Genomic DNA, 72089 nt, shown 5'->3' with positions numbered 1-72089 from the left:
ACATGCATAAAAGAGTATATAATCTACGCACATCACATATCCTTCGTTCGTCGCACGAACGAAGCCTTCAGAGAAGAACCATCTTCTTGTGATAGCAAGAAGCATGGTTCGACCAAACATCAAGAATCGACCATGGAAGGAGGAGGAAGAAGATGGAATCTCAAGAGTCACCTTTTTTTTCATCTAATGAAAAATAAAATCCAAAAACCTATTTATATTCATCTAATGAATACCAAGGGTTTTTTTGTCTCTTTGTATTACTCTTAATGGGTTGGATTTATTATATTAGATTAACCATTAATTCAAAAACCCAATAAGTCTAATCCATTGAGTCTAACCAATTAATCCAATGTGTCTAATTCGGATTGGACTCAATCCAATAAGTGAGTTCATTTGAATCTAACTCAATTAGTAACCAAAAGGCCTAATCATCTCATGATTGGCTCTTAGGGCTAATTACTAACATGAAACTCCTCTAGCCATGAGTTGACAGAGGAGAAATCCAATTTGGGTGAGTTTGAGTTAAATTTCAATTCTGCTTTGATTTGATTTGTTAATTGATGATGTTGTTAAGTTTGGTTGTATATGGATTACTAAATATGAATGTGAATTGGAGGAGAAAATGATTGTGTTGATTGAGGATTATTGTATTTGTTGGATAATATGATTAAACCTAAACTAATCATGTGGATGGACTATGTATGTTGGGTTTATGATGCTTAATAGTTGACTCAAGTTAGCTTAATCCAGTGTAGTTGTGATTCTTTGTGGATGGGTTGATCGATTGATAATGAAGTAACTGAGTTTTAGATTGATTGTGCTTCTAGTATACTCTAATTGGTGGTTAAATGGTTAGGGTTGCTTAATCTATTTAGTTATGAAATTAGAGCTTCATTTATAAGTTGATTTCTCTAGTTGAATTAATTCACCAAGATTTTATCTACGAAGAAGTATTGGATTACCAAATGGAATGGAAACATAGTTACCTAATCGAATTAGGATTGAGTTTTGGGGTTTAGCTAGTTGTTGTATACGTGATTAGCTAAACCATATATCATATTATTTGCAGGACATTGATTCGAGATAAGTGTATCGACGTGAGATTTTTTACCATGATCGACATATAAAGGCAGGTACTTCTCGCTTTATCTCTTTAGTACATTGATCTTAGTGCATGAAATAAATATTCAAATAGTTACTGTGTTTATCCTGACTCCACTTGTATTTTTCTTGTGCTTGATGCTTATCCACCCGATCTTTGAGCTACTCGTTTCTATATCTATACAGTCTCTCTTGTCATCTATGATATTTAGAAGATATTAGATACCGTGCTTACTTGCTTAAATGTTATTTATTTACACACCTTACTAAGCATGCTGGCTTCATGTAGCATACCTGATTTCTGTTTATATATATATGATGACTGCTACATTTTATGCATCATGCCATTGCATGCATGGCGGCGACCATTTCTCCCTTGTGGTCGAGAGGGTCGTTGGACAGGGCCACACACTCGACCACTCATGGGTAGTGGTAGCTGGAGCGTGCCGCTTGTCATGTCGTGCTCCCACTCGATTACTCATGGGTAGTGATAGCTGGAGTTGCGAGCAACAGGGACCCCCGTCGCAGACGTAGCTAGTTAGCTACTATACAACTGCCCCCTTGACCAATCGAGAGTAGTGGTAGATGGAGTGGTGTATAGTCTGTCACTGACCTGACCTCTCAACCATACAAGGGTCATGGTGCAGAGGGGTGGGCGGGAGTGACCATCCGTGCGTACGCTGTTATTATTATACCTGCTAATGCTGTTGCTTACTTTTGCTGATATGCTTACATAGGTTTAGATATATACCTATGGTATGTGTTTAGGCACTGACTTACTCATTGTTAATATGTATATACCTCACATGTTACCCATGTAGTTATGAGCAGCACTATAGCAGGTCTTTGCTACTCCTGACTTTCTATTACTATCCTAGGATATAGTTTCAATTATGGACACATATTATGATATCACTGTAGTATCTGCTATTTTTCCTACGAGACTGTATATCTTGTATCTCTAGTTCTTTATTATGTTCATGCACTATCTGTCTATTACCCGCTGAGTCCCAGCACTCACTACCCCATAAACTGGTTTATTTCGCCAGGTAGCAGATAAAGGATTTATGGAGTCGCCTGGAGATCATGTCCGCAAGTCCTATGTCACATCGAGCTTCTCCTACCGTTAGTGCTTCCATTCGCATTATTGGTTTTGCACTTATTCTTGTATTTGTGTATTCTTTTATATGGAGTTTTGTTTTATGGAATCTTGTATTTGGTTTGGTGATGATGTGTTCGGCCGAGCCGGCTCGTAGTTATTTGTTTTGTTCGTTTCATGTTCATTATTTTGTGATTTTCACTGTGCTATGTTTCATCCATGTGGGTTGACTATTAACTGCATTAGTTGTGATTATTTCAAGCCGTGTGGGCTACTTATAAACTGCTGGTGTGTTTATATCCAGCCGTGTGGGCTAAAGTATATAGCTGATGAGTATGCTTGTGGATGTATGTATATATACTTCAGATTGTCATTGTTACAGGGGATGTGCTGTCCGATTTTCGTCGGACTACCTTACTCTCGAGGCGTGACAGTTGTATCACATAAGTATTAAGCAACTACCTCTACACTTTTCCATATCATTGGGGGTCATCTACCTAAATATATCTACTAAGTTATCCATGTTGGATCGAGACGCGCTAGAGGGGGGGGTGAATAGCGCTCACGGCTATTTCGTTCGTATCGGAATCGTAAAAAGCGTTAATGCAGCGGAATAAAATAAATAAAACACAGAAAACTATCGGAGTAATTAAAACACGCAGCGGAATAAAGAACGAACACACACAGAAAGACACGAAGGATTTTTACTTCGTTCGGAGCCTAAGGCGACTCCTACTCGAAGGCCCGCGATCCTTGATCGCTTTCGGTGGGCAACAACTATAAGCTCGTAAAATGTACAATAAGATATTACAATTGAAAGAACTAAAACAAATTATACCGACAACAATAAAGTAGCAGAATCTGAAGCTCCGGGTTGTCTGGGACTTGTAACAGCACTTCTGGGCGTTTCTAGAGCAGCTTGTAGTGTAAAGATTGCTTGGAATTCGTTGATGAGAGCTGCTGGTCGAAACCCCTTATAAAGGGTGTTCAAGGCGCCTTCTACTGTTCACCAAGGCACCTTGAATGAGCCGAGTCAGCCGCGGAGATAAGTGTTGAACTGGTCGAACCTTATCACAGATTCAAGGCGCCTTCCACTGTTCACAAGGCGCCTTCATCTGTTCAAGGCGCCTTCCACTGTTCATCAAGTCGCCTTGAACAGCTTCTCGCAGCCAGCTCCAGCCTTGCACCCGAGGCACCTCCAAGCTCCATGAAGGCACCTCGGACACTGTTCATCCGAGGCTTTAGGTTGCTCCTTTGCACCTGCAAGATACGTTAGTCCCAAACACTACCCTGCAACACAAAGTTAGCACCTAATACAATAAATATGATAAATGAAGTATAGAAAGTCTCCGGACTGTCCGAGTCTGACTTCGGGTTTCCAACCGGAAACCCTAGGTCGACCCGACGCCTACTGTTCCCTCTACGGGGAACGCGTCCTCACCTACTTCACTCAGGAGATTTTACCTGTTGCCAGTGCGATCCTCCAGATCGACTGGACTTTTGCTCAGCACTCGATGCTTCCGGACTTTCTGCTGGACATCCGCTTCCCGGCTAGTCCAGTCTTTCACCTGGTTCGCGACACTAGGACTTTCCACCTAGGGTTACCACCCCCTAGAACTTTTGCCTGAAGCCATCGACCTGCCAAGACTTTCCGCATAGGGTTACCACCCCCTATGACCTAGGGTTACCACCCCCTAGGGTTTTCCCTTTGCCTAACCGCAGCTAGGACTTTTCTCCACCTAGGTTTACCGCCCCCTAAGACCTAGGGTTACCACCCCCTAGGGTTTTCACCTGCCTAACCGCAGTTAGGACTTTCCTGAAACACTCAATCAACATGTTAGATAACACCACACCTTAACTTTGAATCCTTTGCCATTATCAAAACTTAGGTTCGATCGTCGGATGCTTCCCGCACCAACAATCCAAACTATGTATATACAATCCATCGTAAAAGTCCTCATGGAATAAGATACCTCGATCCTCTATTGACTAGTCAAGCTAACAATGGTATATATATAATTCAGTGCTTTCTACGTTTGTACAAGTTATGTACTCAAGTGTTCCTTCTAGGTTATCTAACTAGTCACAAGCTACTCAAAGGTCAGAAACTCCATGAAATAGGCTAAATTGGTCCTCTATTGATCGAGACAAAATGAATCTATTGATCCTTTACAAACCAAGCCAATAATTGTATACAACTCTATCTTTCACCTAGATGGTGGTAGCAAGAGTTGGTACCACCGGTGGTAGGGTAGGATTAATTCTCTGAGACTATAATCTCTAATCTCCACTAGGTTGTTGATAGATTCGACCCTCACTTTCCAACTCGATATAGTCGGTGCTACTAGAGAATCAACATTCTCTTCATCAAGGTAGAGTCTTCAACGTGTCATCTAGTCACTTCCATAGTCAACAATGACCACAATTGAAAATAGAGCTGATTGACTAAGTATCATCATGCTACACCAAGTTAATGAATACCTACTAGACAGGTATAGAAATAGATACACAATCCAACTAAATTGGAGAGTGTCTATCCATGACGTATAAAAGGTAGTCAACACAAAAGATAAGATAATCACCAGAAATATAACTTCATTTCCTATATCTTGTAGATGTCCTACAGTTGCCTAGTCCTAGAACTCAAAAGTCGCATCAAAAAAAACAAACTATAAAATCAGAAACATGTATAATAGACCTCGTAAACCTGTGGCTCTGAAACCAGTATCAAGCAATCAAAAATTGGGATCAAGGACCAGAAATCCATGTGGGACATGATCATGAGAGATAAAGGGTTAATTTCTATAAAAAATGGATTGTTTACAAGGAATCTAAGAAACAAAAGTCCTATCTTAGAGTATTTAATAGAAGCTATGAAATAAAAGTTTATTTTTAGGATATGGGTTCATATGGAGTAAATGGTGAATCTATTCAGGTCAAATTTATTTTTTTCCCAAATAATTAACTCTTCCATATAGTATTTTAGAAAAGCAGACCATGTTGAATTTCAACCAATATCTTTCTATTATGGTTGTTGCTTTGCTTTGCAAGGTTAGATTTGCATCATCACATAACAAAGTTTTGATACATTATTTGTCTCACTCAAAATACAGGGCTGAACTTAATATTTGTATTGATACTCTTAAATTTCAAGTGAGATGGTAAGCTAATAAACTAGAATTTATAATTTTTTTATTGAATCAAAAGTATCAAAATAGTAATCATTGATTAGCTCAGGAGAAGTTCAATGTATTGATAGGTTATATTTATATCAAATATCAAAATTTAAAATTTTCTTTTAGTTTGTATTTAAAAGTAAAGTTTTTTCTTGTATTGATTCAAAACTAAGGCATTTAATGTTGAATTTAATGAAACTTATAGTCATCTTTCAACTTTGTATCATTTTTGAAAATTTTGATGATGTTCATGTAACTTTGTGATTTTTCAAGAAAACATTTCTTTGAAACTTTAAAATTTTTAGTGATTTGTATATTTTTTTTCAAGCAACATAGGGTTAAACTTATGTTTTCATTTAAACATATATGGATAATGATAAAAACATTTTTTTGATCAATTGTAATTTTGTAAAAAAACTTATGTTTTCATTTAAATATTTCATAGTATTGATAGTTTTTTTATTTATTATCATCAATATATTTTTTTTCATTTTATCTAATTACAATTTAAAGCATATTTTATATTAAAATTAATAATTTTAGTAAAAAAAAAAGTGATGCTATTTTTACACTAAATTATATGTAACAAATATTTTTATTATAAAAGGTTATTATGCTCACCCTATGAGTCCCATACAGCCGATCCCTAAGTTATATAAAGGGAGGTAAATTACGGGTTTAATGTATATCCTACCGCCAAGTGGTTAGGGGGTGGACGGGGGTTTTTTTTTTCAAAAGGGTATACACCCTCGGAGAATTGCTCCTTTGCCCCGTACCTAATCTGCCCCCCTTTAGCCAAATGGGAACCTTGTGGGGACTATAGTTACCAAATCTTGACACTTATAAGCATTGCTATAATTTGCTAAATGAATAGTTTCATATTTACTTGTTCATTGCATCTTTTATTATAGCTTTATTTTAGTTAATATTAATATAAACTATAATATAGTTTAGTATATTCTTAAGATTACTAATAAAAATTTCAATAATTTTTTCAAATGATATATTTATTTTTAATTTAAATGCTTTTATAGAATGTATATTCATTTTTGATAGGCTCAATATTTCTATTAATTTTTTTAAAAATAATTTGAAGTATATTATCTTAGATCACTTAAATATGATTCATGCACATACCTCAATTAGATATTTTTAAAAGTAGTTTATTTAAGATATATTTATTTCTTATAGATATGACTAATCATACTGTCTAGGGGGATCCAAGCAAAGCCAACATTGCATGTTACGATTTCCAATTAATTGATTCCTTGGGAAAAATATGTCTTGTCCTTTTTTCACAATTTCAGCAAGTTGGTTAACTGTATATTAGTAAATAGAAATGAGTACTCTTAGTATTTATAATTTGATAATCATACACACAAAAATAAATATTTTGTATAAAAATATTGAGATTTAAATTTAGGAACAATAAAGATAAGGTGATTATCTAAATATGTAATGTCACTTAGTTTCATAGCATATTTCACTTCTGATGCCTTGAGATTTATGTTTTCAAACAATGTATGAAAATAATATTAATAACTTACATAGTAATTCAAAAAAATCAATTCCTGTCGAAGATGGTGTAGGAGCAAGCTCTCTAGATGTTGTCGGAATAATAAAAATGGATAACATAAAGAGGGAAGCTAAGCTAATTTTCCTTGTGTCCATTATGTCTGTAATATTAAGATGGATGTGAAACAAAAACTTGATTAGCTTTTAAATTTAATTGAATAATATGTCCATTTGGATCTACTATTTATATGATTAGAAACATATGTTACTTTTATGTGATAAGGATAACTTAAGATTTTATACTTTCAATGTAGGAAGTTATTTAAAGTATGTAAAGAAATGTTTATTTTGTATAAAGATAAATTGATAATTTTAATATTTTTATGTTACCTAAATGGTCTTGAAAATTAATATGCCAACAAAAAAACATGTAAGAAAATTTCACATTATCATTTAATTTTTTTAAAAATTATCATAACCATATTAGTGATCCATTTCTATCTTTAATGGAAAAATACTAGATCCTCTTATCTAGTGGATCCATGCGAAGGGAAGAAATAATTTTCATGACAATAATCTATGCTAAGCTATATGATAGGATTATACCTTTGTTGCGTGCCCTTCGCAATCCCGATAGCAACCTTTTCTTTGGATCCAGATCTCACCGCGTTCAAGCGTCCGCGCCTCTACGGTATCCACACAAATATATCTTTCGTTCGTCGCATGAACGAAGCCTTCGGAGAAGAACCATCTTCTTGTGATAGCGAGAAGCATGGTTCGGCCAAACATCAAGAATCGGCCATGGAAGGAGGAGGAAGAAGATGGAATCTCAAGAGTCACCTTTTTTTCATCTAATGAAAAATAAAATCCAAAAACCTATTTATATTCATCTAATGAATACTAAGGGTTTTTTTGTCTCTTTGTATTTCTCTTAATGGGTTGGATTTATTATATTGGATTAACCATTAATCTAATAACCCAATAAGTCTTACCCATTGAGTCTAACCCATTAATCCAATGTGTCTAATTTGGGTTGGACTCAATCCAATGAGTGAGTTCATTTGAATCTAACTCAATTAGTAACCAAAAGGCCTAATCATCACATGATTGGCTCTTAGGTCTAATTACTAACATGAAACTCCTCCAGCCATGAGTTGACAGAGAAGAAATCCAATTTGGGTGAGTTTGAGTTAAATTTCAATTCTGCTTTGATTTGATTTGTTAATTGATGATGTTATTAAGTTTGGTTGTATATGGATTACTAAATATGAATGTGAATTGGAGGAGAAAATGATTGTGTTGATTGAGGATTATTGGATTTGTTGGATGATATGATTAAACCTAAACTAATCATGTGGATGGACTATGTAGGTTGGGTTTATGATGCTTAATAGTTGACTCAAGTTAGCTTAATCCAGTGTAGTTGTGATTCTTTGTGGATGGGTTGATCGATTGATAATGAAGTAACTGAGTTTTAGATTGATTATGCTTCTAGTATACTCTAACTGGAGGTTAAATGGTTAGGGTTGCTTAATCTATTTAGTTATGATATTAGAGCTTCATTTATAAGTTGATTTCTCTAGTTGAATTAATTCACCAACATTTTATTTACGAAGAAGTATTGGATTACCAAATGGAATGGAAACATAGTTACCTAATTGAATTAGGATTGAGTTTTGGGGTTTAGCTAGTTGTTGTATACGTGAATAGCTAAACCATATATCATATTATTTGCAGGACGTTGATTCGAGATAAGTGTATCGACGTGAGATTTTTTACCATGATCGACATATAAAGGCAGGTACTTCTCGCTTTATCTCTTTAGTACATTGATCTTAGTGCATGAGCTAAATATTCAGATAATTACTGTGTTTATCCTAACTCCACTCGTATTTTTCTTGTGCTTGATGCTTATCCACTGATCTTTGAGCTACTGGTTTTTATATATACAATCTCTCTTGTCATCTATGATATTTAGCAGATACTAGATACCGTGCTTACTTGCTTGAATGTTGTTTATTTACACACCTTACTAAGCATGCTGGCTTCATGTAGAATACCTTATTTCTGTTTATATATATATGATGACTGCTACATTTTATGCATCATGCCATTGCATGCATGGCGGCAACCATTTCTCCCTTGTGGTTGAGAGGGTCGTTGGCCAGGGCCACACGCTTGGCCACTCATGGGTAGTGGTAGCTGGAGGGTGCCGCTTGTCCTATCGTACTTCCACTCGCTTACACATGGGTAGTGATAACTGGAGTTGCGAGCAACCGGGACCCCCGTCGCAGACGTAGCTAGTTAGCTACTATGCAACTGCCCCCTCGGCCAATTAAGAGTAGTGGTAGATGGTGTGGTGTATAGTCTATCACTGACCTGACCTCTCTACCATATAGGGGTCATGGTGCAGAGGGGTGGGCGGGAGTGGTAAGAGTAGGGAGTCCGGATGAAACTTTTTACGAGGGACGCGATGGTATGCTCGGACAAGGAGTCTGTTTTGCACGCCCGAGGGAAGTCGATCGGAATGAGGCGAAAATGGAGGGGGTGGTAAGAGTAGGTAGGGGAGATACGGTGGAGGTGTCGCATGTCGCATTTGAGTGGCGAATGAAAATTTGGGACGAAAATTACGCTCCGGGCCCTTTCGGAGGGCCAAATCGCTTTTTTTTTTTTGACACAAATTTTGTGCCAGTCCGATGTACCTTCGTCCATGGGACACATCTAGGTCTCTCAATTCCGGACATTTTGACATATCATATGACTGATCTGACTCTGGACGACCGTTAACCGTTAACCGTTAACCGGTAAATCTAAACCCTTAACCGTTAACCGTTAAATCTTAACCCTTAACCGTTATACCTTACCCCTTAAATGTTAATTCTTCACAGTAAACCCATAACCCATAATTCTTAACCGTTAACCCTTACCCCTTACACGTTACATGGTAACTGTTAACCCATAACCCTTAACCGCTAACAGTCAACCCTTAACCGATAACTCTTAACTTGTAACTATTAACAATTAACCGTTAACCATTAACCGTTAACCCTAAACCCTAAACACTAAAACCCTAAACACTAAACACTAAAACCCTAAACCCTAAACCCTAATGGTTCGACGAAAATCAGATAGCACCTCCCTTGTAACAGTGACAATCTGAAGTATATATACATACATCCACAAGCATACTCATCAGTTGTATACTTCAGCCCACACAACTAGATATAAACACACCACGCAGATTATAAGAAGCCCACACGGCTGGAAATAATCACAACCACGTAGTTAATAGTCGACCCACAATGCTAAAACATAGCACAGTGGAAATCACAAATAATGAACGAAGCAACTAACTGCGAGCCAGCTCAGCTTGCCACATCATCACCTAACCAAATACAAGATACCACAAAACAAAACACCATATAAAAGAATCCACAAATACAAGAACAAGTACAAAACCAATCATGTGAATGGAAGCACTAACGGTAGGAGAAGCTCGGTGTGACATGGGACTGGAAGACAGGATCTCCAGGCAACTCCATAAATCTTTTACCTGCTACCAGGTGAAATAAACGAATAGCTGGGGTAGTGAGTGCTGGTACTCAGCGGGTAATAGACAGATAATGCATGAACATAATAAAGAACTAGAGATACAAGGTATACAGTCTCGTAGGGAAAATAGCAGATACTATAGTGATATCATAATATGTGTCCATACCTAAAACCATATCCTAGGCTAGTAATAGCAGGTTAGGTATAGCAAAGACGTGCTACAGTACTTCTCATAACTATATGGGTAACATGTGAGGTATATACATATTAACAATAAGTAAGCTAGTGCCTAAACACATACCACAGGTATATATCTCAACATATGCAAGCATATCATCATAAGTAAGAAACAGTATTAGTAGGTATAATAATAACAGCGTACGCACAGATGGTCACTCCCGCCCACCCCTCTGCACCATGACCCCTGTATAGTCGAGAGGTCAGGTCAGAGACAGACTATACACCACTCCATCTACCACTACTCTCGATTGGCCGAGGGGACAGTTGCATAGTAGCTAAGTAGCTACGTGTGCGACGGGGGTCCCTGCTGCTCGCAACTCCAGCTATCACTACCCATGAGTAAGCGAGTGGGAGCACGACAGGACAAACGACACACTCCAGCTACCACTACCCATGAGTGGCCGAGCGTGCGACCCTGGCCAACGACCCTCTCAACCACAAGGGAGACATGGTCGCCGGCATGTATGCAATGGCATGATGCATAAAATACAGCAGTCATCATATATATATATAAACATAAATCAGATATGCTACATGAAGCCAGCATGCTCAGCAAGGTGTGTAAATAAACAACATTCATGCAAATAAGCACAGTATCTAATATCTGCTAAATATCATAGATGACAATAAGAGACTGTATAGATATAGAAATGAGTAGCTCAAAGATCAGGTGGATAAGCATCAAGCACAAGAAAAATATGAGTGGAGTCAAGATAAACACAGTAACTATCTGAATATTTAGCTCATGCACTAAGATCAATGTACTAAAGAGATAAAGCAAGAAGTACCCGCCTTTATATGTCGATCATGATAAATAATCTCACGTCGATACGCTCATCTCGAATCAACGTCCTACAAATAATATGATATATGGTTTAGCTAATCACATATACAACAACTAGCTTAACCCTAAAACTCAATCCTAATTCGATTAGGTAACTATGTTTCCATTCCATTTGGTAATCCAAAACTTCTTCGTAGATCAAATCTTGGTGAATTAATTCAACCAAAGAAATCAATTCATAAATTTATCTCTAAATTCATAACTAAATAGATTAAGCAACCCTAACCATTTAACCTTCAATTAGAGTATACTTGAAGCATAATCAATCTAAAACTCAGTTACTTCATTATTAATCGATCAACCCGTCCACAAAGAATCACAACTATACTGGATTAAGCTAACTTGAATCAACTATCAAGCATCATAAACCTGACCTACATAGTCCATCCACATGATTAGTTTAGGTTTAATCATATCATTCAACAAATCCAATAATCCCCAATCAACACAATCATTTCTTCCTCCAATTCACATTCATATTTAGTAATCCATATACAACCAAACTTAACAACATCACCAATTAACAAATCAAATCAAAGTAGAATTTGTAAGATATCGAAAAATTTAAATAATAGGGTTATTTGAGAAATAACCTTATAGAATTTTTAGAAATTTTCTGGGAATTTTTCGGAGCTCGTACGGAAGGTTTTGAGGGGATCAAATTCGGGCACGGATAAAGCCTGTTTGGGATACTTATTTAAGTAAGGAAATGTTTATTATATAAATTGCTTTTTCCTTTTTCTTTTATTCTCTTCCCAAAGCGTCGTTTCCCCCAAACCCGAGCCTTCTCCCCTCTCTGCCCCGATCCCCTCTGCTCACGCTGCCTCTCTCTCTCTCTCTCTCTCTCTCTCTCTCTCTCTCTCGCGGACGAATCGGAGGCGATGGGAGCGGAGCTTCTCCTTTGGCGATCATCCTCGTTCGCCGGAGCTTGCTGGAGCACGGCGGAGTCTAGATCTTCTTCGACCGAGGAGCTTCTATCTGGGAGTTTCAGCAACCGATCGCCGACGATACAGCGGCTAGGGCACGGTGAGGTGTTGGATCTCACTTCGTCTCCAACCGGTAGGACTTCCCTCTCCTCTCCTCGCACTGCTCACAGTGCGATCCACTTCTTTATTGGTCGGATTGGATCGAGTGACGCCACCGAGCAGCGATCCTGGAGGTAAGGCATCGCCGGATCTTTGGTGGATTCAAAGGTTCGTTAGGTTAGAGTTCTTCCGGCATTGATGTAACGACCACCCTTCTTACTACTACTCTCTAAAGACGACCGTTACCTAACTAATACTCTACTTACTAGTGTCACTTATGCTAATATTAGCAACACTTAGATTTATCACAGCCCCAGAGGAAGTCCTACCGAAAAATTTTGGCAGAGTCTCCCCTGTACCGGTGACCAAATCAACCATACAGACATTATATACACAGCCACAGGCGGCTGGAACATACTTTTTTCACAACCATGCAGTATAATAACACAATAAGAAGAAGGAAACTACTCTAGCAATAGCAAACAACTATATCACTCCAACAATAGGACCCAACTACAAGTGCGGAATAAACTTAATCACAATTTCAACTCATAATAATATTTAAAGAAACTAAAAGAACTCTAAACAGAAGAGTCTTGACAATTTGTCAACAAACTCTGGATCTCTCCATAGTCCAGTCATCACACACCTTCATCACCACCACCTTGTCGCCTTCCTTTCATATTTTAGCTTTTCCTTTATCTGCAATAGGAGGAAAAATAGATCTATAAGCGAAACGCTTAGTAAGTACTATACTATCTCACAAAAACTCGAAGTGCATAAAAATGCAAACGATACTGAAACTGAAATGCTAAAAGAAATCTACTCATGCTCATCTAATAGCAAAGTACTCAAATAAACTGCATACTCATGATATACAAGAATAAAGCTGAATACTGAAAATAATACTAAACATGCTCACTAAACTGATAAGAAAGTAATGAAACAAATGTTGTATGCTTAAAAATAAAGAAACTAAACTTCTGTTGATTCTAAACATAGGTGATACTTGTTTCATTTACTTATAGCTTTATACTTGAAATTAATCTTTTAATTTCTTTTACTTTTACTTTTCTTTCTTCTTCTTTTTCTTTGGGCCCAGGCTTAGTATCATCTTATGTGCGCTCCCTAATAGAGACTGCTGTAGTCCCACAGGGTAAAGACCTCGGTCTTACCAGGGCCGAGACCTCAGAAACGGTCACCTGGACTTGTTTAACGACAACCTCGGAAGTCGGGTACTAGCCTCTTACTTTAATTTACTTGTTATCTCTTTTTAACTAGACCTTGGTCTTGTTCTTACTTATAGCTGCTCATTATGGCAAGGAAAGTCCAAACTAAATGCTATGTGCATACATGTATATGCTAAAATCTATTCATGCATATCTTAAAGCAAAGGGAAATAAAGATCAGCATACTACTATATGTTATAATCTGTTCATGCACATCTTAAAGCAAAGGGAAACAAAAATCAGCATGCTACTATATGCTAAAATCTGTTCATATGAATACTAAAAATCTGCACATGTGAATAACAAAAATCTGCACACGTGAATCATTAAAAATCTGCGAATGAAACAGAATTAAAAACTAATACTGCTCATGCTATTCTAATACTACCTACTTTAAATAAAGGCTGCCCTTCTAACTAAATAAGGGTTGTTTTTGCCCTTTGAGTTGCAAGGAAAATGCTAAACCATTCTAACTAATTAAAGGGATGTTCTTGCCTTTTTGAGTAGCAAGGAAAATGCTAAACCATTCTAACTAATTAAGGGATGTCCTTGGATAAGGAACTACTCATGCTTATTAAGAAACTTTTCTGCTTAAAAAAAAGCTGTGAAATTCTGAAACTGAATCGTATGTTGAAATGCAAAGGAAACTAAGCAACTTAAATGCAAAGAAACCAAACACTGGAATGCTAGATAAGGTAGCAAAATAAGCTAACCCTGAATTGTTATAACAAGGTTGTTCATGTTAATCCAGGAAGCAATGAACTCAGAACTGAAATGCTGGAAACTAGGGTTGATCGGCCTTATTGAATTAGCACAGAAAGGTCCAAACAGTAAGCTCAAGGAGGGTTGTTCGTGCCACTATACAGCACAAGAAAAAGTCTAACTAGACATACTAAATATAGAGCTGTTCCTTTCAAGTTTAACAGAAAACTATGGCAAGAAATGCTCTAATCTGCATGGTATAAGGAACTAATTGTTGGATCGAGACGCGCTAGAGGGGGGGTGAATAGCGCTCATGGCTATTTTATCAATTTAAAACTAAGAGTAGAAACGCAGCGGAAAATAGATGAAAGCACACAGAGACGCAAGTGTTTTACTTCGTTCGGAGCCTATAGCGACTCCTACTCGAAGGCCCGCAATCCTTGACCGCTTCCGGTGGGCAACAACTATAATATCAGAAAGATTACAATTTGGAGTACAATTAATGCAATAACGAAATTATACCAACGAAAAAGGAGAATGCAGAACTTTGGCGTTGATTCGTTGGAGCAGCAAGGCGTTGTTGAAGTGTATAGAGCAACACACAAGAGCACAGCACTTCTGTTTGAAATCGATGTCGATGTTCTGACCTGCACCTCGAGGCCTCCTTTTATAGCTCTGTGAAGTCTGATCCAGATCCACAAACTTCGGGATCAAGTTTGACCCGATGCGGATCGGTCGACCGATCCCAATGTTCGGTCGACCGATCAGGCGATCTTCTCCCATCCAATCCGTCCGATCCTCTCGCTCCGCTGGTCAAACTCTATCTGAGGTTCGGTCGACCGATCACCGTTTTCGGTCGACCGATAACCTGTTCTGACTCAGCTCAATCAGCTTGATCCAGTCGACTATTTTGATGATGTTCCAGTCAAACAATATACTATTTTGATGATGTTTATGAAGCAGGCCTACATCCGCTCGGGTGCTTTTAATGATAAGGTTACCGATCGGGCACTCCGTCTATTCGACCTTGCTATCGACGGGATGCTCGATCAACTAAAGGAAGGCGGCTACCTCCCCTCTGCCCCGACAAGCAAGGTCATCAGTCAAGACATGCTAACTAAGTTGCTTCATGACGATGTCTTGGATTATTTAGAGTAAGCCTGTTGAGAGTTTTGTTTCTGTAAAAATTTTCTTAAGTATCAACGAATGCTCGTCCGTTCGGCTAACCCTTATATTCCTTCTCTTCGTTTGCCATTTTAATTTTTTGACTTGTATTTTAGTTCAAGCGTTGTTGCGCAAACTCAAGTATGGCTTTATTGATTGACAACGAGTTATCTATTTTCTTAGCTGATCAATTAGTTCCGAGTTTGAGGTCGCTGCTAGACTGTTTCACCACGAAGACGTGGGTTTAAGATCATCGCTCGACCATCAATGAAGGAATGGGTTTAAGGTCTTTGCTTGACCGTCAATGAAGTCATGGGTTTAAGGTCACCGCTCAACTGTCGGTGAAGACATGGGTTAAATGTTGCCGCTCGATCGTCGGTGAAGACATGAGTTTAAGGTTGCCACTTGACCGCTGATGATGACAAAGGTTCAAGGTCGCCGCTCAACAATTGATGAAGACAAGGGTTTAAGGTCACCGCTCGACCGCTAATGAAGACAAGGGTTTAAGGTCGCCGCTCGACCGTTGATAAAGACAAGAGTTTAACGTCGTCGCTCGACCGTTGATGAAGACTAGGGTTTATAGTCGTTGCTCGACTTAATTTGTTCGACCGACTCATGAGTTTGGATTACTTGTGATTTTATTCATATTTGTCCTGCATTTGGAAGATATGCATGCACATATAGGTAAACGTAACTATTCACACACCTCTTACTCAACCCTATAGGGTTGGAGGTGGTTTACACTCCATGGTTGCTTGAGCCGTCTTCCATCTTCGTCTTCCAAATAATAAGCTCCCGAGCGGAGTTTTTGCACGACCTTATAGGGTCCCACCCATGGAGCTTCGAGTTTGGTGACATCATCGACCGACTTTATCTTCTTTCACACTAGATCGCCAACCTAGAAGGACCGTGGGATAATCCTCCGATTGTAGCTCGGCTTCATCCGCTGTCGGTATGCCATCAACCGAACGACAGCCTTATCCCGTGCTTCATCGACCAAGTCTAGCTCCATCAATCTCCGCTCATCATTATCTTTGTCATAGTGTTGCACCCGATCGAACTCCACTCCGACTTCAACCGAGACTAATGCTTCACCACCGTACATCAAATGGAATGGCGTCATGCTGGTCGCCTCCATCGGGGTTGCGCGCCAGGCCCACAGGACACTAGGGAGTTCGTCGACCCAGCTGCCTCCTATGTGGTCGAGTCGAGTTGCAATCCTCTGAGAATCTCCCGATTGGTGACTTCTGCTTGGCCGTTGCTTTGGGGGTAAGCCACTGAGGTGAAGGCTTGCTGGATACCATAGCCTTTGTACCATTGTTTGAGCCTTTAACCAGTGAATTACCTTCTATTATCCGAGACAAGCCGACGGGGGATGCCGAACCGACACAAGATGTTCTGCCAGATGAATTTGATGATCATTTGCTCGCTTATCTTGCTAGAGGCTCGGTCTCCACCCACTTCGAGAAGCAGTCCACCATGATGAACAAGAACCTCCATTGATCTGTTGCCATGGGAAATGACCCTATGATGTCCATGCTCTATTGGTCAAACAAGCAAGACACTATGGATGTCTTCATCTCCTCAGTCGATTGATGTGAGAGGTTGTGATACCTTTGGCAGGACAGACAGGTGGTTACTGTTCGAGTGACATCCTCTTGGAAAGTTGGACAAAAATATCCGGCCAGGAGGATCTTTCGAGTCAGCGAACGACCGCTCGAATGGCTTCCACAGGAGCCTTGGTGTACTTTCTATAGGATGTACACTGCGTCTTCCGGTCTAACACACTTGAGTAAGGGTCTAGAGAAGGCTCTCTTATATAGCTTATCTCCAACCAAGGTGAACCGTCCGACCCTCTTCTTCAATAGTCGCGTTGCCTCTTGGTCGGCTAGCGTGATACCCGATCGGAGGAATTCGATTAGTGGTGATCTCTAGTCGCTCAAGTAAACCACTCCCTCCATCCGGTCGATGTGTGCCACTAGCGAGACCTGTTTGATCGGCTGGTTGATCACGACTGGTAATAATGAACTAGCTAACTTAGCCAGCTCGTCTGCTGCTTGATTGTTTGATCGAGGGATTTTCTGTATAGTGACCTCTTGAAAATTTACCTTTAGCTTCTCGAAGGCTTTTGCATATAACTTAAGTCAGGAGCTGCTAATCTCAAACGTTCCTAATAATTGCTGGGCAGCCAACTGGGAATCTGAGTGAATGAAAACTTTTGTGACTCTTACATGTCGTGTTACCTGTAAGCCAACTATCAAGGCTTCATACTCAGCATCGTTGTTGGTGGACTGATAATCCAGCCACACGGAAAGTTGCATCCGGTCTTCTTGTGGTGAAATGAATAGAATGCTGATCCCACTGCCTTGTCGAGTGGATGAACCATCTGTTGGTACAGTTAGCACTAATAGTCGAACTCAGGTTTTGATAAATGACAAAGTAAGTTAAGTTAGGTTTATTATGATCTAACGATTTAACTGAGTGTGCAGGAGAAGTCTAGATAGGTCAACGGGCTGATCGGATGTCTGGCAAGAAATCCAACTAGGTCGACGGGCTGACCAGATAGCTGGTACGAAGTCCAGCTAGGTGAACGGGCCGACCGGATAGTTGGCACGAAGTCCAACTAGGTTAACGGCCCGACCGGATAACTGGCACGAAGTCCAGTTAGGTTGATAGGCTGACTGGATAGCTGACATGAAGTCTAGATTGGTCGACGGGCTGACCAGATGTCTGGCAAAAGGTAAGTAAAGGTAAGTTACTGGAGGAGAGTGACTCTGTGAGGACGCGTCCCAGTTGAGGGACAGTATGTGTCAATCTAGTTTAGGTCCATTTGAGATCCCTATACTAAGACCTTGACTAGTTCCTGGTTTTGGAAGGATAGGAACTAATTACTACTATTCATATTTCTGCTAACACTTGTCTTGCAAGTTATTTTGACTAACACATGTTTATAGGGCAAGAAAGCAAGCAAGAAAGCAACATTACCTTCGGGTGAACATTACCCCAAAGGCGCCTTTCATGGCTATGGAAGGCGCCCTCAGCAGGATAATTTTTGGAATTGATCACAGATAAGTGCCGGTTTGCTTGAGATAGAGTTTGCCTTATTGAAGGCGCCTTCCATGCTTATGGGAGGCACCCTCCAAGCCCTTTATAAGGTAGTCTTGAGTAGACACTTTATCAACAAGTACATACAAGTTACTGTGCGCTCATTTGATCCTCCGACTGCTCCTGGTTCTTGCTACAACTCTATTATGAAGTTGCTGAGTCCGACGACTGCTCCGAGGAGTTTTGATCGTGCCCGACAGACAAACATCAACACAAAGTGCCTCATTTTGATTCCTAAAAAGTGTTGGTAAAATCTTGTTATTATAATTAATTACTATGAAAGGACAAGTGCAGTGTGTTGCACTTGGCCTAACTTTTCTTGTACTCGATTCTCTCTTCCGAGGGTACCGGAAGAGGTTTTTAGTGGTTGCCCATCGATAGGTCTGCGGGATCTGGGCCTTGGAGTCAGAGTCGCCGAAGACTCCGAACCAAGTAAAAATCGCTTGTGTTCTTCTCGTGTCTCTTAATATTTGAATTCTTACTTTCCGCTGCGTACTCATGTTTTCAAAAACCCCAAAAAGAAGCATTTTGAAAACCACGTAATTCACCCCCCTTTCACATGCTTCACGATACAACAAGTGGTATTAGAGCATGTACAGCTCTGAATTGGTACAACCATCAATTAGGCAAAGGGGGTTCTTTTCAAAAGCAAAATTATATATCGTTTTCGTTTAAAAATTATACGCCTTTCATTTTTTCCCTCCAAATTTATTTTGAAAAATTCACTTCAATTTTTTCACTATTAGTTTAATTGACAAAATAATCATTCTGGTAAATTTTATCATAATACTTTTTATTATTATTTTTAAATTTTATTATTTAAAAAAATGGTGAAATACCTTTAATTCTTTATCTCTCACACTACTTACCCCAAGACAAAGTCTTGAAAATCGCTTCGTGTCTATAATTTTTGCAAGTGTATCAATGCCTCATCAAGAAGGACGAAGCATCCACGAACCACCACTATATGAGATATACGAGAGGCACGAATTTAATTTGTGGAGGATGCAGATGGAAAGCTTCATCTTTATGAATGGCTTTGATGGTGGCATAGCATTGAGACGATCAACCCAGAACTCAGAAGCAAACCAAAAAGTAATAAAGTTAATTTTAGATCTATTACCTAACAAAGTTACATGCTGGATAGGAAAGGTCAAGGATGCCCACAAGTTTTGGACCTGCCTGACCAAGCTTCGCGAGGAACCGTTGGAGTTAGAGAACCAAGTCAAAATCGAATCCAGACTCGAGTCATATCTAACGGAGAAGCCTACTAAATTAGGGGATGCGCTTAAGGTCAGTATAATACCAAAATACCCCTGTCAGTAGTAGTTTAAATTACCTGCGTGATAATCTAGATAAGTATGAAATTATCCCTAGTATGCTACGTGACAATTTAGATTTTGATCAAGTCAATCAAGACTTTGATCAAATTGGCATCAATCGTGACTTAATCAAACAAAACATTGACCAAATCAATTAAGACATATTAATTAATTTAGAAAACTTAAAATTAAATAAAAATTTAAAAACAATTAATTCAAACATTAAAATAAATTTGAATTTAAAAAATAATAAAATAAATTTAGATAAAATCAATAAATATCTTAATAAAATATTTAATAATTTAAACAATATAAAATTCTATCCAAAACCAAGATAATTCAATTCATAAAAAAATTAAATTTTAATGATAAGACTAATCTAACACTACAAAAAAACAATAATTTAGGGACGAAAGTTTGGGACGAAAAATTTTCGTCCCAAAATCGCAACAATTTTGGCGACAAACACAAAATTTGATCCAAATTAGAAACGAAATCTGCAACAAAATATTTTCGTCGCAAATTCCCAACGAACATTATTTTCGTTGCAAAATTCGTCCCAGATTCTGGGACAAATCCAGGATTCGTCCCAAATTCTGGAACAAATCTAGAATTCGTCCCAGATTCTGGGACGAATCCAGGGTTCGTTCCAGAATCGAAATATATTTCAGAAAAAAATGAAAAAAATGGGTCAAAATTTGGGACGAATCCAGGATTCGTCCCAGATTTAAAAAAATTAAAAAATAATAGAAAAATCATTCGGAAGGCATAAATATGGACCTAATGATCTCGGAATTTCATGAAACAAGTTTCTATGGATTCCTAATTTTCTCATGATCATAAAATATCCTAAATTTGAAATTTAATCTAATAAATTAAGTGTGGTGATTTTTTAACATGAATATGACCTAATTTGTAATAAAAAATTCACCGCACTCAATATAATATGTTAAAATTATGGATGAAGATATTTTTAAGATTATAAGAAAATTAGGAACCTATAGAAACTTATTTCATGAAATTCCGAGATCGTTAGGTCCATATTTAGTGAAACATAGATAGTTTAGTATTAATTAAGTATGTTAGCGTTTAACACATGCTTGAATATGTGTTTAAAACTAAAAATATAGATCTACAAATGTCAGAATTTCATGAAACAAGAGTCTATAAGTTTCTTATTTTCCCTTATTCATAAATATATCCTCTTCCTTAATTTTAAAATAATATATTGTGTTTCGTGTTTTTTTACCTGAATTAGGTCAAATTCGAGTTAAAAAATCACCACGCTAAATATATGAGATTAAAAGTACGGATGAGGGTATTTTTAAGATCATGAGAAAATTAGGAACCAAAAGAAACTTGTTTCATGAAATTCCGAGATCGTTAGGTCCATATATAGGCCTTCCGAATGATTTTTCTTTTAATTTTTATTTTTCTTAAATTTGGGACGAATCCTGGATTCGTCCCAAAATTTGGGATGAATTTCTAGATAAATCTGGGACGAATCTGGAATTCGTCCCAAATTTAAAAAAATAAAAAAGAAAAGAAAATTTATTTGGAAGGCCTATATATGGACCTAACGATCTCGGAATTTCATAAAACAAGTTTCTATGGGTTTCTAATTTTCTCATGATCTTAAAAATATCCTCATCCAAAATTTTAACCTCATATATTTAGTATGGTGATTTTTTAACCCGAATTTGACCTAATTCATAATAAAAAATTCACCGCATTTAATATATTATGTTAAATTTATGGATAAAGATATTTTTAAGATCACGAGAAAATTAGAAATCTATAGAAACTTGTTTCATGAAATTCCGAGATCGTTAGGTCCATATTTAGGTCTTCCAAATAAATTTTATTTTATATTTTATTTTTCTTAAATTTGGGACGAATCCTGGATTCGTCCCAGATTTTTGGGACGAATCCAGGATTCGTCCCAGATTTTAAAAAAATAAAAAATAATAGAAAAAACATTCTGAAGGCCTAAATATGTACCTAATGATCTCGGAATTTCAAGAAACAAGTTTCTATGGATTCCTAATTTTCTCATGATCATAAAAATATCCTAAATCTGAATTTTAACCTAATAAATTAAGTGTGGTGATTTTTTAACATGAATATGACCTAATTTGTAATAAAAAATTCACCGCACTCAATATAATATGTTAAAATTATGGATGAATATATTTTTAAGATTATAAGAAAATTAGGAACCTATAGAAACTTATTTCATGAAATTCCGAGATCGTTAGGTCCATATTTAGTGAAACATAGATAGTTTGGTATTAATTAAGTATGTTAGCGTGTAACGCATGTTTGAATATGTGTTTAAAACTAAAAATATAGATCTACAAATGTCAGAATTTCATAAAACAAGAGTCTATAAGTTTCTTATTTTCCCTTATTCATAAATATATCCTCTTCCTTAATTTTAAAATTATATATTGTGTTTCGTATTTTTTTACCTGAATTAGGTCAAATTCAGGTTAAAAAATCACCACACTAAATATATGAGATTAAAATTACGGATGAGGGTATTTTTAAGATCATAAGAAAATTAGAAACCCAAAGAAACTTGTTTCATGAAATTCCGAGATCGTTAGGTCCATATTTAGGCCTTCCGAATGATTTTTCTTTTAATTTTTATTTTTCTTAAATTTGGGACGAATCCTGGATTCGTCCCAAAATTTGGGACGAATCCAGGAATTCGTCCCAAAATTTCGGACGAATTTCTAGATTCGTCCCAAATTTAAAAAAATAAAAAAGAAAAGAAAATTTATTTGGAAGGTCTATATATGGACCTAACGATCTCGGAATTTCATGAAACAAATTTCTATGGGTTCCTAATTTTCTCATGATCTTAAAAATATCCTCATTCAAAATTTTAACCTCATATATTTAGTATGGTGATTTTTTAACCCGAATTTGACCAAATTCATAATAAAAAATTCACCGCATTTAATATATTATGTTAAAATTATGGATAAAGATATTTTTAAGATCACAAGAAAATTAGAAATCCATAGAAACTTGTTTCATGAAATTCCGAGATCGTTAGGTCCATATTTAGGTCTTCCAAATAAATTTTCTTTTATATTTTATTTTTCTTAAATTTGGGACGAATCCAGAAATTCGTCCCAAAATCTGGGACAAATTTCTAGATTCGTCCCAGATTTTTGGGACGAATCCAGGATTCGTCCCAGATTTAAAAAAAATAAAAAATAATAGAAAAAACATTCTGAAGGCCTAAATATGTACCTAATGATCTCGAAATTTCACGAAACAAGTTTCTATGGATTCCTAATTTTCTCATGATCATAAAAATATCCTAAATCTGAATTTTAACATAATAAATTAAGTGTGGTGATTTTTTAACATGAATATGACCTAATTTGTAATAAAAAATTCACCGCACTCAATATAATATGTTAAAATTATGGATGAATATATTTTTAAGATTATAAGAAAATTAGGAACCTATAGAAACTTATTTCATGAAATTCCGAGATCGTTAGGTCCATATTTAGTGAAACATAGATAGTTTGGTATTAATTAAGTATGTTAGCGTGTAACGCATGTTTGAATATGTGTTTAAAACTAAAAATATAGATCTACAAATGTCAGAATTTCATGAAACAAGAGTCTATAAGTTTCTTATTTTCCCTTATTCATAAATATATCCTCTTCCTTAATTTTAAAATTATATATTGTGTTTCGTGTTTTTTAACCTGAATTAGGTCAAATTCGGGTTAAAAAATCACCACACTAAATATATGAGATTAAAATTATGGATGAGGGTATTTTTAAGATCATAATAAAATTAGAAACCCAAAGAAACTTGTTTCATGAAATTCCGAGATCGTTAGGTCCATATTTAGGCCTTCCGAATGATTTTTCTTTTAATTTTTATTTTTCTTAAATTTGGGACGAATCCTGGATTCGTCCCAAATTTAGGAAATCCAGGAATTCGTCCCAAAATTTGGGACGAATTTCTAGATTCGTCCCAGATTTTGGGACGAATCTGGAATTCGTCCCAAATTTAAAAAAATAAATAATAAAAGAAAATTTGTTTGGAAGGCCTATATATGGACCTAACGATCTCGGAATTTCATGAAACAAGTTTCTATGGGTTCCTAATTTTCTCATGATCTTAAAAATATCCTCATCCAAAATTTTAACCTCATATATTTAGTATGGTGATTTTTTAACCCGAATTTGACCAAATTCATAATAAAAAATTCACCGCATTTAATATATTATGTTAAAATTATGGATAAAGATATTTTTAAGATCACAAGAAAATTAGAAATCCATAGAAACTTGTTTCATGAAATTCCGAGATCGTTAGGTCCATATTTAGGCCTTCCAAATAAATTTTCTTTTATATTTTATTTTTCTTAAATTTGGGACGAATCCTGGATTCGTCCCAAAATCTGGGACGAATCCTGGATTCGTCCCAAAATCTGGGACGAATCCAGAAATTCATCCCAAAATCTGGGACAAATTTCTGGATTCGTCCCAGATTTTTGGGACGAATCCAGGATTCGTCCCAGATTTAAAAAAAATAAAAAATAATAGAAAAAACATTCTGAAGGCCTAAATATGTACCTAATGATCTCGGAATTTCATGAAACAAGTTTCTATGGATTTCTAATTTTCTCATGATCATAAAAATATCCTAAATCTGAATTTTAACCTAATAAATTAAGTGTGGTGATTTTTTAACATGAATATGACCTAATTTGTAATAAAAAATTCACCGCACTCAATATAATATGTTAAAATTATGGATGAATATATTTTTAAGATTATAAGAAAATTAGGAACCTATAGAAACTTATTTCATGAAATTCTGAGATCGTTAGGTCCATATTTAGTGAAACATAGATAGTTTGGTATTAATTAAGTATGTTAGCGTGTAACGCATGTTTGAATATGTGTTTAAAACTAAAAATATAGATCTACAAATGTCAGAATTTCATGAAACAAGAGTCTATAAGTTTCTTATTTTCCCTTATTCATAAATATATCCTCTCTTATTTTCCCTTATTCATAAATATATCCTCTTCCTTAATTTTAAAATTATATATTGTGTTTCATGTTTTTTTACCTGAATTAGGTCAAATTCGGGTTAAAAAATCACTACACTAAATATATGAGATTAAAATTACGGATGACGGTATTTTTAAGATTATAAGATAATTAGAAACCCAAAGAAACTTGTTTCATGAAATTCCGAGATCGTTAGGTCCATATTTAGGCCTTCCGAATGATTTTTCTTTTAATTTTTATTTTTCTTAAATTTGGGACGAATCCTGGATTCGTCCCAAAATTTGGGACGAATCCAGGAATTCGTCCCAAAATTTGGGACGAATTTCTAGATTCGTCCCAGATTTTGGGACGAATCTGGAATTCGTCCCAAATTTAAAAAAATAAAAAATAAAAGAAAATTTATTTGGAAGGCCTATATATGGACCTAACGATCTCGGAATTTCATGAAACAAGTTTCTATGGGTTCCTAATTTTCTCATGATCTTAAAAATATCCTCATCCAAAATTTTAACCTCATATATTTAGTATGGTGATTTTTTAACCCGAATTTGACCTAATTCATAATAAAAAAAAATTGCCGCATTTAATATAGTATGTTAAAATTATGGATGAAGATATTTTTAAGATCACGAGAAAATTATAAATCCATAGAAACTTATTTCACGGAAATCCGATATCTCTAAGTTCATATTTAGTGTTTCCAAATCATTTTTTCATTTTTTTTTAAAATTTTTTATATTCTGGGACGAATTTTGGAATTCGTCCCAGATTTGGGGACGAATTCCTAGATTCGTCCCAAAAAATAAGCAATGGAAAGAAATTTTTTAATTTATAAGTTAACCCTAAATCTCCTCCCACCCATCTGCCCCTTCACTCATCCCTTCACTGCAACTCTTGCGGCGGCTGATTCCTTCCCGATCGGCTGCGGCACAGGTAACCCTCTCCCTTCTCCCTTCTCCCCTCTTCCCTCTCCTTTCTCCCACATCTGCCCACTTCTTCTCGCGAGGCCGCCTTGGCCTCGCTGGCCGCGGCCTCGCCGCGTGGCCGCGTGGCGTGGCCTCGCGGGCTGCGCGTGGCCGTGGCGCGCCGCTGCGCCGCCGCGCGCGTGGGTCGCGCCGCGCGCGCCGCGTGGCGCCGCGCGCGCGCGCTGGCGCCGCGCGTGGCGCCGCCGCGCCGCGCGCCGCGCGCGCGCGCGTGCCGCGCGCGCGCGCGCGTGGCGCGCCCGCGCGTGGCGCGCTGGCCGCGTGCTGGCCGCGCGCTGGCCGCTGCGCCGCTGCGCCCGCTGGCTGCCGCGCTGGCCGCAGCGCTGGCCGCACCGCCGCGTATGGCCCGCCGCGCCATAATGCATGTGGCATGCATAGTCATTTGGAATGGTGGAGTACTGATCTGTGAAATTTAGGGCTTCATTCTTGTTTGTTAACAAAGAAAAGCACTGCAACTCTTGATCACTTAGATGTCAATGACCAATGATCTGTGAAATAGGGTTTAGGGCTATTTTTGGATAAAGATTTGTAGTTCTTCTTGTATATAGATGTACAGTTTAGGGGTGTGGAAGTAATAAAATCTCAACTACACTAGGGCAAAATTTTGATACTAGGGTTTCGAATCCTAAATGTATGGGGAGCTCCAGTATACCATAGGTATAAATTTACCTTTGATTTTCTGTGTACTGATCCTCTTTATCATTACAAATACTTGTAGTATAGTTTTTAGATTGGAATTAATTAATGGAGGGACAAGTTACAATAGAGTTGACATGTTTTTTTTTCTTTGATACAAAATTCAAAGGGTGCTCATTATTATTATTATTGTTAAAAAGATTTTCTTTTAAAGAAAAAAACAGAAGCGACCCTATTCTATTTTTTATCTCAAAAATATCCTTATCAAAATATTTTATTTTTCATCTAAAAAATGTCAATTCTGATCCACAATTGCTCTAATATAGAGAGTAATTTTGTTTTTTTCCAAATTTTGTTCCATTAAAATATTATTATTTCAATTTAATTACAATTGCTTCAACTCTATTAAAATTGTTAGAATAATACTATAATAATTGATAATGTTGCTTGTGCAGGTTTCAATTTGGCATGATCTCAGTGTAGTTGAAGACAACTGTATTTGTTCACGTCTTTTCGGTATTTCTAAGTTCATTAATATGCATTTAATGATCTGTATATAAAGTTAGCTTTAAATAATTATTTTATAGTTGATTAATTGTATTTCTTCTTTTTTATAAGCTTTTCTTTGTTGTTTTGTCTTTAATGATAAGATTTATTTCTGTTAATAATGTTTAACTAAATAGCTGAATTCAGGTAAAATGCAGAATGAGCGAAGTTGGATGTATAACAAGAATTCAAGTATAATGCAGAATGAGGAAGAGGAGGAGGAGGAGGAGGAGGATGATGATAATCATAATGATGACTTTAATTTTTGACGATGGGTAAGTTTTGTTAGCTTATTTAAAGAAATTTCCCATAATTATGTATGATGATTATTTGTCTCATGTTTACTGTTTTACACATTTATCAATGGCTTGTTAACTTTTCTAATTTTTATTTTAATTAATATTGTCAATTTGTTTTTAACAGGGTTGGTGAGGCGAACTAAAGGTCCGAGAAAAAAAGTAAGTATTAAGTAACATGTTAAACTTTTAATTTTATTTATTTATTTATTTATTTTCTAATTACTTTTAATTTATTGAAATTTATTACTACTGCTTTATTAGTTCAAATTGCAAATTATGATTAAAGTTTACCTAACAACCAAGTAACCATGATTACTAAAACACTTGTATCACAAAAAAATTAAGTTTAATTAGTTTGTGTTTTCTTCATTTGAGCTATTTTCATATGTTAGGAAATTTTAAGAATATCTTTCATGCTCTCCATGTGATCACATGGACATAGAATATTTGTAGCTATTGATTGATATGGTGAAATAGGTATTATTATAACAATTTGATGTGCCATTTATATTAGGTTGTATCATATTTACGATGTTTTTACTTAGCTTCAAGATACTTCTTATAATTTTATGACATGGATGATTCATATCGTTGGTAAATAGGACATTTATTTGAATGTTTAAGGAATTTCACAGTTATGTCTTGTTTCCAATCTTTCTTGTTACATGGGCATTTCGTATTATATTTATAATCTTTCTTGTTACACATGATCTGGTTTATTTGTTTGTTGTTATGTAGGCAAAGGAGATTTGAAGGGGTGCAAAGCTTTTGGGCAGACGAAGATGACTTGATGTATTTTTAGTTTATTTACCTCCTTGGATGGATGATGGACTTATATAACATTTGATTGTTGAACTTTATAATATTTTCTAGAAGCTTGAACAAGATAGATCTTGTAAAATTTGTTGAGATCTTTATATTTGTTGAATTATGAGTTGATCGAGTTCAATTATTACTCTTGTATGTGAAATTAAGATGTGTTGAATGTATATAAATGTTATTTGAATTTGGTGTTTATGTATCTATGGATTGAATTGCAAAAAGAAATTTAATTTGGAAAAAAAAATTAGTATTAGGGACGAATTTGGCGACGAAAACGATTTGTTCCCACTCTATCGTAATTGTATCGAATCCAGAATTTGGGACGAATATGTGGATTCGTCCCAGAATTTGGGACGAATTCTGGGACGAATCCACAAATTCGTCCCAAAATTCGTCCCAGATTCTGGGACGAATTTTGGGACGAAAATTTATTTATTAATTAAATTAGTATTTTTGTCCCCAAATTTGTCGCAAATGTTTAAAATTTTGCAACAAATTTATTATTCGTTGCAAAATTAGGGACAAATTTGGCAACAAAAAAAATTTGTCACCGAATTCGTCCCCAAATTCGTTGCAATATTAGGGACAAACTTAGCAACAAAAAATAATTTGTCACTGAATTCGTCCCCAATTTTGTTGCAAAAATAGGGACAAATTACAAATTTAGGGACGAAAATTTTATTCGTTGCCAATTTTGTCCCCAAATTTGTTGCTGAATTTGCAACAAATCATAATTCGTTCCAAAAGTTGGCATCAAACATTTTGGGACGAAAAAATTTTCGTCCCTGATTTCGTCCCAAAAAATTTTGCAACGAATTTTTTTGTAAAATTCGTCCCAAAATTCGTCCCAAAATGCCTTATTTTTTGTAGTGTAATAAATTCAACTAATAATATAATTTAAAAGACAGAAAATTTAAAGATAAACTTTTAAAGAAATATAAGTCAAACAATTCAAATTTAAAAACTAATAAAAATTTAAACACTAAAAATAACCTTAACTTAATAAAATTAAGTTTGAAAGAAAATTTAAATACTCCTTTAAAAAAGGACAATTTGACTAATTTAAAATTAAAAACTTAAATTTAAATTACAAATTAAACATTAAATCTCAAATAAAATTAACTTTAATTATAAAAAATTTTAAAAGAAAAATTAATAATTCAGGGAGGCTCAAAATTAGTTGGCACCTCCAAAATAAGAACTTACTTGACACAATAATTAGGATTAGATTAAAAGGGGATAAAAGTTTAACTTGACCTACGGTACTGGTGAAGTTTTGGATGATAGTAGGTTAGGAAAACTCTTTCTATGCATGTCTAGGAAGATATGACTTTGACCTAGTGCATTTGGCTTAGTGGAATTAACTGAAGCTATCTCTTACGAATCCTAACTAGTTAGACCAAGATTTACGAATCCTAACTAGTTGAATTGTTAGTTTTTTTTTTTTTTTGCTATAGGTATCTACTAGTCCTATCTCCATGGTTTGACTGGAAACTGGGTGGTGGGAGAAGAAGGCATGGAAGGGGCTGAGGAGCATCAGGTTGCTCTTGTATGCGCCATCTGCGGTAATTACTTGTGTATCTTAAGTCTTCGTAGTTTTTGGATTCTCTGGGCTGTGACTTCTCACACGTATAGCGACAACCAGATGATACCCTACCTAGTATGGACCTTAGATTTAATGTGCTAAATTTGTCATAAAATTGAAAGTATGTACATGTATTTATTAACACTTAAAATTTGTATTAGATTCATTAGAATATTAAGAATTCATGCTAAATTTACAAATTAATTATCCTAATTAAAAATGCAAGCATTAATATTCAGTCTAGATGATCATCAAAGTAATTGAATTTTTCTTCAACTACAAAGTATCATATCCACTCTGCACATAATTACCATCTTCAGATGTCAAGTAAGCAGCAGGAACTCTAAGACGAAACATAAATGCACTTAATTATATCTTGGTTGTTATCCTCCATAACCATTAGTTATAAGAGAGTAAATTTTGTAAATTAGGTTATTGCTAAAGAGACAGTAGATACAAAATTCACAAGACGAGAAAATCCATACTTGCATGCGTTTGACAGCCCATATAACTACGCAAAAGGATCGCCATTTTGTTAATGGATTATACAGATGAAAACTTAGCCAAGACGTAAGCTTCCTTTCTGTTTCATAAATCCATCTTCAGAAATCCATTTCAGAACCAGAAATCCATTTCATAATCAGAAATCCATCTGCAAGCTTGCCGGGCTCGGCAACCACAAACACGTCATTCTGCCAACCAATGAGATTTACTAATCATAATCAGGACATATTTTTATTAAAAAAGTCTTAAATGATGCATCAAATTAAAGAGAATGACTACGACCTTAAAATTGAGCCCTGTTGAATCATTTTCGAGATCCAAATTATATATGATGCCTACTTTAGGCAAGTTCTGAAATTTTTCATGCAATGATATATCCAACATAGACATGGATGTCTTTCCGATTGAATGACCATCCAAGTATTGATAAGCTGAGGTCCAAATTCTGGACTGTATAGTGGAATTGATGGGAAGAGGATATATAGTCTCAATTTGAAATAAATCTGATTGTGTTTTTTTTGTCAAATTGTAACCATTTTTATTTATTTGTTTAAATCAAATTAAAAATATTTCTTTAGCATTGCAAAATCAATCTGATCTTTTTCCTTATCCTATTTCTCTGGATTATTTAAACACGTCCGTCCGTGTAATTTGAAATTAGAAAACGTATGAATGACTTCTAAGAGTATATATTTAGAAATGAAATCCGAATACTTTTATATATATATATATATATATATAGTTCTTTCATGTTATTTATTTCTCTCTTTTTTTTATTTCTTTTATATATATATATATATAAAAGAAATAAAAAAAAAGAAATAAATAACATGAAAGAACAAGTTTGGTTAGTTACGTTACAGTACGAGTGTTATATATATATATATATATATATATATATAAAAGAAATTAAAAAAAAAGAGAGAGAAATAAATAACATGAAAGAACAAGTTTGGTTAGTTACGTTACAGTACGAGTGTTATATATATATATATATATATAAATAAAAGAAATAAAAAAAAAAGAGAAATAAATAACATGAAAGAACAAGTTTGGTTAGTTACGTTACAGTACGGGTGTTGACCCGTGGAATATATTTGGCCACGTGATTTGAACATTTCCACTTGAATTAATTACTAACCGACGGTCACTCACTTTCTAACGTGGGGAGGACACGTTAACGTGCATGATATGATCATAACTCCCACTTGAGTCACTAATTCTGGTAGCCACTAATATTTGTCTCTTTCCAACCATTCGACCCTCGTACAGTTGTTTCATGCATAAATGGGTGGCTGAGCAAATCTAAAAGGGCGTTTCATTGATGGATTTAAAAATGAAGAAAAAAAATAATAGTAAAAAAATAATGTTTAGATTATGGATTTGGAAATAATAATTTGAGAATAATTTTTAGATTTTTAAAAATTAATCAAACTCATATAACTATGTAAGTTTTATTTCTATTTTCATTCTCATTTTCATTATATTTTGCTATTAAACTCATACCCATAATCATTCCTATCATTTAACCAAACGTCACCTAATACTTGATCGTATGCCTATACTACGTAATTGATTTGGTAAATCTATCAGATAACTAAATAGTATTGCCACAATATACTATTTAATTAGTGTTCCTACTATTATGGTGCTTGATATGATGTATAAAAGTAGGGTATGATAAAATCATGTAATGAGAAGTTAAGGGAACGTAATAGTCAGAAGTCAAGGGGACGTGACAGTCAGTAGTTAAGGGAAAGAAAGAGTTAGACCGTCTGACGTCATTATATAGCCGCATAATTCCCGATCGAGTACTGACAAATAAAGTTCCTGGATCAAAGACATGAGACGTAGCCTGGAATAAGGTCTGACCTTCCTCGACTGGTCTGGTTTCCTCAACCCGATCTACATAGACAGACCTGGTACTTTCAGTAAGACAACTCCCGGTCGGCCCTTCAGTACTCCAAGTGTGAAAGATGGGAGGACAGATCCTCTGTTCCGTAATTTACGGACCAGGGGATGGTCCACTATTATAGACCCTTGATTTGGATGGACTCTATCAACTTAAAGGTGGGCTCCATCCAAATCAATGGTCCTCATACAGTGGACCATCCTCTGGTCCGTAAATTGCGGACCAGAGGATCCCTACTGGAAAGATGGGACCCTCATCGCAGCTCGTCTCCCTCATCCAGACTCGGGCCAAGCGCCACACCCTAACGACCATCTAGAACTGCCCGTAGCTAAACCGGGACGGGACAGAAGACACTAGACGACAACAATATCAGGGAATCGTAATCGTCTGTCAGGGAATAACTGCCATATGTCAGGGAATAACTGTCATATGTCAGGGAATATTCCAGTGGTCTGCCATCATTTGCGAGTAGAACCTTCTTTCAATCTATAAGAGGGTGTCACACGTCCTCCATCACCCAACAGACTCTGACACCCGACATTCTCTGACATCGGTCAGACTCCAAAGGTACGCATGGTCATATAAAAAGAGAGGTCCTCTCTCTTGAGGAGGTACGCGCACATTCGCACTTATCTTCTACGGTTCTTTTTTCCTTCGTACACTATTGTTCTGGGAGAAAAAGTACCTGACTTGAACGTCGGAGGATTTGCAGCAGAGACTTTTCCCCTAGTTTCTAATTTTTAACGTTCCTTATACTTGTCTGAGTGTGCGCAGAACCTAAGTATTATCGATTTAGTCACCGTTATTCATCAGTCTCACGTGGGTAGTTATTCAAGAAAAAACCGTCCATTTATCAGAACACTTAAATTATTTAAAAAGAAAGCATAATATTTTATTATTTCATGATTTTTTGTTATCTTTACATAATTTTTGTTTGATGAACTTATAAATTTTAGTTTGCATTATGAAGAAATAAGTGGTACACCATGAAGCTCGGCTTGAGTATAATAGTTTACTTATTCATTAGGTATTATAATATAATTCTAATTATAAAGAAAACGAATAACGTAGAATATATATGGCATGGTATTGAAATTTAATTATAACAATATAATTCGATTTATAAGTATACATGTAGGCGTGTGTTGTGTTAGAGAAATAATAAGTCAAAAATAAATTATATAGATTTTTCATATATTTATTCAACTTCTTTAAATTCATTCAAGTTTACCACTCTAATTAAAAACCAACTATTTTGATTCATTTAATTAGAGCGGCATTGATCATTCATACATTATATTTTTCAAATTTTCATGTTGATCTTCTAAAATATTTTATGAAGAAATTATATTAAATAATTCACTTTCTATCTAAGAGGTCAGACAACCTGTTCACTTTCTGAGAATTACATAATTTACTATGTGGTTTCATCTTTTACCGGGGTTATCACTGTTGAATGCGATCCTTGAGCTTACGTAGAGGAGGAAGTCAAACTGAGGTGGAAGTGAAAAGTGGCGGTGAAAGAATCATTCTTAGCCCCTTATCCAGTAGTAAACTTCCCACGACCGATCCAAAGGTCGATATTGCCTGAGAAACGAGCATCTTGGTCCTATGTGTACTCGGGTACATCTCACTAATTCGACTGAGTCTAATAACTCGAGATATTATTTTAGTGATTAGGAATCAATCTCTAATTATTAGAGCGCCCAACAAAAAGGTTGATTTGGTCCCTAAAAACTTAGTTTCTCATTCTCGAGAAAACGAGCAACCCTGTATACGACAAGGCTGCTATAAAACCGTCCAGACTCAAGAGATTTGTTTCTATGGTTTTACTCAAAATCACAACAGATATTCGAACGGCCCTAGTGACAGAATGAGATTCCACTTATAACTCTAGAATTACAACAGGCGTTCGAGCAGCGCTAAGAACTGGCCGAGATTCCACTCAGAACTCCAGAATTAAAACAACGTTCGAGCAACCCTAAGAATCGGCCAGGATTCCACTCAGATATCTATAATTATAATAAACATTTGAGTAGCCTTAAAGATAAGACGGAATTCCACTCAGAACTTCAGAATTATAACAGACGTTCGAGCAACCCTAAGAATCGGCCAGGATTCCATCCAAATCTCCAGAATCATAACAGATGTCCAAGCAACTCTATAAACAGGGTGGAATTTCATTCAGATATCTAGAATCATAACAGATGTCCTAGCATCCCTAGAGATAGGGTGATACTTCACTTAAAGCTCCAACATTACCACATATATATCAGGGCAGTGTCGAATATTGGCTTGTCTTATAAATCTTAAGGTTCCATTCATTATTTGTCATAACATATACCCGAACAGGTTAACTCCCGATCGAGATATGCTCACAGAACAACCTTGTCAAAGAATCCTAACAACTTGTCAGAGAATAACAACCCTTTGTCAGAGAACATTCTCCTATGATGATAAAGATTCTTCATAGAACCTTCCTTGAAGGTGATTATACTCTCCCTTAGCCGACACATTATAACAGTATATTCTTTTAACTGCCTCAATAATAACGTCAGTTACAAAAAAAGGTGTACACAGGTAGCAGAAGATTCCTCAGACTAGTTATACGTCTTCCAGGATACATATATTCCACTGCTCGATAACTTCTAACATCCGACATTCTCTGTCATCTCATGATTGCAGAAGTCATATAGGTGATATATAAACAGGAAATCCTCTCTGATACTCTGATAGTAAGGTACATACTTTATATATTGCACTACGTGTGCATCCTGTTAACTCATTCATAATGTTCCAATTTCCCTTTCGGACGATATACTAATTTGAACGTCAAAAAGTCATCGTCGGAGACCTCTTCTCTAATTTTTGACGTTGATGTTCTATTGAATCGTTTGAATATATGCAGATAGGTTTGCGGACCAACGAAGAGCATTCGCTTCAATCCAGAGGTTTTTACATCCTGTTAACGTCGTAGCCATCTGCCCAGCAGGACCAGCAGCCGGATGGTTAAGGAGGATTATTTTGAAATTTTATATATCATTTATATAGGGTACGATCCGACAGGCTTAGTCGTGATAGGTCCTGCTCGTCCTAGTCCACAACGTGAAACAAGAGCACGGATCCTCTGCGCCCGTCGCTACACGACAAAAAAAGCATGTGCTTAGCGCATGCATTTCTCGACGCCAACATCGCCCGAAAAGAAATGCTCCGTCAGCGCAAAAAAAATAAGCAAACCCTAAGCCACTCTTCTCCTCTCCGCTTCTTCTCTAGCCAACGACGCAAACATGTTCCATGGAGGGAGGCTAATCGTTGGTTCGCCGAGAGGTATGCAGCTAAAAGGAAGTAAGTGAGGCCAAGGAGCACAAATAATAGAATCCTTGGTATCTCACTGTGGTATGGGATCGATGGTATGTCAAACTCATCCTTACTCTTGCTAAAATGTCTTGTTACGAGATCACTGATAAGAGGGATCGTGCAATTGAGTGCCCAAGATAAGCTAGTCCATGATGTTACCACATAAGCAATGAAAAATGAAGCCTAAAAAACAAGCAAATGGCTTAGCAAATTTTGATGTCAAACAAATTCACCAGTAAGCAGGTAGGAGGATAATGAGTTGTGCTTATTTGAATAATACATACCAAGCAAGCCACTCAAGAACAACATGCTGTACAGGAAAGTAAACAACAACAGGGGGAAAATACTAAAGCTTGTTGTAGGAAAGATTTTGGTTCAGAAAACATTAATATATACTTAGCGAAACACAACTAATCAGAGTATCAAAATTTCAATCCTAATTGGTGACATCACTTGTTGATACTAACCTGAACCACCATATACCAACACAGTTCACCAGTAGCTATGGATATAGTAGGGCTTTGTCGGTTGTAGATTTTAGCTACTGCCCTATAGGCTTGGTGGTTATCAGCATCAAATTGTATTGGTGCCAACTATATACCTAGGGGATCGGTCTGTGGACCGATCCATCTATGGCCTGATCGGTCCACAGACCGATCAGGACTTTCCTGGACCGATCAGACTATGGCTTGATCGGTCCAGGTACTGATCGGTCTGTGGACCGATCCACCTATGGCCTGATCGATCCATAGACTGATCAGGACTTTCCTGTATATAACCGTTGAGTCGACAGCCTGCTAAGCACGTGTTTATTTTTTTTTGTCGTGTAGCGACGGGCGCAGAGGGCGCAGGGGATGCGGTCTCGTGAAACAAGCAAAGGTAGTTGATCCACGGGTTGGCTCAAACATAGGTTTGGTACAAATCACATTATTATTTTTTTATAGTTTCAAATCAGAGAAAAAGTAGATTTCAAATCTTTCCACCACTTTCTAAAATTATTCTTTTATATTCATCCATTTGTTCTTTATTTAATCCTTATTCCACCAACGACTACATTCTCATTGGCCGTACAAATCCTTATTTTTTAAAAAAGTAATACAGGTATCCATCATCACTCGTTAGTCGTTACTACATTGTGCGCCACAATATTGATTTTTCAATTAGTTCATTCTTCTTTGAACATTATTCAAAACGAACCGATAATATTGAAAGTATTTTTCCGTTTATTAATTCATAAGAATTAAAATATTTTAGTAAATAGTTTGACTGACCAAAAAAAATATTTTTATTAAAGGCAACACCACATTAATATTGTTCTTTGAAATTAAACATCATAATGATACTAGTTTTTTGAAATTCTGTATTGTTTTTTGAAATTTAGAACCATATTAATATTATTTTTTGAATACAATAATATAGCATCACAGCGATTATCGAAATAGATAATATGAGAAACAAATATACTCTTTAAAAAATTTGAAAGTTAAATATATTTTGAGGAATTTAAGTCCGTCATTCCGTCAATCTACTAAGTTAAAGTTATCCATGTTAAATAGATTTTATGACAACTTGCATTGGGACCTTTCTCATCGCAAGTGACACGAGAAAAAACTAGATCATGGAACACTCACCCCTTCATTATTATTATCTTATCTATTTCAATAGTAGAATGGAAATTTTAGGGTGAAATGATGACTCTAAAGTTTAGGGGAATTTGGATGGTAAGACAAAATATCTCAATTCGTCATCTGCTCAATGACACAGGTGAGGCCACTTCCCCAGTTGACTCTCCATCATTCTCAACCATCTCCTTCCCATGGACGTTTATTTAGCTTCTACCATATTTAATATATTACAGCTACAACCGCTCGAAAAAAACTCGTTTTTATTCCTTTTTTTTCGTTGAATATGGGTTCGAGCTCTCTCCTTGCTTTGTGGTTTTGCGTTACTGTGACGAGCGCCTTCTTGGCTGCAAGCGACAACAACACAAATTCCACCTCCAGGCCGAGCGAGATCAGCATAGGTGCCCTCTTCACCTTTAATTCCTACATCGGGAGGGCCGCGAGGCTGGCGATTGAGCTCGCTGTGCACGATGTGAACACGAACTCGAGCATTCTCGCCAATACGACGCTCAAGTTGCAGGTGCAAGACACAAATTGCAGTGGGTTTCTGGGAACTATTGAGGGTGAGTGAAACTGCCTTTCTTTTTGATAAAAACAAATACCGTTTGTTTCATTTGACGATGAAGGGTTCTAGAATTATAGGAAGCATTATTTTTTAGGAGTTTGACTGTTTTTTTGGTTGTCTCAGTTTGTTAAACATGTTTTTTATGATTTCCGATTTACCAACATTTTCATTTCTGCTTTTCTTTAGTTTGAGAAAGATTACGACTAGATCTGATCACAATTCGGAACCGACGATTTAACAATTTACAATTGTCGGTTCGACGGTTCCAGACAAATTGACCCTTAACCTTAACCGCTTAAGACGGTTACGGTTCACGATTCGTCATGATTCACCACGGTTTAAGATTATTAAGTTAAAAAAATTAAAAATAAAAAATAAAAAATTACAAATTACAAATTAAAATTTATTACAAAAAAGGGTTTGCACTTATTTAAGTTGCCTACGTATCCCCTTAGGTTATAGGAGAATCAAAGTTCACATAGTTCTTTTTACATTGTTACTCATTTCCATTTTTCGTTCCTGTCGTATTCATTTATTCAGTATCAAAATCTTCAATTTCGTTATCTGAAAGTTGCATTCTTTGGATTCTTTCTCCACTCTAGTCCAATCGTCCAGTAATGCTTGGACTTCCAATGAGTCGGGAAACAAAGTTGATCGTCGTTCATTTAATATGTTGTTGCCGACACTGAATATCTGCTCCACAGCAACGGTTGACACTGGACACGTTAACATTTCTTTAGCGATCACGGAGAGGACAAGAAAGCTTTGAGCCTTCTGTGACCACCATTTTAATATATCGAAATTTTCATTATCTGCTTCATTAAAATCAAAAGAAGTCGTAAAATAATTCTCAAGTTCCTATGTAGAACTTGAAGATTCTCGTGGACGTTTTGTCCGTTCTTTTAATAAAAGTTGTGCTTTTGTAAGTTTTAAATTACTACTAGTAGTTTGTTGTATTTCATAAATATTAATTTGTGTTCCATATTTTACATAATATTGATTATAAATATCATATAAATAAATTCTAACATTATATATAATATTAATTATTGGAAGAAACAATTTGTTGCCGGAGATTTACGGGGTATTAGCTGAATTTAAATTAGACTGAATTAAAATCAACTTACAATCGAGATGACCTGAGTGGATAATCTCAGGCTGGCAGCAGGGGCTGATTTCTGTTACGAGCCGAACGAAGGCTGCACAGTGTCCGAGCGGGCTAGCTCCCGAGCGAGCTTGAGACTAGTCGAACAAAGTGACCAAGCGAGCTTACAGTCGGTCAGGTAAGCAGAGAGATCGAGCGAGTTGAAGGCTGGCCGGGTAGATTAGCCAAGCGAGCTTGGCGATCGAGTGCCGAGAGAGATTAAGGTCGGTCGGGCAGATATACCGAGTGAGATTGGCGAGCAAGTGGAGGGTCGAGCGAGCTGGTAGGGCGACCGAGTGAACGTGCAGTCAGGCGAACAGCCGAGTGAAGCAGCCAAGTGGTCGATCAAGCAGAGCAGCAGAGCGAAAGGGCGAGCTGCTGAGCGAACTGGAGGTTGGCTGGGCGAAGAGACCGAGCGAGCTGACCGACCGGGTGAAGACTAGCAGGCGACCAAACGAGCACACTTCCGAGCGACCGAGCGGGCGAAAAGCTGAGCGAATCGAGGCCTGCGATATACGCAGTTTCCTTGAAATAGATTCACCCCACATTCGGCTGTGCTTCGAGGCTTTCTTGAGTCATCTGTTTCCCAGGATACAACGGTTAACCATGATTCCCATCAACACTAGTAGTCACGGCGAACTAAGTGACACCCGATTGCTATCACGGGCACTCTGCCAAGCAGGAGTTGCATGATAGAGGAGGAGGGGAATGAAGGTGAAGAGCTTTTGCTTGTGTTGCTGTGTGTGTAAGCCTATGATCGCAACCTTCTTATATAGGAACTCAGATCAACGACAGTGTTAATGGTCGATTAATGATCATTCTCGCCGAGTAGTGAAACGCCAACCATTTCACTCGTTATCAATCGACCATTTCGATTCTGTATTAATCTCAAATTTAATGCATCCGTTACACAACAACAAAAGATTAGTTGTTCTTCTTGGGCAGATTTTGCCCCGACTGGTCCGGCATTCGGTATGTGCAGGTCGTGCCCGCACACGAGTCGGCATGGTTTAGTAAAATTCGGACCCTAGATTTGCACCCCTCCTGCCTACCCACGCATGAAAGAGAGTCTCTCCCCATACATTTGTTAACATCTTCAATGCATGTGAATCAATATAAACCAACCAATATGCAGAGAAACTCCTAATGTGGGACTAAAATCTCATTCACAATAGAGCTTCTATCCTCTTCCACCTCTTCTCCATTATATTCAACATGCACCCCCCCCCTCCGCATTCGACGTGCGCAGGTCGTGCTTGCACATGAGTCAACATGGTTCAGTACAATTCGAGCCCTGGATTTGCACCTCCCCTACGCACCCACGCATGAAAGAGAGTCTCTCCCCATGCAGTTGTTCACATCCTTAATGCATGTGAATCAATATAAACCCACCAATATGCAAAGAAACTCCCAATGTAGGACTAAAATCCCATTCACAATAGAGCTTCTATCCTCTTCCACCTCTTCTCTATTCACACATATTCAACAATTCCCCAAATGAATGGAGATAGGGTATGCAGTTGAGTCAACTATAGGATATGTAAGTTTTACCCTTTAAACTTTCTTTTGTGAAGATTTGGTTGCTTACTGACTGATAGTAGACACAATGTTCTTGAACTATACTGTCGTCTGTGTAAGCAGTGATAAATCTCACCCAAGACTCTCCCTGATATAACTCAGTTCTCATGAGTGTGTTTGTTCTTGGCCATGAACATACCTGGTTTTATGAGAAGTTCTAAGAATTGTGCCTCCAATTCTTTTCGAAGTGACCCTACTTCTTTCTCACATAGGTGATCTCTTAAGAGTTTCCATCTACTTTTTTTGATCATTAAAAGCCCATCGGCTTACCTTAGTCTAGTCATTGTTTTATTGGGCTATCCCCCACAGTGTGTCTAGTCAGTGAAGATTAGTTGTCCTTTTGGACCTAGTTCTTGGGATCTCCAGTCAGCATAGGTTGGGTGTCCTCTGCACTGATCGCTGACAATGGCATCAAGCCTATTCCTCGTGATGAGCTAGCGACTAACTCTCGATTTAAGTCTTTGATTAGCGGATCCACTAGGTTATCCTTTGACTTCACATAGTCAACCTTGAAACTCTCGTTGAGAGTAGCTGTCTAATGGTATTATGTCTACGATGTATATACCTAGACTTATCATTATACAAACGGCTCTGTGTTCGACCGATTGTCGATAGACTATCGCAATGTATGCAAATTACTGGCACCAATTTTGGCTATCTCAGAATATCTTCTAAGAATTGTCGTAGTCATTCAGCCTCTTCACCATATTTGCCAAGAGCTATAAACTCAGAAAACCCTTCAAGTTGCTCCATGTAGATTTCCTCTTCTAAATCCCCGTTTAGAAAGATAATTTTTACATCCATCTGATGTATTTCGAGATTCCATAGAATGACAATAGCCAACAATACTCTAATGGAAGTTATTCTCAACACCGAAGAGTACGTATCAAAGTAATCGAGGCATTCTTATTGTCAGTATCCTTTGATTACTAATCTGACCTTATACTGATCAATCGTGGCATCTAACTTCATTTTTTTCTTGAAGATCCACTTGCAACCTAGCGGTTTACTTCCAGGAGGAAGATCCACAAGTTTCCAAGTGTGATTTTGTAAGATAGAATCTATCTCAGATGCAATTGTCACTCGCCAGTGAGGTCCATTAGAAGAGCCTAGAGTTTCTAAGTAACTTTGGAGCTCACTTTCCAACATAAAAATGATAAAATCTGATCCATAAAATTTTTCTATCCGAGCTCTTTTGCTCTATCTAAGCATAACCTCCACTGGTTCCTCATCATCATCTTCACCTTTTGTTTTATATGCCCGCTCAGAGGAGCTAGCATCTTCTCAGATCTTATATGGAAACACATGCTCGAAGAACGAGGTATTTCTCGATTCTATTATTGAGTTCTTGTGTATCTCTGATATTTGTGATTCATACACAACAAACTGATACACACTGCTGTTCTGTGCATAACCAATAAATATGCAATCAACAGTCTTTGGTTCTATCTTAATCATTTTCGGATCCAGCACCAGCACTTTAGCAAGACACCCCCACACTCGTAACTATTTGTAGGACAACTGTCTTCCATTCCATAACTCATAAGGGCTCTTATTTATTTTCTTCCGGAGTACCTTATTTAAAAGGTAATTAGCTGTTAACACAGCTTCCCCCCACATGAACTCTAGCAATCCAGAGCTCAATAGAAGAGCATTCATCATCTCTTTTAGAGTTTGATTCTTTCGCTCAGTAACTCTATTTTGCTAAAGAGTATAAGGAGCTGTTGTTTCATGTCTGATCCCATGTTTAGCACACAACTCAACAAACAGTGATATATATTCACCGCTTCGGTCACTTCGAACTACCTTAATCTTTCTATTAAGTTGGTTTTCAATCTCATTTTTATGGAGAGCAAATTTCTCTATAGCTTCATCCTTACTTTTGAGAAGATACACATAACAATATTTTATTTTATCATCTACAAAAGTGATGAAATATTTATTACCACCACGTGTTAGCGTTCCTTTTAGATCGTACACGTCAGTGTGGATTAGGTCAAATGGTTCATTACTTCTTTCAATGTGTTGAAAGGATAACCTTGTCATTTTTACTTCAACATAAATCTCACACTTATGTTTTGAGTCAAGGTGGAATGTAGGTCTGCTTTGCATATTTATTAATCTACGTAACACATCGTAGTTAACATGTCCTAGTCTACCATGCCACAAATACAAAGACTCAAGCATATAAGTGGAAGAGCTTTCATTTTTATTTATCTTAGGTTTAATAGTCATTACATTGAGTTTGAATAACCCATCAGATACATAGCCCCTTCCTACAAACATTCCATTCTTGGACAATACAACTTTGTCCGACTCAAAAATAATACGAAAGCCATGTTTGCTTAACAGTGATCTGGATACTAGATTATTTCGAATCTCCCGAACATACAACACATTGTTCAGAGTAAGGTCCTTGCTCGAGGTCATCTTCAGCACCATCTTTCCTTGGCCCATGATGTTCGAGGTTGTTGAGTTCCTCATGAATAGTTTGTCTCCAGTGACTTCTTTGAAGTTGTGGAGCAGCTCTTTGTTGTAGCACACATGTCTGGTGGCTCTAGTATCAATCCACCATTGCTGCAGGTTTGAACCGACCAGGTTTAGTTCTGAGACCACTGCGCAGAGGTCATCCATTTCTAGTCTCTCGTTTAGGTTGGCCTCTTGCTTCTTCTTCGGCTTCCTGCACTCCCAAGATTTGTGACCTACTCTGTCACAGTTGAAGCACTTCCCAGATAGCTTCTTCTTGTTGATGCCTCCTTTGGGTCCCATCTTGGAAGATTTGGGGTTCTTCCGTTTCGAGCTTTGACCGCGCTCGACCACGTTGGCTTTCACAGTAGCCTGAGAGAACAGCTTTCTCTCTGAACTCTTGTTGTCTTCTTCGATGCGAAGTAAAACAATGAGTTCCTCCATATAAATCTCCTTCCGCTTGTGTTTCAGGTAGTTCTTGAAGTCCTTCCAGCTGGGGGCAACTTCTCAATAATAACAACTACTTGGAAGGTTTCACTCAGAACCATCCCTTCTGAGTGGATCTCATACAAGATCACCTAAAGCTCCTGGACTTGGCTAATCACCGTTTTGGAGTCAGCCATCTTGTAGTCCAGTAATCAGCCCACTATGAACCTCTTGGCCCCTATATCCTCTGCCTTGTACTTCTTGTCCAGGGACTCTCACAGCTCCTTAGTCGTTCTCTTCATGCTATACATAACGTACAGTGAGTCGGTAGGACAGTTGAGGATGTAGTTTCGACAAAGGAACTCAGAATGAGTCCATGCCTCCACTACACTGATAGTTTGCGCATCAGCATTCTCAGCACGTTTGGGAGGGTCCTCGGTCAAGAACCGAGTCAGGTTGAATGTCGTCAAGTAGAAGAGCATCTTCTGCTGCCACCTCTTGAAGTTTAGTCCACTGAACATTTCTGGCTTTTCCCCATGATTAATTGACATAGTTCCAATCGGGCCGGAGGGAGCCATCAAGTGTTGAGTCTGTTGCACCTCAATATACTATTCTGTGGCCATCTCAATAGAACCGAGTGTGTTTCAAGATTGTTGGAAGAAACAATTTGTTGTCAGAGATTTACGGGGTATTAGCTGAATTTAAACTACACTGAATTAAACTCAACTTACAGTCGAGATGACTTGAGCATATAATCTCAGGCTGCCAACAGGGGCTGGTTTCTATTACGAGCCGAACGAAAGCTGCATAGTGTCCGAGCAGGCTAGCTCTCGAGCAAGCTTAAGACTATCCGAGTGTAGTGATTGAGCGAGCTTACAGCCGATCGGGTGAGCAGAGAGACCGAGCGAATTGAAGGTTGGCCGTGCAGATTAGCCGAGCGAGCTTGGCCATCGAGTGCCGAGTGAGATTAAGGTCGGTCGGGCAGATAGACCGAGCGAGATTGGTGAGCAAGTAGAGGGCTTACCGAGTAAACATGAAGTCGGACAAACGATCGAGCGAAGCAGCCAAGTGATCAGTCGGGCAGAGCAGCAGCGTGACCAACCGAGCGAAAGGGCGAGCTACCGAGCGAACTGGAGGTAAGACGGGCGAAGAGGTCGAGCGAGCTGACCGATTGGGAGAACTAGAGGTCGGTCGGGCAAACACTAGAAAGCGACCTGACGAGCACGCTTCCGAGCGACCGGGTGGGCGAACAGCCGAGCAAAGCGACCGATCAAGAGCTGAGCGAATCGAGGCCTGCGATATACGCAGTTTCTTTGAAACAAATTCACCCCACCTTCGGCTATGCTTCGAGGCTTTCTTGGGTCGTCTGTTTCCAGGATACAACGGTTGACCGTGATTCCCACTAAGCACTGGTGGTCACAGCGAACTAAGTGACACTCGATTGCTATCACGGGCACTCTGCCGAGCAAGAGTTGCACGACAAAGGAGGAGGGGAATGAAGGTGGAGAGCTTCTGCCTATGTTGATGTGTGTGTTTCACTCGTTATCAATCGACCGGTTCGATTATACATTAATCTCGAATTTAATGTATCTGTTACACAGTAGCAAACATGATTCAGTGCAATCTGAGCCCTGGATTTGCACCCCCTGCACATCCACACGTGAGAGAGCCTCTTCCCATGCATCTGTTCACATTCTCAATGCATATGAATCAATGATAAACCAACCAATATGCAAAGAAACTCCTAATATGGGACTAAAATCTCATTCACAATGGAGCTTCTATCCTCTTCCACCTCTTCTCCATTCACACATATTCAACATTAACTAGATTAGGAGAAGAATCTTTAATTGGAATTAAAGCATCATAATATAAGTTAATATTTTTTTTTTGTAAAACTTCTAATTTAAATCTAGGATCTAAAGAAAATGTAATTAAATAAATTTTAGGAATAAAATAAAAATATTTTTCCTATTTAGTTTTCATAGCTAAAATGAAAGAAGATAAAGATTCATTATTAATATGTTCATTTAAAACTAGTACTATATTAGAAAATTTTTCTAAAACTAATTGAGCAGTGAGATAATAAACATCGAAAAGTTGTTCGGTTGCATCATTAAATACTTTTAAAATTTCATAAACACTACTATAAATATTCCATTGCTGTGAAAATAAATATATATTAGTATTAGTATTTTGTGCAAAAAAATGAACATAATAATTCTTTATATTGAGATGAATCTTATAATAACTGGTATATTGATTTCCAACGTGTTGATACATTACGTGAAAATTTTTTAGGTCTCATTCAATTAGTTTTACAAAACCTACCCCATTGTTACATTATAGATAGATGATACTATAAATAAAAAATTGTAATTCTAATTGGTTTAATATAACTTTCTAAAATTTTTAATCCATCTTGAATATATAAATTTAAAATATGGTATATACAACGAATATGAAAAAATAAACTGCCAATAATAGGTTGACAAAAAATTTTTAGATCATCTATACAAGCGGTATTGAAACTAGCATTATCTAATGATATTAAAAATATTTTATGAGTTAAGTCATATCCTTCTAAAATTAAACATAATAATTGTGTGATGTTATGAGCATTATGTTATTCATCAAAAACTCTGTAAGCTAACAATCTTTTTTGGATGTTCCAAGAGTTATCGATCCAATGGCAAGTCACACCCATATACAAATGTATTTACCAATAATCACTCTAAATATCGGAACATAAAGAAACTTTATTATCTAATTTACTAAATTCATCAATTAATTTTTTTTCCATGTTTTACTAATTTTTTAATTATACGAGTAAGTGTAGTTCTAGGAATACGTTTAGCACATGGATTAAGAGATTCTTTACAAAAAATCTTTAAATGTGCATTTAGATCCAAAACTAACAAAAAGATGTTCTACGGAAAAAAATTTAGCTAATGATTCTCTTAATTTATTATTTGAATATAAAAATAAACTGGAATCAGTATTACCACTAGTTGAAGAAAATCTTGATAATTGTGTTTGAGAATAGTCGAGTCCATATTTTGTCGGGTGCTTTGTTTCTACATGTCTTTTCAATGACTCATAACCGCCGTCGGCTTGGAATTTGTAGGAAGCATTACAGTACTTACATTTTGCATGCATTTTTCCCGACAGAAGAGTGACATTCTCAAAATGTTTAGTGATAATAGAAGACTTTAGAGGAGGAAGTTCTTGAACCTTAGAAGTAATTGTATCGGTACTTCCTTGTATTTTGGGTGTCAGATTCGGAAAGTGCTCAATCTCATCATCAGTGGATTGAATGTTGGGGTCATCCTCCCGCGGATTCATTATTTTCTTTTCCTTCCGAGCTCGAGATGATGCACCTTCACGTCCTCCTTCCATTGTAATTGAAAATTGAAAACGAAAGCGTATAAAGAATATATAAAATTAAGATTAAAAGTAGAGAAGATGTGTGTGAAAATAATAGAATGAGCTCTTTATTTATAGAGTTTGGATAGTAACGGACACTAAATCATAACCATTGATCAAAAAATAGTCAAATGATCCTAACCATTGAAAAAAATATTCAAAAAAACCCTCACCCTCCCCCAACGGCTAGGAACCACCGATTAACTGGCGGTTCCAATGGGCAAAAATAAAAAAAACCTTGTTGAACCGGCGGGCCAAACCGACGGCTAATCGGTAGTCCGCCGGGTTTGCACTTAAGCCGGGCCGGTTCTAGTTTGACCTGGCAAACCGGGTCAATGGGCAACCGGTCCATTGATCCGGTTACAGGCCCGGGCCAGAACTAGCCCGGGGTCGGGTCTAATTACGTATCTGTTGTATCAAAATAAATTTTAATATACAACCATGCCAAAAATATTTTACAAATGTCTTTTTCCTTTTAAAAATTTCAAAATTGGAATACATATATATACACACACACTACAGGATATAATCACGAATGTCTGACAAGCAAAGCTCTTGCTAATATTGCAGCGTTGCAGCTAATGGAGAAGCAAGTGGTTTCTATAATAGGACCACAATCCTCTGGGATTGCTCATGTTATATCTCACGCTGTCAATGAACTCCATGTACCTTTGCTCACGTTTGCCGCCACAGACCCAACTCTTTCTTCTCTGCAATGTCCTTACTTGATTCGTACAACACAGAGCGACTACTTCCAGATGAATGGAATAGCTGATCTAATTAGCAACTATGGTTGGAGAGAAGCCATTGCCATTTTTGTGGATGATGATTATGGTAGAGGTGGAATAACCGCATTAGATGATGCTCTAGCAACTAAACGCTCTAAGATATCCTACAAAGCAGCCTTTCCTCCACATGCTGATGCAACCATGATCAAGGACGTTTTGGTGCAAATAAATCTCATGGAATCCAGGGTTTATGTTGTACATGTAAACCCGGATTCCGGTCTCACAATCTTTTCGCTAGCAAAATCTCTAGGAATGATGGGTAGTGGTTATGTGTGGATTGCTTCAGATTGGCTTGCTTCAGTTTTAGATTCAACTTATCCGCCAAATTTTGACACCATGAACCTTATACAAGGGGTCATTGTTTTTCGTCAGCATACAGCAGATTCTGATCTGAAGAGAGCATTTGTGACCAGATGGAGTCAGATGGTTAGGAGTGGGAATGCAAGTTCAAACTTGAATACTTATGCGTTGTATGCTTATGATTCTGTTTGGTTACTTGCTCATGCTATTGATCAGTTCCTCCTAGAAGGAGAGACATTTTCTTTCTCTGATGATCCGAGATTACATGATGCAAATGGAAGCTCGCTACATTTAACTTCACTCAAGTACTTTGATGGTGGTGAACAACTTCGCAAGAAATTGCTGCTAACCAACTTCACAGGTGTCACTGGTCAAGTTCAATTTGATTCTGAGGGCAATCTAATCCATCCGGCTTATGAAATACTCAATATTGTCGGGACAGGTTTACGAACACTTGGGTTCTGGTCTAATTACTCTGGTTTTTCAGTCGTTGTTCCTGAAGTTCTCTATGGTGAATCGCTGAATGCTTCCACCAGTAACCAACTACTCTACAATGCCATTTGGCCAGGTGAAATCACAACAAAGCCTCGAGGTTGGGTGTTCCCAAACAACGGAAAGCCGATACGGATTGGAGTTCCTTATCGTGCAAGTTACAAGGAATTCATATCAAAAGATAGTAGCCCTGATGGTGTACAAGGATACTGCATTGATGTGTTTAAAGCTGCGATCAACTTGTTGCCCTATCCTGTTCCATATTCATTTATTCTGTTTGGAGATGGCATTAAAAATCCTAACTACAATGATCTAATGGAAAAGGTTTATGAAAATGTAAGTATTTTTACATATTGATTATGTTTTCTTTCTGTGAATTACAAGTTTAGTTTGAAGATGATTTCATTTAATTTGCAGCTTTTGTTGCACTTTCTCTAATCATGTAACTTATCAATATGGTCTTTAGTACTTTGATGCAGCTGTTGGGGATATATCAATCGTGACGAATAGGACAAGAATTGTAGACTTTACACAGCCATATATAGAATCTGGCCTCGTCATTGTTGCACCAGTCAAAGAGAGATCTTCAAGTCCTTGGGCTTTCCTAAAACCTTTTTCAGTACAGATGTGGTGTGTGACAGGGGCTTTCTTTCTTTTTGTGGGAGCCGTAGTATGGATTCTCGAGCATCGTTCAAATACCGAATTCCGTGGATCACCAAGACAACAACTTGTGACAATATTTTTGTCAGTGAATGCCATAATATTATTTGTATGACTTGTTTAATATGATGCTTAAGTAAAACTATGTTTTGCAGGTTTAGTTTCTCCACAATGTTCTTTTCTCACAGTAAGTAAAAATATTATGTCTGATTCACTTAATGAAAATTTGCAGATACACTCTTGTGACATTTTGAACATGCATTTCTAATATCGCCTGTGTACTTCCAGGAGAGAACACTGTGAGCACCCTGGGTAGGTTTGTGCTGATCATTTGGCTTTTCGTGGTGTTGATAATAAATTCTAGCTACACTGCAAGCTTAACATCCATCCTCACAGTTCAGCAACTCTCTTCGGGTATCCATGGACTTGATAGTTTGATCTCTAGTTCAGATCCTATCGGATACCAGGTTGGGTCATTCGCGAAAAATTATATGATGGAAGAGCTTAATATTGCTGAATCCCGGCTAGTGTCCTTGAATAATCCAAAAGCCTATGAAAGGGCGCTTGAGCTTGGCCCGAAAAATGGAGGTGTTGCCGCGATAGTCGATGAGTTTGCCTACGTCGAACTCTTCATGTCCACCAATTGCAAATATAGGCCAGTAGGCCAGGAGTTCACAAAAAACGGATGGGGTTTTGTAAGTGTTGAGATGTTCCATTTCTACACTTTTATCATGATTCCCTAACAGCATGAAGTCTATTGTGTTAATGACAATCATCATTTCTGCTCAACAGGCCTTTCCAAGAGATTCACCGCTTGCAATTGATTTATCCACAGCGATCTTGACACTCTCAGAAAATGGTGATCTCCAGAGGATCCATGACAAATGGTTACAACACGCAGGGTGTAGCTCACAAGAAAATGAGATCGATGCCAACCGGCTCAGCCTTCGGAGCTTCTGGGGCCTTTTTTTAATTTGTGGCCTTGCATGTTTGGTGGCTCTCATTGTGTTCTTCATGAGAATATTTTGCCAATATAGAAGGTATAGTACCCAAGACGAGGATGCAAAGCTCGAACCCGAACGCAGCTTGAAGCGTCCACCGCGATTAACTAGCATCAAGGATTTGATTTCCTTTGTAGATAAGAAGGAAGAAGACGTAAAGAATTCTATAAGGCAAAAATTGAGCCATAAGCAGCGACAAAGTGGTCGCATTTTCAATGAACAGTCCACGCCACCCGCATAGGGAGAATGTTACCAGAAATTTTTAGGTGATCAAGTTTGTGCTCCGCGGATGGTCACCCAAACAAGTGCACACCATAAGAGGGATGCCGAGGAATATCCATATTCAATGGCTTGAATAGTAAAGATATATAATATAGAAGGGTTAGGCCCCCAAGTGATTTCTGTGCCATGGTAGTGAAAAATATAGAAGATAAGTGCTTAGTCGAATATGGTTGATGGGGAAGCTTCCTTGATTACATAATATTGCGTCTTTAAGAAAATGTTACAGAATTTTGATATACAGAATTCTGAGATTGAAGAAACGCTCTTGATTTTGTTACAAAATGTTTTTGAAATAATTGGGAGTGCCACTGAATTTCCCAAATACAGTAAAGTTGTTGAGAGTAATGAAATAACTCGCAAATATTAAGAAGCCTGAGCTTTAATTCATTTCGAAAGAACACATGTCTTCTATTCGGCAGTTCAATCAGTTTCGAATTTGATCGACCACTCTTTATTAATTAACTACTAACTAATTAAGAGGGATTATGGCAAATTGGGTTGCAAGCATATCGAAATCTAATTCGAGAACAAGAGCATCAATTCATAACTGCACTTCAATTCATGGGTTGCAAACAGTTACTGATTAACCCAGACAGATAAGGGCAATGCATGAACTTTAAATTCTTGCAGAAAAGGACATCTAAATCTAATTGATGAACAAGAGTATTCATTTCGTCCCCATCTATTGTTCCAAGGGAACCTTCATTTGTCTCACTACTGTTGAGTACCAATGTCCATTCGTGCTATTTTACGACTGCCCTTGTTTTGTTATTTTTTTAAAGATAGAAAAGATGGAATGAAAGAAATTCTTATTATTTTTTTAAGACAACACTATGCAATGTTGGTTAACTAAACGAATATATATTTAATTACTGATTTTTTTTTTTAGAAGAAGAAGGTGAACAAGATCCACCCTGGATATGCATTTAACTAAGCAAAGAATGCCAATTCAATGTTCAGTAGCAACGTTTTGTTGGAACAGCTGAGAAAAATTACATCTTTATCAAAGAATATAAGAATACAATCTATCAAAATTTTACAATGCTCTCAAAAGACACTAAAAATGTTTACCTGGTTACTATATATAACATCCCTTGTATAAATCAGGTGCCTTCCAACAATGAGAAATGATATTAGCAAATAATTAAGAGCAAACAGTTTTTACTCTTTAATTATTTCAAATTCGATTAATTGAATTAACAGTTCAATACAGTTATTAGATTCCAATTGATCTCAAAAAGCTCGTTCGGTTTCCATTGCTATCGGCGGCTAAAACGTGGTGACGCTACACGAAAGCCACAAGGGAGGCTTCTAGGGCCGTCCCTATTAGTAGGTAAAAAAACGACTCCGGCCCATTTTCTTGAGACCCATAATTTAAAAAAAAAATAACCTATTATATATTATACAGTAATATAAATGATGTAATATAATCCCCGTACTCTAATCTTTCTCACAAATCCAACGAAGAAGTCTGTTTCTCGTTTTTTTTTTCCCTTTTCAGTGGCCGGAAGGTTTGATTTAAGAGGGTAATCAAAGTTGCTCAACTATTGGCGAAAAATAACTTAGCATTTTGAGGAAATTGTTATAAGCTTGACGTTGAAAACAATGATTTATTCTTTTAAATGATTTAGGTAGTTACAAAGTTTGATCCAGTAATATAATAACACCCCCATTAAATTAAAGACCATGAGACTTATACTACATATCTCAATTGCAGAATTCAAAATGAGTTGATACATATATATTAGAGAGTAAGAAAAAAAATATAATACTTACAATGATTAAACAAATAAAATATTTTTAATCATATCAAATTATACTTCTGATGTGAGTCACAAGGAGCAAATGTCTCCGGAGAAATGGTGTAGCAGCAGAGCACCTTCTCAGTTTTTCAGGTATTTAAGAATCAAGTCTTAGCTTCAGCGAATGAATGGATGAATTTCTCTTAATGGGTGGTTGACTTAAGAACGTTGAACTGATGAGTCGTCCACTACAAGCACTTCTCTATTTATACTGGTAGTCGATGGAAAACTTCCATGGGATCAGGTTAGTCACCCCAGGATTAATTAGCACAAGCTAGATACCTAGTGCTAACTAAAAAAATTAATTAATTTAAAAAAACAAGGAGAAAATGTCCATTGTCATATGAAGTGACACAGTGTAAGCTATTGAATCCGTTAATTCACACATGAATTTCGGAAGTGATCTTCTACAACCTGTTAATTTAATATCGGAAGTGATCTTCTACAACCAGTTAATTTGAAGAGGTATACAAGAAATAGGAAAAACTTGATGTTCCCAAGAAGGAGACAATAGCTAGAAATAGTATTAATCAAAGTTGTCTTAAAACAATTAATCATTGGTTTAAATAAACCCAATACCCTAGTTTTCAAAAGACAAAAATACTATGAAAAGCCTAAAATTGAAAATTATCAAAAATAGTAAAAAGAATGTTCGGAGTCTCTGAAAAAATCCTAAACAATATTTTTTAATCCAAAAGTTGATGGATTATGGGTTCTACCTGATAATAAATCTAGATTTCTAAAAGAGCTATAATTCAAAAAACTATGTCTTATTCTGATATCCGAGTTAAAAGTTATGACTTTTAGAAATTCTGTCATTCCCGCTTCACAAGTTTAGATGATTCAGAAAGTTCCGCAAAAGTAGAAGAATATTGGATGCAATTTTTAGAGGTTGATGATACTTTATGACTTGAGCTTTTTATTCATCTTAAAATGATTTAGTCAAATTTGGGCTTGATATTGATGATATTAGAAGTCAAGGATATGATAATGAATTTAATATGAAAGAAAGACGATGTACAAAAAATATTACTTGAAATGAATATAAGAGCTTTTTTATACTCTTTGTGGCTGTCATAATCTTTATTTAGCTTTATGTGATATGATGAATTGTTGTCCTAAGGCTATGTTATTTTTGGGAGTGATATAATCGATCTATTCATTGTTCTCCTCTTATACTGAGCGATAGAAGATTTTCAAAGATCATGTGAAGGGTTTGCCAATTAAGTCATTATTACAAGCATGTGCGGAAAGTCATGCTAAGAGTGTTGAACCCATAAAGGAGCAAACTGCATAAATAAAAGATGTTTTGTGTGACTTAGCAAATGATAGCAAAGATCATAAAATGAAGAGGGAAGCTGAGTCCTTAGCATTATATGAACTTGAAAATTTTGAATTATTACTTTGTGTGGTCATTTGGAAGAAGTTATTACATGCTATCAATATTATACGCAAATTTATTCAATCTGAAGATATGAATATTGATATTGCTATCAAATTTTTTTAAGGAATTAATTAATTTATAGAAAAATTTAGAGAAGATGGTTATAATAAGGTCATGGTTAAAGCTAAAGAAATAACATGTAAGATGAGCATTGAAGCTACATTTCTAGAAAAATGTATTATTCGAAAAAAGAAACAATTTGGTGAAAGTAAGAGTGAAGAAGTGACATAGTTTGCCGTAGAATCTTTTCGAATCAACTACTTTCTCTTTATAATTGATCAAGCTTGTTCTTCTATAAAAACTCGACTTAAATAGTTTCAAAAATATGAAGAAACATTTATTTATTTTTTCAATCTAGAGATGTTACAATGTGTAGATAATGAAGCTTGTTGAGTTCTTACAAAAAGAGTAGTCCAGTGCATGAAATTCCCGCTAATGCAAGATCGCAAGGAAGGATTTATTGTGCGCATCCTTACCTACTTTACAAGAGGTTGTTTTTGAGACTCGAACTTATAACTTTTAAGTCACACAATATCAAATTTATTGTTGAGGTCGTGAAAGAATTTTAAGAATTCTCTAATTGATAAGGGTTGTTATAATATCAATGGAGATGATATATTTTTCATCTGGCATCTGGTATGAAGACCTGGTGGGTTGAAGCTAGTCAACCGACTACAAGTTGGTAAGTGGAGGTAAGTCACTGGATGAGAGTGACTAAGTGAGGACACGTCCTGATTGAGGGATAGTAAGCGTCGGTCCAGGTTAGGTCCCTTTTGGATCCCTAATATGAGACCTTGACTAGTTCTTGGTTCTGAGAGGACATGAACTAACTACTATTCAGTATTATTGTGCTAACACTTGTCTTGCAAGTTATTATTTGGTTTATTGGACTAACACAACTTGTAGGGCAAAAGGAGCAAAACGCCTTCGGATGAACAGTACCCGAAAGTGTCTTCAAGCATTGGAAGGTGCCTTGACACTGTTTATGGAAGATACCTTCAATGGCATGGAAGGCGCCTTACAAGAGATAAATTTTGGACCTCGTCACAGATAAAGTGCAACGAAGTCGGGATTAGATTTCTCACATTGAAAGTGCCTCCAATGCTTATGGAAGACACCTTCCATGCCCTTTATAAGGTAGTCTTGACCAAGCTTCAACATATAACTCATATACAAGCTTCTATGCGTCCGATTGAGGTTCTGACTACTCTGGCCTACTACTGTGACTCTGCAACGATGTTGTTACACCCGACTACTACCGAGGAACCGACTGACACCGAGCCTAAGCTAACAATCTTTGAAGGATGTTGGATAACGAACTAAAATTTGTGTACTTAATTACTCGGAATAGGACAAGTGCAGGGTGTTGCACTTGTTCTGTCTTTCTATGTACTCGATCCTTTTTCTGGAGGTACCGAAAAATGTATTTTAGTGGATTATCCATCGATAGGTTTGCGGGACCTAGATCTTGGAGTAGGAGTCGCCGAAGGCTCCAAACCAAGTAAACAGACCATGTCTGTTTTTGTTTTCTTTCTTACTTAATTTCCACTGTGCGTACTTTGGTTTCAAAATCAAAAAGATAAATTTTTAAAACCATGTGATTAACCGCCCTCTCATATGTGTCTCGATCTAACAAGTGGTATTAGAGCAGGTTCTGCTTTGAATTGGTGTAACCACCAATCAAACTAGGGAGAGTTTTTTTTTTGGGGGGTTTTAGTTTTTTGTACTCTATTTGAATCGGTAAAAGTTTACCTCTTTAAATGAATTCTTTCTCGTTCGATTTTTAACTTGAAGTTAGTGCAACATCACTGGAGTTCTTCAATATTTTTTTTTCTTATTTCTCAAACTCTGCTAATCTAAGACCAAGTCTTGATATCCTCTTTTAGTTTCCTTTTTCAGTACTTAATGGCCCAACTTGAAGGATACAACACCGCCCATCCTCCCCTTTTCAAAGGAGATGACTTCCCCTACTAGAAGAGGCGAATGAAAGTTTACCTAAAGACTAATTTTGACTAGTAGTTCAGCGCCACCAAAGGATATACATAAGGTGCTAGTCGACCACAACACTGGAATTCCAATAAACCCAAAAAATTGAAATTCGGAAATGAAGAAGAAGACCCAGATCAACTTCAAGGTCCTCAACACAATCCAGTGCAGGTTAACAAAGGAGATGCTGTCACGCCCCAGAGGAGTCTCTGTCCGAAGAAATTTCGGCAGCATCTCCCCTGTACGGCGGACAATCTGAAACTTTTCTACAAGCACTATATACCTCAGCCACATGCGGCTGGAATAATAACAATAAAAGAAAACAAACACCACGCAGTTAATATCAATTCAGCCTCTGGTTGACACAACCACGCAGTTAAAAATAAAGCAGCCCACTCGGTTGTACCAAAACCAAAACACAAAACTGCTAGCCGGCTAGACTTACACAACCAACAACAAATACGAAATACCACATAACAACATCAACACTCCAAAAATAAAACCGGAGTACAGAGCTAACAATCTGATATATAAAAACAAAACAAAACATACGTGAAACCGATAAGTCTTCTAATGTGACGTGGGGACCAGCAGACAGGATGCTCCAAGCGACACCATAAATAACCTGGTACCTGAAAAAGATAGTGTCAACGGGGGTGAGTTCAACAACTCAGCGAATACCAATGGACATGAGTAGTAAGATATATCTAACAGCAACCAACATGGAATACAGCTTCCTAATCATATATATAGGGAATATGCAAAACTGAAAGGTAACTGAGGAAGCTGTACTCACCAGGAACTCCTATCCAGACAAAAGGGTCGTCAAACCGAAAGTGTCAATAATCCTGTATGCAGGTCAAAGGTATGCATCCAACCAAAATGCAGCAACCAAATGCAGCAATCACAATAATATAAATACATCAATGCATATGATGCTAATGATGCGTCCTGGTCACCCCTGACGCCAGTCAGTCATCTCACACACAAATGGTGAGACCGAGTGGGTAGGGTGACAACGTGCACTCTGTCGTCACTACTCGATGAGTGACCGAGTGGACGGGATCTTTCGAGTACTCCTGTCTGTGACCCCAAATCATAAATGGGGAGCTCAATGCTCTCAACTCCGTACACGATGACGGGAGGATATCTCTGCCGGCTACCGAGTCTCCGACCAACGGAGCCAACAGAGTCCACCGTCACGGCTACTACGCTACACTACATGCCGGTGAGCCAAGCAGAGGAACTGTCACGGCTACCACGCTAAGTCATATGACCAACGGAGCCAAACAGCAGAACCGCCACACACCTGCCTGATATACCACTAAACCATGAGTGGGGGGTGTGTGCAGTACATGTAACTGGCGATGGGCTCAACCATAGTGGAGCCGACAATCGCACAGCATGCAATCATGATGCATGTCACTATGCATAACAAAAACTGATCAACAAACCATATCCATATATACAAAATGGGTACTGTAAAAGCGATGGTCACATACCAAAATCTATAGTACACAGGTCAGATAGAATATCAAAAACCTATGTCCTGAACATAATACGTATGGAATATCCTGATCAGCATAGAAAAATCCATATATACATAATATGGGTACCACAGTATCAGTAGGTCAATCCACGGATCTAGGGCATACAGGTCCTCTATGGTATATCAACCTAGATCCTAAACATATCTCCTTCCATAACACATGTACCAACAATATGCACATATCAAGAATCAAGGTCTAGGTACACGAATCATATATGATATACAAATAGAGGTACACAAGCCAGTCATGGTATAAAACCTAAGTATCAGACAGTCTCAATACACATGACTGAAACCAAAAGTCCAGAACCTAGTCCTAACCTCAGTAAAACATGGTATGTCACTTATTCTAGACACTAAGATACTCATGGTAATACAGTACTCATGGCAATAAATCACATGATATAAGCACGGATACGTCACAGGCGATAAACCTAACATGCTATGGATATCAAACAGTGACATACCAAAGACAAACATGTTCATTGCTTGTAGTTATAAAATACTATGCATATCCAAAGACAATATCATAAAAGATAAGTCAAGAGGTACCCGCCTCCGATATAGATCGAATCGAACCAATCCGATGTCGAGACGCCCGTCTCGAATCACAGTCCTGTAACAACACGATATACAAATTTAGCTAATTACATATTTCTTAATTAGATAAATCAAATTCCCGAGAAGCTAACCTAAATCCAAATCCAATTTTAAACCTTAATTGGATCATCAACTCCTCAATCATTTCATAACTAGTTCATACAAATTAGAACTTGCAACAATTATAATCCCTCACAACAACGTAATCACATAACCTAGATTACATCATGATCTATAACAAAAATCAAAACTCTATTCCTTACCTCAACACCAAAGTCTCTTCTGTTGGTCCACAACAGGTGGTTCCTGTCGGAATAAGGGCAGCCGCTAAAACAAAATGCACCATCGTCGCAATAAATCTGTAATTAGAAACCATAATCCGTAGTTAGCATAGCCTTCCACCCAACCCAAGTATTGCTCACAGCATGACAAGAACCAGAGTACCAAATTTGAAAACACAAACCTTAAGCCTTCACCTTCAACCCTTCTGCCGGATGCACTTACTGTTGGCGTCGGGCTCTATGGCCGGCGGCTCTGAAGAGGGGCAGCAACCAGGAACTAGGGCACGGAAGGAAGGTGGCAGTTGTGCTGCCAAATCACAGCAGAGGGGCTAGGACAAATACGGCGTCGGCTGTGCCAGGAGGTGTCAGCGTTAGGGCACGGCACAGTAGACCCCAAACCAGCAACGAATCTAGGACACGGTTAAGAAAAGGATAGATCGGTGGCGGGGTCTCGGATGCCGGCACAGGTGCGTCGGTAGTGGATCGGCACCGCTCCGTTCACCTCTGGTGGTGGCAGTGCTTGGTGCGGCTCGGAAAAGAGAAGAAGAAGAGTCCGACGCTAGGGATGAGGAGCGGCTCGGTCGGCGGTGGCTCGTGCTCGCCGGCGCCTGGGCAAGGACAGAGGAGAAGGAAGAATCCGCGCCTGCATCGGCAAGAGGAGAGGAGAGGAACCGCTCGCGTGCGGTTTGGGGAGAAAAGGGGGGAGAAACGGCGTCGAGTAAAGGGGAGAGGAAATAAGGAAAATAAAAAGGAAAATAAAATATTTCCTCATTAAATTGGGGTAGCCTAAACAGGCTTTCTGGGGCTCCATTTTTATCCCCGTTAACTCGTCCGTACGAACTCCGAAAAATTCCCGAAAAATCTCCAAAAATCCCGGAAAATTCCCTTATTAATATTCGCCTATTTTCGGTATTTTACATTCTCCCTCTCTAATAAAAATTTGGTCCCCAAATTTCGGTATCTACCATCAGCAACTACTAACAACAGGTAAAGCGTATAAAATGCTGAACGGTAAATTAAACCACATATCTCTAATGAAAAATGGGGTATCAAGCTCGGATTGTATCCTCGAGCTCCCATGTAACCTCCTCGTCCAAATGATACTGTCATCCGACTTTAACCAGTCGGATAGTCTTGTTTCGCAACTGACGCTCTTTCCGGTCTAGAATCCGTACCGGAACCTCCTCATAGGTGACGTCAGGCTGAATAGGAACTGAGATATCTGCCAACAAATCTGTCGAGTCGGATATATACCACACATGGAATACATCGTGAACACCTGACAGGAACGATGGTAGTATCAGACGATAAGCTACCCCTCCAATCCTCTCCAAGATCTGGAAAGGTCCAATGTATCGCGGAGCTGGCTTACCTCCAAGGTCAATCCCTTCACCCCTTTCGTGGGTGAGACTCGCAGAAATACCTGGTCGCAAATGGAGAACTCTAAGAGTCTCCGACTCCGGTCAACATAACACTTCTGGCAGTCCTGTGCCTCTGACACTCTCTGTCTAATAGTACGGACCAACTCTGCCTCATGTTGAGCTCTATAAGATCCCAACAATATGGCCTCCCCAACCTCATCCCTGAGGGTGGATGTCCGACATGGCCTACCATACAACGCTTCTAACGGTGTCATCTGGACAATCAAATGCAAATCGTTGTTGTAGGCGAATTCTACCAATGGCAAATGGTCCTCCCAACTGCCTTCAAAATCCAATACACAATACTTCAGCAAGTCCTCTAGAGTCTGAATAGTCCGCTATGACTATCCATCTGTCTGAGGATGATAAACCGTACTGAAACAGAGCTGCGTGCCCAAAGCCTGCTGCAGACTCTGTCAAAAACGAGACGTGAACCGGGGTCTCTATCCGAAATAATAATCAACGGGACACCACGTGATCTGATGATCTCCCGGCAAAATAGATCTACCAATCGATCCAGAAAATCTGTCCTCCGATTAGCTAAAACGTGCGCGGATTTGGTTAATTGATCAACGATTACCCAAATCGCGTCTTGGTCTCGTCATGTCCTCGACAAACTCACCACAAAGTCCATGGTAATGGGTTCCCATTTCCACTCAAGAGTAGGAATCCGCCGAAATAATCCGGCAGGTCTCTAGTGCTCAGCCTTCACCTGTTGACAGACAAGACATCTAGCTAAAAATTCCGCGATGTCTTTCTTCATACCGTTCCACCAGTAGGAACACCTCAAATCTCGATACATGCGGGTCACGTCTGGGTAGATCGCAAATCTAGAGCAATGAGCTTCCCAAAGTAGCTCCTGTAAGACCGGATGAGACTGAGGTACACATAATCAGTCTCGGATGTATATAATATCCTCCTCGTCTCGTGTGAACTAGGTCTGCTGCCCGGAAACTATCTGGCTGCAAATAACCCGCAAATACAGCCTAGGGCTCTCGGATCCTCATCCTGATCGACGACTGAGCAACCATGGTAATCAGTCTGTGACCACAACTCGGTGGCAAGCCAAAGTCACTCTAGACTTCTAGCTAAGCGCGTCAACAACCACATTAGCTTTTCCTAGGTGATAGCTAATGGTACAATCAAAATCCTTCAGGAACTCCATCCATCTCCTCTGTCGGAGATTAGGTTCCTTCTAAGTAAAACAGATATTTGAGACTCTTATGGTCAGTGAGAATCTCAAATGTAACGTCATATAAATAATGTCGCCAAATCTTCAAGGCAAAAATAATGGAGACTAGCTCCAAATCATGTACTAGGTAGTTCTTCTCATGTTTCTTCAACCGACGAGAAGCATAGGAGACTACTCTATCGTGCTGCATCAAAACAGCGTCCAAACCCTGAATAGATGCGTCGGTATAGAGGACAAATCCGTCCTCCCCAGAAGATAAAATCCAAAAATCGAAACCGACACTAGTCTCCGCTTCAACTCCTAGAAGCTGGTCTTGCAATCCTCAGTCCAAGTAAACTTCACGCCTTTCATGGTCATGCGTGAAAGTAGCATAGCTATGCGGAAGAAACCCACGACGAAAGATCTATAATATCCTGCGAGTCACAAAACACTGCGGATCTCCTACACTGATTTCGACTGTTCCCAACGGTAACAACCTCTATCTCCTGTGGAACCACGGTACACTCCTACTGATGACCGTGTGTCTGAAACATCATCCCAAAAGATAATCCAAATCAGCACTACTGATAATCACATATAGATATTCTCATCGAATCATCTCTATATATATGCAAAGGTGGTGCACGTGACTCACCTCGGATCCAAAATAGATCACCACATCGTCAACAAAGACAATGGAAACCAATCTAAACATCCTAGGAATACCCAGATCATCGAGTCCATGATAACATCTAGGCGCTGTAAGCCCTAATGATAAAACCAAAATACATAATGTCCGTATCACAGACATTCTTAACCATAAGATCCTCAACAATAAACAGATCTAATCACCAACGATATATAATCACCAAAGAATAGAACCTCCAGTGTGAGAGCAATGCTCTATCACACGAAATACCACATATGTGGGAGCAGCGCTCTACCACAAACAATCCGTAATATGTGGAAGCAACGCTCCACCACAAACAAACAATAATATGTGGGAGTTACACTCCACCACAAACGATCCATAACCTGTGGGAGCAACGCTCCATCATAAACAATTCATAAGTGTCCAAGGCACCTAACTATCCAGCTAGAGTCTGAACGAGATCTCTCTACCACCAATCACTGTGGGTAGCCTAGGGTATAACAACCCAGTAAGCAGATCAAATCTATAGTCAACTCTATCCATATCGTAGTGGGTCACCCGCTGATAAGAAAATAGGTTGACAAGGTAGTCCAACAAATGACATAATGCAGACACTCCACATCCTGCATTCAATATAAGTAGAATCCTCATGATACTACCAACAATACACCTGGCACACGTGCACACACAACATAGGTATAATCGACATAATCCTCAAATTATTGTACACTAAACATATACACAACTCAGGTATATTCAGTATAATACCTCCAACATCACATACCGTACACGTGTGCTTAAATCAACGTAGGTATAATCGACAATATACCTCCAATAATACTCACCCCATATATATACATACACCTTGAGTATGATCAACATAATACTTCCAATAAAGTCTAATTGACACAAGTGTATCCACAAATCAAATATAATCAACAAGATACCTCGAATATTACATCCAACACATCTGCATCTAACATAACACCGATTTAATCAACATGATACCTTCCATAATACAATCAGCATAAGCTCAATGATGCAATCGGTCAGTCTACCACAGGACTCCTACAACACACAATAATCATATCTACACACCACATAAATATGCATAATCAACATATTTTAAATCCAATATACCACACAAATCCTACGTCACCTTCTAAGTTATCCTACAAGGTACTTACAGTCTAAATTTAAAGTACCCATGGAATAAGACACATCGATCCTCTATCGACTGACCAAACCAACAATAGTATTTGGCTAATTCAGTCCTTTCATACGTCAGTATAAGCTAGGTACTCGGTGTGCTCAAGATACATAACTTGGCACAAAATAACCCAAGATTCAAACATCTAAAAGTAAGGTAGGTCAATCCCCTACTGATCGAATCAACCAAAACAAATGAATCGGTCATTGACTATTTAAATTTAACGAATGTACACAAGTCATCCGCAAGCAATTAAGGTAAATCGATCTACGACTACCCAAGTCGACAGCGTAAATCAGTCTTCTATTGACCAATCTAACCAGAGTAAATCAATCATTTACTGACGAAACTAACTAAAGTATATCAGTACACTACTGGCTGAGTCAACAAAAATATGTACTTACTAGTCATTACCTAGCACCTAGCTAATAACAACAGAGACTGGTATGTGTCTCCAACCTCTAATCAACTAGTAGTAACAGAAGCTTAAACTACTGGTGATATGATATGGAAAATCACCAAAGACTGTAATACTTAATCTCTATTAAGGTCGGTAAAGATTAGTGGCTATCCCATCACATATAATACGTGCTACATCAACCAGACAGATACTAATAAAGAATGCTAATACAGATGATAAACTGTAATATAGGGCATTTACTAACAGAGAGGTAGGACAACAGTATATACCAACATACCTCCTATAGCTTGGAGATGTCCTGCTGCTGCCAGGTCCCAAAACCCGAAAAGTCACATCGAGAAGACCAAAACAGAAAATCCGAAACACCGGGAAAATAAGACTCGTAAGCCGATCTCTGATATCAAATAAATTGATATCAGATAAATCTCAAAAATCCAAAACACATAGCAAGTATCGTATACCTGCTCTGATACCACTAAATTGTCACGCCCCAAAGGAGTCTCTGTCCGAAGAAATTTCGGCAGCATCTCCCCTGTACGGCGGACAATCTGAAACTTTTCTACAAGCACTATATACCTCAGCCACATGCGGCTGGAATAATAACAATAAAAGAAAACAAACACCACGCAGTTAATATCAATTCAGCCTCTGGCTGACACAACCACGCAGTTAAAAATAAAGCAGCCCACTCGGTTGTACCAAAACCAAAACACAAAACTGCTAGCCGGCTAGGCTTACACAACCAACAACAAATACGAAATACCACATAACAACATCAACACTCCAAAAATAAAACCGGAGTACAGAGCTAACAATCTGATACATAAAAACAAAACAAAACATACGTGAAACCGATAAGTCTTCTAATGTGACGTGGGGACCAGCAGACAGGATGCTCCAAGCGACACCATAAATAACCTGGTACCTGAAAAAGATAGTGTCAACGGGGGTGAGTTCAACAACTCAGCGAATACCAATGGACATGAGTAGTAAGATATATCTAACAGCAACCAACATGGAATACAACTTCCTAATCATATATAGGGAATATGCAAAACTGAAAGGTAACTGAGGAAGCTGTACTCACCAGGAACTCCTATCCAGACAAAAGGGTCGTCAAACCGAAAGTGTCAATAATCCTGTATGCAGGTCAAAGGTATGCATCCAACCAAAATGCAGCAACCAAATGCAGCAATCACAATAATATAAATACATCAATGCATATGATGCTAATGATGCGTCCTGGTCACCCCTGACGCCAGTCAGTCATCTCACACACAAATGGTGAGACCGAGTGGGTAGGGCTGTGACAACCGTGCACTCTGTCGTCACTACTCCTGATGAGTGACCGAGTGGACGGGATGCTGTCGGAGTACTCCTGTCCTGTGACCCCAAATCATAAATGGGGGAGCTCAATGCTCTCAACTCCCGGTACACGATGACGGGGAGGATATCTCTGCCGGCTACCACGCTGAGTCTCCTGACCAACGGAGCCAAACAGAGTCCACCGTCTGCCGGCTACTACGCTGCTACACTACATGCCAGCGGAGCCAAACAGAGCGGAACTGACTGCCGGCTACCACGCTGGGTCATATGACCAACGGAGCCAAACAGCAGAACCGCCACACACCTGCCTGATATACCACTAAACCATGAGTGGGGGGGTACATGTAACTGGCGATGGGCTCAACCATAGTGGAGCCGACAATCGCACAGCATGCAATCATGATGCATGTCACTATGCATAACAAAAACTGATCAACATAACCATATCCATATATACAAAATGGGTACTGTAAAAGCGATGGTCACATACCAAAATCTATAGTACACAGGTCAGATAGAATATCAAAAACCTATGTCCTGAACATAATAAGTATGGAATATCCTGATCAGCATAGAAAAATCCATATATACATAATATGGGTACCACAGTATCAGTAGGTCAATCCACGGATCTAGGGCATACAGGTCCTCTATGGTATATCAACCTAGATCCTAAACATATCTCCTTCCATAACACATGTACCAACAATATGCACATATCAAGAATCAAGGTCTAGGTACACGAATCATATATGATATACAAATAGAGGTACACAAGCCAGTCATGGTATAAAACCTAAGTATTAGACAGTCTCAATACACATGACTGAAACCAAAAGTCCAGAACCTAGTCCTAACCTCAGTAAAACATGGTATGTCACTTATTCTAGACACTAAGATACTCATGGTAATACAGTACTCATGGCAATAAATCACATGATATAAGCACGGATACGTCACAGGCGATAAACCTAACATGCTATGGATATCAAACAGTGACATACCAAAGACAAACATGTTCATTGCTTGTAGTTATAAAATACTATGCATATCCAAAGACAATATCATAAAAGATAAGTCAAGAGGTACCCGCCTCCGATATAGATCGAATCGAACCAATCCGATGTCGAGACGCCCGTCTCGAATCACAGTCCTGTAACAACACGATATACAAATTTAGCTAATTACATATTTCTTAATTAGATAAATCGAATTCCCGAGAAGCTAACCTAAATCCAAATCCAATTTTAAACCTTAATTGGATCATCAACTCCTCAATCATTTCATAACTAGTTCATACAAATTAGAACTTGCAACAATTATAATCCCTCACAACAACGTAATCACATAACCTAGATTACATCATGATCTGTAACAAAAATCAAAACTCTATTCCTTACCTCAACACCAAAGTCTCTTCTGTTGGTCCACAACAGGTGGTTCCTGTCAGAATAAGGGCAGCCGCTAAAACAAAATACACCATCGTCGCAATAAATCTATAATTAGAAACCATAATCCGTAGTTAGCATAGCCTTCCACCCAACCCAAGTATTGCTCACAGCATGACAAGAACCAGAGTACCAAATTTGAAAACACAAACCTTAAGCCTTCACCTTCAACCCTTCTGCCGGATGCACTTACTGTTGGCGTCGGGCTCTATGGCCGGCGGCTCTGAAGAGGGGCAGCAACCAAGAACTAGGGCACGGAAGGAAGGTGGCAGTTGTGCTGCCAAATCACTGTAGAGGGGCTAGGACAAATACGGCGTCGGCTGTGCCAGGAGGTGTCAGCGTTAGGGCACGGCACAGTAGACCCCAAACCAGCAACGAATCTAGGACACGGTTAAGAAAAGGATAGATCGGTGGCGGGGTCTCGGATGCCGGCACAGGTGCGTCGGTAGTGGATCGGCACCGCTCCGTTCACCTCTGGTGGTGGCAGTGCTTGGTGCGGCTCGGAAAAGAGAAGAAGAAGAGTCCGGCGCTAGGGATGAGGAGCGGCTCGGTCGGCGGTGGCTCGTGCTCGCCGGCGCCTGGGCAAGGACAGAGGAGAAGGAAGAATCCGCGCCTGCATCGGCAAGAGGAGAGGAGAGGAACCGCTCGCGTGAGGTTTGGGGAGAAAAGGGGGGAGAAATGGCGTCGAGTAAAGGGGAGAGGAAATAAGGAAAATAAAAAGGAAAATAAAATATTTCCTCATTAAATTGGGGTAGCCTAAACAGGCTTTCTGGGGCTCCATTTTTATCCCCGTTAACTCGTCCGTACGAACTCCGAAAAATTCCCGAAAAATCTCCAAAAATCCCAGAAAATTTCCTTATTAATATTCGCCTATTTTCGGTATTTTACATATGCTAAACCGCGTCGTCCCACACGAAAATGCAAAGGAGCTATGGAATAAGCTCATAGAACTGCACGAGGGAACCAGCGACGTAAAGGTAACTAAAAGAGATTTATTTTTAAATAAGTTATTTAACATAAAAATGCAGGAAGGAGAATCCGCCAGTCAGCTGCATGTGAGGATAAAAGATATCCTCAGTGAGTTCCACATAATCGGCCTAGGGGTGGCAATTTTTCCCATGGGTTCGGGGCCCCGTGGGGAAAACCTCGGGGACAGATTTGGGGAGTTAATTTGGGTATGAGTTCACGTTTGGGGATTTTTAAAATCCCCGAAATTAAACCGAGGCGGGTATGGGTATGCTATCCCCATCTTAAACCCGCCCCGGTTTTAATAATAATAATAATAATAATAATAATAATAATAATAATAATATAAGTGAGATAAAAATAAAATCCCTAATTCCTAAACAGTAAACCCTACGCCATTCACCCATTCAACATTTCGACGCCGCCATCCCTTCGTCGCGTCAATCTCTGCTAACGCCGCTCCCTTCATCGTGTCGATCTCCGCCGATGTCGCTTCCTTCGATGTGGCAATGCCTTCGGCCTCTCTAGTCTCCCGTCATCGTTGATCGCTCCCTACCTCCTGTCCAAGTTTGATCTTTGCTCTAGTTTCCCGTCAACGTCGTCAGCCTACACATCCTCCGATCCTTGTATACCATCAACACTTGCTCCCATCGTCAGTGAGGTGAGCCATATTTCAAGTTTTTGTCATCAACACTTGCTAGCCAAAGTCGTTAGAATCATTGTTCTCACCTCGATGCACATGCTCTTTCAGATGGAAAGGAGAATCTAACAAGATTTTCCTTCTTCCCATCTTGATCAAGGGCGAAACCAGGTCTCATTGCTGAATGTTTCAACAAATTAAGCAGTTAATGGCTTTGCTCTGTTAGAGGAATCACTGTTGCTAATCAAATCATCAATCCATGTTGCTTTGGCATAAAAACATGATGTTGATGGTTATGCTAAACTTTATTTATTCAAAATTTTAGTAGCTCAACCACTTTCACAGCTAGGAACGCAAACAAGCCTGGCAGAGGTAGTGAACTAGTGATGTCTTTTTTTCTCTTTTACTTGTCTGATAAAAGAAGACAATTAATTCAGGATATATACTCTCTGACAGATTAAGATTATGCTTCTTTTATAATGATTAAGGATGCCAATCAATTAAGAAGACTTTTCTTTAAAAGTATGTTCCTAAAAAAAACTCATATATAACATTACTTTGTTTTGTTAATGTAGGGATTATGTGGATGAGTAGAATATGATTTTTTGATATTATGATATATCCTTTTAGATGGAAATTAATGATAACGAGGTTGAGGGTGCTATGCAAACTACTCTAACTGTGGGAAGTGAAGTTCATGCAGCGACTGAATTGCATTCGCAAAATGAGAGTGTTCCAATCGAGGCAAACGAAGCAACTCTAAATAACACTTTAGATGTTGAAATTTTGGGTACAAATGGTGAAAAGAACAGAAAATTTAGATCTATTGCATGGGATCATTTCGAGAAAAAATTAATTGAAGGAAAATGGAAAGCGGTCTGCAATGATTGTAAGAAGACCTTAGGTGGTGAGACTAAGAATGGTACCAAGCATATGCTTGCATAAAAAACAAAAGACCATACAACAATCTCTATTGCAACCAACAAAATCCAATGATGGGACAACGCAGCTTGGGACATACCATTTCAACCAAGATCAAGCAAGGGCAGAGCTTGCAAATATATTATATTGCATGAGTACCCGTTATCTATGGTTGATCATGTTGGCTTTAGAAGATACTCTTATGCATTGCAACCAATATTTAAAGTTGTTTCCCGGAACACAATCAAGACTGACATCATGAAGATATTTGAGTATGAAAGAAATAAAACAATGAAATTATTAGACTCAAATGCTAGTCAGATTGCGTTGACAACTGATATGTGGACGGCAACTAATCAAAAAAGAGGATTCATGGCCATCACTTCACACTTCATCGATGTTTCATGGAAATTACAAAGTCAGCTTGTCAGGTAAATTTTTTTCTCTTTAACTTTATACTTGCATTTACCATTAATAGTATTACTATTATCATTACAATGTATTATATTTCTTTTTTTACTAGGTTTATATATGTGTCGTGTCCACATATTGCTGAGGTCCTCAAAAATGCACTTGTTGATTGCCTCTTGGATTGGAACTTGGATCGTAAGTTATCTACTTTAACCGTTGATACTTGCACAACTAATGATGCTATGATTGAGCTTATTCTGGACAAGCTTCCTCCAAGTTCACTTATCTTAGAAGGAAAATTATTTCACATGCGGTGTTGTGCCCATATTTTGAATTTGATTGTGAGGGATGGACTAGAATTAATCAGTGATAGCATTGAAACAATTCGTTATAGTGTCGTATTTTGGACAACCACACCAAAAAGAGATGAAAAATTTATTGAAACAGCTCGACAATTGAAAGTTCCAAGCACAAAGAAACTAGAACTTGATTGCAAAATACGATGAAACTCTACATATTTAATACTTAACACTGCATTGGAATATGAAGCTATGTTTGCTCGTTTGAAACAACGTGAGACTGGTTTGTCTTCTCCTCTACGCTCCCTCACTCGTCTCCTTCTCCTCTCCGCAGACCGCAGTGGTGCTTTCATCTCCTCTCCGTAGTAGCTCGTCTCCTTCCCAGTTCCTTCCCAGAGGTGTGATTGGTAATCTCTTCAATTGATTTTACTAGTTTATTTTCAGTTTAAAGCTAGTTTACTAGTTTACTTGGTACCTCAGGTCTCTCTCTAATCTCAATGCCATTCATGCTGCCTGAGTGCTAATTTCAGTATTGATTTTACTAGTTTATGTTTCATGTTGTTTCAGTTTAAAGTTCGCAGCAACCTCAACTAGCTTGAATCGTGTTTGGTTTAATCAATGTTTTCTTGTTTGTTTTTTTTTGTCACTCAACTAATTATAACAATTTGAATGTCTATTTCAGAACATTTTCTTTCCATTTTGATAAAGTTGATCAAATAGGCAAGTCAGGTTGGACAATAGGATTGTTTGCTAGACTTGTACATACAAACCAAAAGGGTTGGGCAAGCTGAAATGACTAAAAGGTTTGGGGGACTCTGAGACGATAATTATGTGAACAAGAGATTATTGTTTCTTATAACTTTTGCAAGAAGTAGAAAACTTCAGCCATCTGTCGCTACTCTTTTTAAAAGTGGGTTAGACTGTTCAGTTCAACTAGTTCAATTGGGAGAAATAGAAATCCGATTGAGTTTCATATTCAAATTCTAGAATTCAATGAAATAAGATAGGTGAACCGGACAAAGCTAGAAAGGTGAATCAAATGGATCGAGTTGAGGCGACAAACTGACTCTTGTTGCTTTTTGTTTCATGCTTTCTACTCGCTCAGCTAACCTTTTTGATCGAATAGATATTGATGTAGAACAATATTTAGGGAGAAATAATATTATGATTAAATGTAAACTGGTTAGTATTTTTTCTTATGCCATACAAGTAAATAAGATCCATGAACAATACTTCACAATGTTGGAATCGTTGGCATCAGTTGTGCTAGTGTCTGTAGTTGAGGGATCAGAGGGACTCAAATGTAGCATTTAAAGAGACACTTTAAGTTGCATCTATCCATTATTACTAAACATTTGATTAAATTTGGAGCAATGCCCTTCTCAATTTCTGATATGGCAATATGTTTAAGTTGACACAGAAATTTTTTTTATGCGTCTACTGTCTACCACATACAAACTGAAACTTTTCTTCAATAGTTTGGTTGTTGTTTTCCTCCTATTCTTATCTCTATCGCTCTACGACATGCATTCATGAAAATTCTTACCTTTAGCTTTATTAAGATGACTAGGTTCTTACTTGTAGTATTAGGTTAGAATAATTGATTTCTTGTGAAACATACCTACTTTTGACTCCCAGATGGGTACGCCTCGAATATGGCTCGATGTGTGGATATGAACAGGTTAAAGATGTTTGGAATGAAGAGTTATGACTGTTATACATTCATGCAAAGACTTATTCCAGTAACTTTTCATGACTTACTTCCTCAAAATATCTGGCAAGCACTCACAGAATTGAGTCTATATTTTAGAGATTTAACTGCGAGGTGTATTATGATGGATGATATGCTTCGACTAGAAACAGACATTCCTCTCATACTATGTAAGTTTGAACGTATTTTTCCACCCAATTTTTTTGATTCAATGGAACATCTGCCAGTACATTTAGCATACGAGGCATGAATAACTGGTCTTGTCCAGTACAGATGGATGTATCCATTCGAACGGTTTTTAAGGAAATTAAAGAATAATGTTCATAACAAAGCTAGAGTTGAGGGGTCAATTTGTAATGCTTATCTGGTTGAAGAAGCATCCTCATTCTGCTCCTATTATTTTGCTGATAATGTAAAAGCCCGACATCGCAAGTGTCATAGAAATTCAGATGATGCACAACCTATAGACCCATCTATGCTTTCTATTTTCAAGTTTCCTGGCAAACCAATGGGAGCATATGTTTCTAGATGTTTAACTCCACAAGAATATCATGCTGCGAGGGCATACATACTCTTAAACTGTGATGAAGTCAAACCCTACATAAAGTAAGTTGACTTCTTGAATCAAACATTTATCAAAATGTTAAGTTGTTTCCCGATAGCTTAATTTTCTTAAAATTACCTTATTTTCCAGCTTGTGTGAACAACAACTACAAATATAAAATCCATCAATTCGTGCAAGTGAGATAGCTGAAAAGTTAGAGACGGAATTTTCATTATGATTTCAAATCTATGTAAGTTAGAAGATAATTTTATTTTCTTACATCCATATTAAATTATCAGAGGCTTATTTTATATTCTACTATTGTTATAGGTGTCTGATCAGAGACTATCTAATGTGCAAGATTCCAGGATAATCAATCTTGCATCTAGACCTCTCTGTAAGATAATAGTGTAGTCTAACTACTATGTTAATGGTTTTAAATTTCACATGACACAATGAGATTCACGCAGACTAACTTTCAATTCGGGTGTTTGTGTGAAAGGATCTATCAACAATAATAATTCCGAGTTTGATTATTATGGGAGACTTGAAGAAATCATAGAAGTTGAATATCCTACTTTACCCATCAAAAGATGTGTGTTATTTAAATGTTCTTGGTATGATCCGACTCCAAGAATAGGTACCAGAATACATCCAAACTACAATTTGGTTGAGGTAAATGCAAACAAAAGCTTCAACAAGTATGAACATTTCATTTTCGCGGTACAAGCGAGGCAGGTTTTCTATCTTGAATATCCCA

General features: G+C 37.8%; 2 protein-coding genes and 2 long non-coding RNA genes across 5 annotated transcripts; 3 read left to right on the top strand and 1 right to left on the bottom strand.

The window, feature by feature from the left end:
• Positions 1–13194: 13194 nt before the first annotated feature.
• On the bottom strand, positions 13195–36364 carry LOC122049715. The gene is made up of 3 exons (XR_006131022.1): positions 36061–36364; positions 30489–30695; positions 13195–13254 (listed from the first exon to the last, which is right to left on the bottom strand). It is a non-coding gene; the product is annotated as an uncharacterized LOC122049715 (long non-coding RNA).
• LOC122049714 lies at positions 25931–28548 on the top strand. 2 transcript variants are annotated; one of them, XR_006131020.1, is made up of 5 exons: positions 25931–26065; positions 27207–27267; positions 27445–27572; positions 27721–27755; positions 28335–28548. It is a non-coding gene; the product is annotated as an uncharacterized LOC122049714 (long non-coding RNA). The 2 variants fall into 2 exon arrangements; XR_006131021.1 differs by lacking the exon at positions 28335–28548 and having other exon boundaries at positions 27721–27852.
• Positions 36365–37578: 1214 nt separating the features above from the next.
• Positions 37579–50808, top strand: LOC122048035 (glutamate receptor 3.4-like). The gene is made up of 6 exons (XM_042609645.1): positions 37579–37961; positions 47574–48919; positions 49050–49327; positions 49399–49430; positions 49532–49938; positions 50036–50808. Exons 1-6 carry the CDS (start codon positions 37685–37687, stop codon positions 50483–50485), a joined length of 2790 nt encoding a protein of 929 aa, XP_042465579.1. The 5' UTR covers positions 37579–37684; the 3' UTR covers positions 50486–50808.
• Positions 50809–68532: 17724 nt separating this feature from the next.
• Positions 68533–69440, top strand: LOC122048905 (zinc finger BED domain-containing protein DAYSLEEPER-like). The gene is made up of 3 exons (XM_042610419.1): positions 68533–68795; positions 68888–68970; positions 69325–69440. The coding sequence occupies exons 1-3, from the start codon at positions 68533–68535 to the stop codon at positions 69438–69440; spliced, it is 462 nt and encodes a 153-aa protein (XP_042466353.1).
• The last annotated feature ends 2649 nt before the right edge of the window (positions 69441–72089 follow it).

Source organism: Zingiber officinale, chromosome 2B (genome assembly GCF_018446385.1).
Source record: "Zingiber officinale cultivar Zhangliang chromosome 2B, Zo_v1.1, whole genome shotgun sequence".
Classification (NCBI taxonomy): Eukaryota; Viridiplantae; Streptophyta; class Magnoliopsida; order Zingiberales; family Zingiberaceae; genus Zingiber; species Zingiber officinale.
Note: the sequence above shows the minus strand (reverse complement) of the source record. Positions and strands in the feature narration are given on the sequence as shown.

Bases quoted from the DNA above. Each gene is read 5' to 3' on its own strand.
- LOC122048035 (XM_042609645.1), top strand. From the start codon at position 37,685: ATGGGTTCGAGCTCTCTCCTTGCTTTGTGGTTTTGCGTTACTGTGACG. The intron at 48,920-49,049 runs GTAAGTATTTTT...TATGGTCTTTAG, and splicing joins TGGAAAAGGTTTATGAAAAT to TACTTTGATGCAGCTGTTGG. The intron at 49,328-49,398 runs GTCAGTGAATGC...TATGTTTTGCAG, and splicing joins CAACTTGTGACAATATTTTT to GTTTAGTTTCTCCACAATGT.
- LOC122048905 (XM_042610419.1), top strand. From the start codon at position 68,533: ATGGTTGATCATGTTGGCTTTAGAAGATACTCTTATGCATTGCAACCA. The intron at 68,796-68,887 runs GTAAATTTTTTT...TTTTTTTACTAG, and splicing joins TTACAAAGTCAGCTTGTCAG to GTTTATATATGTGTCGTGTC. The intron at 68,971-69,324 runs GTAAGTTATCTA...TGGAATATGAAG, and splicing joins CTTGGATTGGAACTTGGATC to CTATGTTTGCTCGTTTGAAA.